Source organism: Podarcis bocagei (assembly GCF_964188305.1).
Source record: "Podarcis bocagei genome assembly, chromosome: W".
Lineage (NCBI taxonomy): Eukaryota > Metazoa > Chordata > Lepidosauria > Squamata > Lacertidae > Podarcis > Podarcis bocagei.
The window spans coordinates 6,793,964-6,866,052 of NC_138131.1; positions in this window are offsets into that span (position 1 = coordinate 6,793,964).

Here is a 72,089-nt window from a genome sequence, read left to right on the forward strand (position 1 = left end):
TGGCATGTTGCTGGCAAAGGCTTGGTAAACAAATCAGCAATATTATCTTGTGACTGACAGTACTCCAGTTTGATTACCCCATTCTGTACACAATCTCTCACATTCGCATGACGGATAGCAATATGTTTTGATGCGGATTTCATTATTTCCGAGCCCGCTAATGCAATGCACGATTGGCTATCTTCATACACTTGGATAGGCAAATCTACTTTACAATCTAGATCTTTTAGTATCTGTATAAACCACATGATTTCATTGCATGCTAGCGACAGGCTCCCATATTCTACCTCACAGGATGAGGTCGCAAGAAATCCTTGTTTCTTTGACCTCCATCCAATTATGGAATTGGCAAACATCATAACCATTCCACTTGTAGATTTTCTAGTAGCTACACAGCTTCCCCAGTCCGCATCAACAAATACTTCTAGTTTTTCATCTTGTGTACTAGAGATCTTTAAACATACATTTAATGTCCCCTTTAGATATCTGATAAGCCTTTTCAAAGCACACCAATCGGCAGTACTGGGTTTAGATACACGTTGGCTCAGAACATTTGTAGCACATGCAATGTCTGGCCTTGACCACTGGCTTAAATACAACAGTGATCCTATTTTTGAGTGATACAACTCAGGCTGATCAAATTCATCATCACACACTGTCTTTGGGAAATCTGGTGTCATGGGAGTCTGAACTGGCTTGCAGTTTTCCATGCCAAACTGCTCTATTAAATGGAGAATTTTCTCTTTCTGGCTCAATAGGAAGCTTCCATCTGCTTCCTGCCTTACTTCTACTCCCAAGTAATTGCTTACAGGCCCTAAGGCTTTAAGCTTAAACCTCTTTTCTAGTTGACTTGTGAGCTTCTGGATCTCATCTGTGGAACTCCCTGCCACAAGCAAGTCATCAACAAAGACTAAGAGCATTAGATATTTGTTGCCTGTCCCCTTGGTGTACAAGCATGGATCAGCCACACTCCTTTTAAAACCAAGTTTTACAAGGGCTTCATTTAAACACTGGTTCCAACACCTTCCACTTTGTTTGAGACCGTAAACAGCTTTTTTCAATCACCAGACTGCACCATTCCCCTCTTCAAACCCAGGGGGTTGTCTCATTAACACTTCATGGTCTAAATTTGCATGCAGATATGCAGCATCAACATCAAAATGGTGCACTGCTAGTTGTCTTACAGCAGCAATGGAAAGCATTAAACGAAAAGTTTCACTCTTTACCGTGGGAGAAAACACTTCATCATAACTCTCCCCTTTAATCTGAGTGAACCCTCTGGCTACTAATCTGGCTCGAAAACGTGGTTCCCCAGATGCAAGGGTTTTCCTTTTGTAAACCCACTTGCATGACACCACTCTGCCACCAGGTGGCGGCATTATGACCTCAAACACTTCGTTACGTTTAAAAGAGTCCATTTCTTCTTTCATAGCTTGTTCCCACAAAGCACGTTCCCCAGGGGGTAAGTCTAAGACTTCATTATAACTTTGTGGTTCCACACAACTCACATTGCATAGTCTCACTCCTCCTAGGGTCAAACGCTGAGGAGGTACACCCTTGTTTGAACGCTGGGAGCGCCTAGGTACAACTACTTCTTCTTCCCCCCTTATCTCTGGCTCTTCTTCCTCTTCCTCTAGAGAAGTATTATCTATTGCCACATCTTTTGGGGAAATCTGTGCCTCCTCCTCATCCTGCTCCTGTGTTGCCAATGGCTGAGAAGAAGCCTCTTCTCTTACTTGCAGGGGCAGTAGGCAATCAGGGTTGGCATGGATCGCAGTCCATCTGTCCTGGTCAGCGAAGTCTGCACTTCGTGACAGAACCACGCGTCCTGGGCGTAAATTGAAACGCCACACTTTGCCATAGGACTGATATCCCACAAACCGCAGTTTCTGCGCTCTAGCGCCCCCTTTCTGGCGCTGAGCTTTGGGAATGTTTACATGTGCCCAAGAACCCCAATTATGGAGCATTGTCCACTCTGGTTCTTTACCAAACAACACACGATATGGTATATCTTTTATAGAGCTAGACCAGGTTCTATTAATCAAAAAGTTCGCGGTCAGAAAAGCCTCGCCCCACAGCCTATGGTTGTGGCCCAATCCTGCATCCACTAGCAGGCAGTCCTTTACTGACTGTATCACAGCCCCACGTCTTTCACACAGACCATTTTCAGCAGGGCTATAAGGATTAGTCAAACGGTGAGTGATCCCCTTACGTCGCAACCATGCCCCAAATTGTTTGTTCAGAAATTCTCCGCCTCTATCTGTTTGCAGCTGCACAACAGGCCGAGCGAAGAGCTTTTCAGCTTGGGCAACCCATTCTCTGAATGTGGGGAAACACTCAGATTTCTGCTTTAACAAAAACAGCCAACTAAAACGTGATTTGTCATCTATTACCAGAAAAGCATATCTGGCGCCCCCTTCAGTCTTCTGTGGAAAAGGGCCTATCACGTCACAATGGACAAGTTCTAAAACCTCTTTAGATACTCTGTCGCTTTTAGAAGCCACAGGCTTCCTCTTAGATTTGGCCATTTTACATACATTGCAATCTAGGAAACAGTTACAGCTATTTACTTTTAGGTTCTTGCACACCTTTTGCATTTCTGAAAGCACACGGAAATTGGCGTGACCCAGTTTTCTGTGCAGTTGATGTACACACCCCTTATGAACTGGCAAATTATCCTGAACCACCTGGGCTGCTTTAACAGGCTTGTCCTGCATTACATATAACCCATTTTCCAACTTTGCATGGCCACATACCTGAGTTCCATTCTTTATCAGACAGCCATCCTGCGTGAACTTAACACTATACCCTGCATTAATCAAACAGCTTACAGACAGTAAACAATAGTCCAAACTGCTGACAAACATAGTCTCTGGTAGAGTAGTGTTCAAGCATTGCAGGAAACATGTTCCCTGGCCATCAATCTTGCTTCTACGACCATCAGCAAGATAGATTGAGTCTTTTCCATCAGCTGGCTTCTCCAGGGTCTTAAAGTCCTCCCGACTGTTGCAGATAATCCTGCTGCTGCCAGAGTCCAGCAACCATGTTCCCCGAGGTATCTTTCTCTCCTCCCGAGAAAATGCAGACACAAACTGAGCAGAACGCGTGTTCTTCTTCTCTGAAGAGAACCCCTTCTGCTTACGTTTCTGCGTCGATTGCTGTCTCTGCTCCATGTCGTCTCCTGGAAGTCTTGCCCTGCATTGACGTTGGAGATGCCCGGGTTGGTTGCATCTATAGCACCTCCTCACCGCCATGGCCAAGTCCAAACCTTGGCGTTGCTCCATTGGCAGATTCTGCTGCTGGCCCCGTCTGCTGTAACTCCTCCGCTCTTGGAGTTCAGCCTGTCTATCTGACCTTCTTTCTGCTTCTTCAGTCAATCTGCCAACCACATACTCAAGGGTCAGATCTCGGGGACGCATACTCTCCATGCTGTTAATCACAGGCAACCAGCTTTCAGGCAAACTTGAAAGGATAATGTAGGTTTGGTCAGTCTCATCATAACGCTTACCTCTCTGTTGTAGTTGAAGAAACAGAGATTTCAGCGTTTGAAGATGAGTTGCCAAACTCTCACCTTCCTTCATAACAGTCCTGAACAGCCTTCTGGTCAGAGAAATTATAGTTCCAGCAGTTTCTCGGACATGCATTGCCCTTAATAAATTCCAGCACTCAAACGCTGTGCTGGCATTTGCTACATGCAATAACTGAAAGTTGCTCAAACACAGCATAATTTGGGCACGGGCCCTTTCATCTAGCCGTTTTTTCTCAGCAGAGTCCCGTCTCAAAACCTCAGTTTCAACACAGTCCCATAGTCCATCTCTCCTTAACAACTGCTGCATTTTAATTGACCAACTCAGCCAGTTGTTTTCTGAGAGAAGTTCAAAAGGGATGCCTCCCCCAATATTCACAACTTGGGAAGACTGGAAATCTGCCATCTCTGCTGGTGCTTGCTGAGCCCCTTCTGTGGGGTCTCCAGCAATCTCTCCTGACTCTCTCTTTAGAGTCCAACTAGATGGTCCTGGCTGGCACTCACCGGCTTCTAGCTGCTGCCTCTGTTGACCCTCAGGTCCCGCCTGGCTCTGCAACTGGTGTAGCCGCTCTGTGAGTCGCCTACTGTGGTCCTCTAGCAGTTCAAACTGTTCCAGTAGCCGACGCTGAGTGCTTTCCTGATCCTCAGATCCTAGCCGCTCCAGCGTCGCTGCAGACAGTTACAGCTTGCCACCAACTGCTCCAACGCACAGCCACTGTCTCCGTACACCACCAGGACTCACCAGCTCCTTGCTGAAATGCTGTTAATCGTTTTGCACTCTGCACATGCTCAGAAACACTGGGCCCATAACCTGTCAGTGTTTGTAAAAAGCAAAAAAAAAAAGAAGGAAAGGGTTCTGACCTCCCTTTGTCTCCTCAGCCTGGTCCTCGGACCCTTGTCAGCACAAAAAGAGTCCACGAGGATATCCTTGCAGAGTTTTATTCTTAAAAGTCCTTGTGCAAAACACGACTGAATAACTATACACATCAGCACCAACCAACCCAAACACCAGCCAACAGCCCAAACTAACATTTCTCACTTATATATACAACCTGCTGCAGGCCGCTGAGTCATGCTGACCCAGCTTTATTCGCATTAAAGAAACAGCGGCCATTTTAGCTGTGACAAAAACTACCAACCCTCTCCACTTCCTCGCCATTTATGTGCAATGGTAACAATACACTTTTCTTTCTCCTAAAGTCAATTATGAGTTCTTTGGTTTTTTTGGTGTTAAGCATAAGATTATTTTCTTTACACCATTGAATTAACCCCTGTACTTCTTTCCTATAAGCAGTCTCATCGTTCTCACTGATGAGCCCCACCACTGTTGTATCATCCGCAAATTTGATGATTATGTTGGACTTATACAGTGGGGTGCAATCAAATGTGTACAGAGAATAGAGAAATGGACTTAGCACGCATCCCTGAGGGGCTCCTGTGCTTAATACTAGAGTAGAAGAATAGTAAGGTCCCATTCTCACTGTCTGCGGCCTATCAGTCAGGAAATTCCTTACCCACAGACAGATCTTCTGATGTATACCCAAGTTGGTCATTTTAAGAAATAACCTGTCTGGCAGAATTGTATTGAAGGCAGAACTGTAGTCCACAAACAACAGCCTTGCGTAGGTTCCCTGTCGTTCTAGATGACTCAATACAGTATGGACGGCGATGGAAATAGCATCATCAGTAGATCTGATGATGTGGTGGACGTGTGAAAAAATTAAGATTTTTTTTTGGGGGGATATACGATGAATTTTAAAAGATGATGGGGATAACTTTTACGAAAAAAACGGAGGCATTTCTATGAAGTATTTTAGATAAAGAGATCCCAAAAAATCTAAGAGAGGTATTCTTGTATGCAACCGCAGCAGCTCGTATACTTGTGGCCAAGGGATGGAAAGATCACGAGGCTCCAAAAATAACAGATTCGCGGACTTTCGGGTTAGTGCGCTTGGCTAATGGTGGATTGCCTCCGAGCTCCGGAGGGAATCGGCTTTGTGGAAGACGGGTCATGCCGCGGCGACGACGCGGGGACTCTCAGAAACCACAGGCGCGGAAGCCTGTGGACTTGGTGACTCGGTGGGCATCATTCGCGCCCTCCCCGACCCACGAAGAAGCCTTTTTAAAGGCTTCTGAGCGGGTGACGGAGAGTGGCGTGGTGCTGTGAGTAGACCGCTTCTTCTACGGAGTGAAGCCGCGAGCCATGGCCGGAGAGCGCTGACTTCTTCCTTTGAACAATTGGACTGCAAAAGTAACAACCCGTGAGTAGTACGGAAATTGGACTTTAAAAGTTTTCTTTTATATTCGGCACGACCGGGGGAAGCGTTAAAAGGAAGTCCCCCCCCCCGTCTTGTAGGCAACTTAAAGCAAGAATTGGACAACTAAGGTCGAGAGACCACTTTTCTCTTTGCGAGAAAAAAAGTTATTAATTCCATGATTTGGCATTATAAGTATTTTGCTGGAGGACAAGAACTGATTTTTAGGAGCTAATGCGCAACCCCCCGGGATCCGGGAGCGATCCGCGAGAGAGCCTGTTGAGGAGAGATAAAGAGTTTGACAGCTGTCAAACGAGCTGTCAAAATTAGAAAAATTTGCCTTCTGTTATTTCTGCTGGTTATTTCTGATACATTTGACTTTAAGTCATTGAAAATAAAGAAAAAAATAAAAACAAAGTAACTAGACTGTTGGAGAAAGAATACTAAGTAACCAGAACCCCTCTAGAGGGGGTCCTGAGACATTACAATGGCTGCAGATGGAAAAATACAGGCTGAGCTAGATAGAATGTTCTTCTCGTGGGAAAATTACAAGAACAGAGTGAAGCTCTGGCTACAGATGTTATGACCTTGAATTCTAAAGTAAACGATCTTGTTGATGGTGCCAAGGACTTGACTCAATAAAATTTTGCAGCTGAACAAGAAGAGATGTTTGCAGACTCAGAGGAGTTGGAAGGAGGAGCTGAAATGTTGCAGGTGAAAAAGGACAACCAGAGGCCTGTAAAAATGGATTACAAAGATAACAAAACCTGGATGATGAAAATTTGGTTTGAACTTGAGAATGAGCATTGGAGAGATCTCCCTATGGGGAGATCAGAAGACCTATGGATTACAAATTTGATCAAGGTGAAAGTTGCAGCTTTTGGGACATTTGGGTCATTTGGACTTTTTTTTTTTTAATTCTTTTTATTATGTTTCCTTCATCATACACATACAAAAGAAAAAAAACCAAATACGATTAAAAAGAAAAAAGAAGACGAAAATATAACTACTCAGTTCACACAATAGTTGAGTGAATTAACAAAAAAAGGCACTAAAAAAGAAAAAAGAAAAGTGAAAAAGAAAAAGAAAAGTACAAAAAAATAAGACATATAACAGTTAACATACATCCACTTCCTTCCCTCCTGATTTCGGGTTTCTACTTTTAGTAATTTCATTTTTACTGCTGGTATTGGTTTTTAGTTTAAACATCGAAAGTTTTATATCAGACCTGCTATAGTTGGTAGGTTACTAAAATTACCTTCAATATAGGCCATGAACTTATTCCAATCTTCATTTAACTTTGTATTTTTTTGATTTCTGATTCTTTGCGTCATTCTTGCCAATTCAATAAAATTATATAATTTCAGTTGCCAGTCCCTCACCGTTGGTAGGTTTGTACTTTTCCAATTTTGAGCGATTAACATTCTGGCCGCTGCTGTTGAATATTGAAAAAAGGTTTTATCTTTTTCCGGTATTTCTTTTCCAACAATCCCTAATAAAAAGGCCTCTGGTTTTTTGGGGAATGTGTATCTGAATATTTTTTTTAACTCATTGTATATCTGATTCCAAAATTTTTTCGTTTCCTCACATGTCCACCACATATGTATAAAGTTACCTTCTTTTGTTTTGCATTTCCAGCAGGCCTTGTTTCCAGTCTTATACATCCTATTTAATTTTTCTGGTGTTAAATACCATCTGTATATCATCTTTTCTAAGTTTTCTCTAATTGCAGCGCTTGCTGTGAATTTTATTCCCTCATTCCATAATTTTGACCATTTCTCATATTCTATGTTATACCCCAAATCTATCGCCCACTTGACCATAACTTCTTTAATTTCTTCATCTTTTGTATCCCATTCCAATAAGATGTTGTACATTTTAGATAATAACTTAGATTTACTTTCTATTATTTCAATTTGAAATTTGGATTTCTTTTCGTTCATTCCTACTTTTTTATCTTCTGTCCATATTGCATTGATCTGATGGTACTGTAACCAACCCTTCAGCTTCTCCTTCAACTCCTCATACGGTCTTAATTTCCAGCTATCTTGAGATCTTACCAATAAGTCTTCATATGTCAATCTTTGCTCTTCCAGATTTATTTTTTTGATTGATAGGATATCTGTTGGGGACAGCCACCAGGGTGTTTTCCATTCTAGCATTTTTTTGTTTTTTTCCCAAACTTCGTACAGAGGACCTCTAATGATGTGGCTCGAAAATCCTTTATGTGCCTTTTCTTTATTTAACCAAAGGTAGGCGTGCCAGCCAAACCTGTTATCTGTTCCTTCGAGGTCCAATAAATCGGTGTTCTCCAAGGTTATCCAGTCTTTAACCCAACATAGACAGGCAGCTTCATAATACAATTTCAAGTTGGGTACTGCGAGCCCTCCTCTCTCCTTTCGGTCTGTAAGTAATTTAAATCTGATCCTTGGCCTTCTTCCCTGCCATATGAATCTTGAAAGAATTTTCTGCCAATCTTTAAATATTTTGGGCCCTCTAATAACAGGAATATTTTGAAAAAGGAACAGCATCTTGGGGAGTATGTTCATTTTTATTGCCTCCATCCTGCCCAACCACGAGAGGTTAGCTCTATTCCAAACATCCAGATCTTTTTTAACTTTGTTCCACGTCGCCGAATAGTTATCTTCAATTAAGTTTATATTTTTGGGTGTAAGCCAAATTCCTAAATATTTTATTTTTTTAGCCACTTTAATTCCGTATTGTCTCTCTAATTTTTCCTTCACATCGTTTCTCAGATTCTTTGTCAACATTTATGTTTTGGATTTATTTAGTTTGAAGCCAGATAATCTGCCGTATTCCTCTAGTGTTTCCAGCGCTTTGTCAATACTTCCTTGCGGCTCTTCTAAGGATAACATCAGGTCATCCGCGTAGGCTTTTAATTTGAACTCCTTTGATCCTATTTTAATCCCTTGTATCTCTGGCGTTGATCTTATTTTGTTCGCCAGGACTTCTAAGACCATGATAAATAAAAGCGGGGAGAGAGGGCATCCCTGCCTTGTTCCTTTCTCAATTTGGAATGTGTTTGTAAGATTATTGTTTATTACCAATTTGGCGAATTGGTTTGAATATATTGCCTGTATTCCTTTCAAAAATTCGCCCTCTATCCCTGCCTTTTCTATAGATTTTAATAGAAACAACCAAGAGACGTTATCAAACGCCTTTTCCGCGTCTATAAAAATCAAGGCTGCTGGTATGTCATTATTGATCTCCAAATATTCAATTAGATTTATAATATGCCTCACATTGTCTTTCAGGAACCTATTTGGGAGGAAACCTGCTTGATCTTTGTGGATTAGGTTTGATAGGCACTTTTTCAATCTGTTTGCCATGATGTCAGCATATATTTTGTAGTCGTTATTTAATAAAGATATTGGCCTATAGTTCTTGATGCACATTTTGTCTGTATCTGGTTTTGGGACTACTGTTATGAAAGCTTCCCTCCAAGACTCAGGTATTTTCCCTCCTCCTAAAATGTTATTCATAGTATCACAAAGCACTGGTGACAGTTGGCTTCCCAAAACTTTGTAATATTTAGCCGAGAGGCCGTCCGGTCCTGGTGCTTTGCCCACTTTCATTTTTTTCATCGCGTTCTGAATCTCTTCTATGTTAATGGGTCTATTTAGTCGAAGTCTTTCTTCTTCTGTAATGATCTTCCCTTTACAGCTCTTTAGATATCTTTCTGTTTGGGCTGGATCTTCTTCTCCTTTCTTATATAATTCCTCATAGAATTTAAGAAATAAATTTTGTATTCTTTTTGGGTCTACTATCAATTCTTCCTCTACCTTTATTTTGTTTATCACATTCTGTTTTTGTCTTTTTCTCAGTTGCCAAGCTAATAATTTTCCCGTTTTATTCGCTGATTCAAAATATCTTTGCCTCATTGACTTAATTTTCCATTCAATTTCTTGGCTCGTTAGCATTGAGTATTGTGTTTGTAATATTTTTATTGTTTGTATGCTTTGTTCATCTTTCGGGTGCTCTATTAATTTTTTCTCGTACTCCCTTAGCTGTCTGAGAATTTCTTCCTTCTTTTGCTGTCTTATTTTCTTCTTATGGTTATTTTGCTGAATAAAAAGGCCTCTTAAAACCGCCTTACTGTCATCCCATACCACTTCTATATTTGTTCCTGTGTTCAGATTCAGATCGAAATACTCTTTTAGAGTGGCTTTAGCTTTTTCGATAACCTCATCATTGTCTAATAGATATTCATTCAGCCTCCATCTAAAGCCTCCCTGCGTTGCGCCTTTTATTTCCAGTGTTATTGAATTATGGTCGGAGAGGGTTCTTGGTTGGATTTCACATTTTGTGGCTCTTAAAGTAAGTGCCCTCGAAGTCCAAATTTGATCTATTCTGCCCCAACTTTTATGTACCTCTGAGAAGAAGGTGAACTGCTTTTCTGTTGGGTGCTTATGTCTCCATATATCTATTAAGTCCATATTTTCTTCCAAATCTTGAAATGATTTCGGTAACTTTCCTTGGTTTCGTTTTCTCTTTTCCGTTTGTCTATCAATTTCTAATGTCGGCACTGCATTGAAGTCTCCCAATAATATCGTCTTGCTGTCTCCTAATTCTAATAACACTTGTTCTAATTTCTTGAAGAACTCTGACCTATTTGAATTTGGGGCATAAATATTTACCACGTTGATCTTTTCTCCCTGAAAGCTGATTTGGACCCCCAGTATCCTTCCCTCTTCATCCTTGTAAATCATTTTCGGTTCCCATTTTTCATTGACATATACTACCACTCCTTTTTTTTCCTCTACCGTGGAGTTTATAAATTCCATTCCTAAGTTCTTATTTACTAAAACATGTTTGTGCTTTTTAGCTACATGAGTCTCTTGTATACAAATTACATCCAATTTTTTCTTTTTCAACACATTTACGATTTTATTCCTTTTAGTTTTTTTGTTCAAACCGTTTACATTCCATGTTAAAATTTTAAGGTTCATTATCACTTTTATCTACTGATAAGTCAGTGATTTACCGATTTAAGTTTTAACCGATTTAGATTCGGGTGGTTTTGTCCTCTGTTTCCTCTTCTTCCTCACCCGCCTCTTCCTCCTCCGCCTCTTCGCCCTCATCCCCCTCCCCCCTCCCTCCGCCCTCCCCCCACTCTCCAATCTCCCCCCCAAACCCGCCCCCCCTCTTTCCTCCCTCTCTCCACCTCTCCCTCCATGTCTCTCCTCCATCCCCCCGAGGTCTTTTTCATATCTGCGTAAGAATTTGCTGACTTCTTGATTTTCGGTTATCTTGAATCTTTTTCCTTTGCAAAAAAAGGAAATCCCTTCTGGGAATTCCCATCTATGTTGTATGCCATTCTTTTTTAAAGTGTTGACTATTTGTTTGTAGCCCTCTCTCTTGCGAAGGAGTCTGATTGGTATTTCTTTAAAAATGATGATTGGTTTTCCATCAATTACCAATTTCTTCTGATAGCTTTCTCTCAAGATCGTATTTCTCATTTCTATCGATTTAAAAATCACTAAGCAGTCTCCTGGGACCTTTATCAGTCTATTTTGTTTGGGTCTTATTTTTATTCTGAAAGCATTTTCTATCGTTTGCGCAACTTCTTCTTCTTTCAATGCTAACCACGTCGCCAGTTCTTTGATCATTTTTCCTTTAATATCTTCATCCCTTTCTTCCCCTATTCCTCTAAATTTTAAATTTAGCTGTTTTTGTTTCATCTCCATCAAGGCTAAGTTGTCTAAAACCTGGTCTTGGCTTTTGCTCAGTTCTCCAAAGTTCTCTTTAGTTTTTTCAGCTTCTTTTCTCTGGTCTTTCATCTCTCTTTGTATTTTTTTATTTGAGTCTTCTAAAGACTTTGTTTGGACCGTTAGTTCTTTTATCTTGTTTGACAGTTCCCCTACCACAACTTCAATCTTTTTATCGAAAGATTCCTGCATCTCTCCTAACTTTTTTTCCATGTGAGTTTCGTTCTGTCTAAATTCCTCTTTTATTTTCAACCATAATGCGACAAAGTCTCCAAGGTTTTCTTTTCAATTAGTTACTTTTCTACTGGTTAATTTTGCCCCGCGAAACTCCCGACAGGGACTTCCCCTTCTGCATTTCTACAGCGGGTGAATAAGAGTTACTTTGTTTCACTCTTCCGATTAAAGTCCCAGCGCCATCTTAGTTCCGAAATACAGGTCGGGCTCCTAAACTTAATCTATTAACATCCGTTGCACCTTGGGTTCTATTTTTCCAATTTTTCGATTCCAACATTTGTCAGTCGACACCAAGGGCGGCAGTTCTAAAAAATTATGGAGATTTGTCGCCACTTTTCAGCGGGAGCTCGAGGCATAGCCGCACGGGGTCCGCAGAGCTTACCGGAATGCGTCTCTCGGTCCCATCGCTCCTGAGTCTTCCCCAAAAATAGAAAAAACTCAAAAGAACTTCGGGCCTCTCCGACGCTGCTGGTAGCGCTTCCCTCAAGGGGGCCCCCCTTGAGATTTGGGGGTCGCAGTGCCTTTGCGTTGCCCCTCAAAAACCCCGTACAGTTCGGAGAAGCCGTTCAGCAACTTCTCCGCGCTCCCATACTGCTGGCGATCCAAACCGGAAGTCTCCAGAGTGAAGCTCTGGCTACAGATGTTATGACCTTGAATTCTAAAGTAAACGATCTTGTTGATGGTGCCAAGGACTTGACTCAAGAAAATTTTGCAGCTGAACAAGAAGAGATGTTTGCAGACTCAGAGGAGTTGGAAGGAGGAGCTAAAATGTTGCAGGTGAAAAAGGACAACCAGAGGCCTGTAAAAATGGATTACAAAGATAACAAAACCTGGATGATGAAAATTTGGTTTGAACTTGAGAATGAGGATTGGAGAGATCTCCCTATGGGGAGATCAGAAGACCTATGGATTACAAATTTGATCAAGGTGAAAGTTGCAGCTTTTGGGACATTTGGGTCATTTGGACTTAAAAGGAACAAGAAACATGATTTGGGCTCCACTTTTGAATACGGAGGTCTGGTTGGAAGAAAAGTAGACCCCTTCGGGACAGAGCTTCTCCGAGATTCGATGTTCACGATAAAGGACTACCAACAAAACCGGCAGAGAGGGACTGAAAGAGTTTTGAGGGCCTCGGACATGAGGGATCCGGGCTGAGAGTTGATACATTGATGGATATTCTTTGGGGATCGAAACCGGGAAAGGGGGGGGTGAGAGTTTTGGAACCCAAAGGGTGCATAATTATATGTTGTTTTCTGCTATTTTGGTTTGTAAATAATATAAAAATTGGGAAATTTGTGGAAGGGAAATTGGGTCGACCTTAGAAAAGTATGTAAAGGATGTGTATTTTGGTTTAATTGAGGTTTACAAGTCAAATTTGGTTAATTAAGAAGAATTAAGTAAAATAATAAGGTAAAAGTTAGAGATAAGAACTTGCTGAGTTAACTATTGAAGTTGGGATGCAGGAGGGGGAGGTGTGGGGAAGTCAGGGAAAGTGGTTAAGAAATTAGGGAATTGAAATTACATGTGTTTGTCTTTGTGTTTGTATGTCTGTGTTGTGTATTGTCTGTGTTTGTGTACATTGTGAAAATACAATAATTTTTTTTTTAAAAAAACAAACAAAAATAACAGATTGGCAAATCAAATTACAGGAATTGGTGGAGACGGCTCAATTGACTAGCAAACTCAGAGGAATCTCAAAGCGAAAATTTGCAGAAAAATGGGATGGTTATACAAGATATGTTCAAAAATACAATAATAGTTTTGACTCCGTGCTAGCATTCGAGTGATAAAGGAACTAAAAGGAGGTGGACAACAATTAAGGATTTATTATGCTTTCAGAGTGTATTGGAAATTTTATATAGAAAGGATTATTGTTTAGTGTACATTCCATTGTAAGAATGGAAACAGGGCCACAGCCACAGCCTGAGTCTGAAACAGTCCTTGATAGAGTGCCAGAGCCAGAGCGAGACCCTGAATCAGTGCCAGAACAAAGCCCTCATTCAGAGCCTGAGAAAGAGCCAGGACCAGAACCAGAGCAACAGCCACAGCCTGAGTCTGAAACAGCCCTTGATAGAGAGTCAGAACCAGATTTTCGGTAAAGACGTGGTCTGGTCTTAGCGCAACTGCTCCTCCCACCTGCGATAACAGAGACTGGGTGTTCCAATACATCCCCCCGTAGGGAACCTGCCCCAGCCATTCTGTTGGCTGAGGCCCCCTCCCAGGCAGCCCTGACCCTTTCCCCTTAAAAAGCAAAATGCAAACTATACAATGACCTAAAAAAATAGCAAAAGAAAAACAAAGCAGGAAACAATTATGCTAAACTTAAAATAATCCCCGCCCCAACTAAACATTTGTCCCACCCCAGAAAGAAAATAACAACAACAACAACAACAACAACAACAACAAACCACCGTTTGAGGTGCAACAGAGACACAGCCAGAGACAGAGCGAGACCCTGAAGCAGTGCCATAACCAAGCCCTCATTCATAACCAGAGCCTGAAAAGAGCCACAGCCCTAACCAGAGCAACAGCCACAGCCTAGAGCCACAGCCTGAGTCTGAAACAGTCCTTGATAGAGTGCCAGAGCCAGAGCCAGAGTGAAACCCTGAATCAGAGTCAGAGGGAGAACATGAATCAGAGCCAGAGCCAGAGCTGAATTAAAGCCAGAGCCAGAGCCAGAGCCAGAAATAGGGCTTGATACAGGGCCGGAGCGCAAAACATAGCTGCAGCCACAGCCTAGAGCCACAGCCTGAGTCTGCAACAGTACTTGATACAGTGCCGGAGCTGGAGCCAGAGCCAGAGACACAGCCAGAGCCAGAACAAAACCCTAATTCAGAGCCAGAGCCTGAAACATAGCTGGGTCAGAGGCAGAGGAAGAGCCATCATGAGACCCTGAATCAGAGTCAGAACCAGATCTTCATTCAGAACCAGACCCTGAAAGAGAGCCAGAGCCACAAACAGAGCCACAGACGGAGCCTAGAGCCACAGCCGAGATCCACAGCCTGAGTCTGAAATAGTGCTTGATAGAGTGCTGGATCCTGAAACAGAGACACTGTCTGAAACTGAGCCTGACGCTTAAACGTAGCCAGGGGGAGAGGGAGAGGCAGAGCCTGATACAGTGCTTGATACAGCATAGGAGTTGAAGCAGAGACACAGCCAGATCCAGAGACACAGCCAGAGCCATGAACAAAACCCTAATTCAGAACCAGAGCCTGAAAGAGAGCCAGAGCCAGAAACAGTGCTTGATAGAGTGCCAGAGCCTGAAACAGAGGCAGAGGCAGATACAGGGCTTGAAACAGTGCCAGAGCCTGAAACAGAAGCAGAGGCAGATACAGGGCTTGAAACAGCGCCGGAGCCTGAAACAGAGAAACAGCGTGAAACAGAGACAAAGGCTGAGACACAGGCCGAGCCTGACATAGAGCTAGAATAAGTGCTAGAGCCAAAGACTGAGACAAAGCCTAATAAAGAGCAGAAGCCTGAGCCTGAGCCTGAAACAGTGCTTGATACAGTGCCAGAGCCTGAAACAGAACCAGAGCCACAGCTACAGCCATAGTGCCACAGCCTGAGTCTGCAACAGTGTTTGATACAGCGCCGGAGCCTGAAACAGAGACACAGCCTAAAACAGAACCTGAGCCTGGTTATTAGCATGGCAATTAAAGAAGAGAGAGGCAGAAAGGCTTATAAATAGAGTTAAGTGCAAAGGCAAAATAATAAACAACCCTAAAGAAATAGAGAAACGATTTCTCGAATTCTTTAGAGAAAACTATAAGGAAGGAAATGAAACAACAGAAGAAGTTAAAGAACATTTAGAGTAGAACTGTCTTCCGAAACTTACTAAAGAACAAAAAGAACTGTTGAATGCCCCTATTACATCGTACGAAATTCAAAGAGCGATTAAGGAAGCAAAGATAGGAAAGGCACCAGGGCCAGACGGCCTACCGGCAATATATTATAAAATAATGGAGGACTTACTGTCTGACCCATTAAGAAGTATCATGAACAGAGACTTCTGTGTTAGCGCGAAAGGCTAATGGCGGATTCCCTCTGAGCTCCGGAGGGAATCTGCTCTGCAGAAGACGGGTCTTGCCGCCGCGGCGACTCAGGGACCTTCAGAGACCACAGGCACTGAAGCCTGTGGACTTGGTGACTCGTCAGGCACCATTTGCGCCCCCCCGACCTGCAAAGAAGCCTTTTTAAAGGCTTTGGAGCGGGGGACGGAGAGTGGCGCGGTGCTGAGTAGACCGCTTCTTCTACGGAGCGAAGCCGCATGCCATGGCCGGAGAGCGCTGACTTCTTTCTTTGAACATTTGGACTTTAAAAGTAACAACCCGTGAGTAGTACAGAAATTGGAACTAAAAATCGTTTTTTCTGAATTTGGCACGATCGAGGGAGGTGCTAAAAGGAAGTCCGTCTCCCCTTCCTGTAGATAAATTAAAGCAAGAATTGATAACTAAGGTTGAGAGAACATCCTTCTCTTTACGGGATAAAAGCTATTAATTGCACGACTTGGCAATATAAGTAACTTTGCTGGAGGATAAGAACTGATTTTAAGAGCTGAAGTGCAACCCCCCGGGACCCGGGAGTGATCCGCGAGAGAGCCTGCTGAGGAGACATAAAGAGTTTGACAGCTGTCAAATTAGCTGTCAAAGTTGGAAAACGAAAAAAAATATTGGTTTCTGCTATCTTTGCTGGTTATTTTTGTTACAATTTGACTTTAAACTGTTGAAAATAAAGAAGAATAGAAACAAATTAACTTGAATGTTGGATTGGAGGTGGAAGGAATATTAAGTAACTAGAATCCCTCTAGAGGGGGTTCTGAGACATTACAATGGCTGCAGGTGGAAAAATACAGGCTGAGCTGGATAGAATGTTTTTTCTCTTGGGAAAGTTACAAGGTCAGAGTGAAGCTTTGGCTACAAATGCTACAACTTTGAATTTAAAAGTAAACAAACTTGTTGAATGTGTCAAGGACTTGACTCAAGAAACCTATGCAGCTGAACAAGAAGAGATATGTGCTGTTTCAGAGGAGTGGGAAGGAGGAGCTGAAATGCCACAGACGACAAAGGAGAGCCAGAGGCCTGCTAAGATAGATGCTAAGAAAAACAAGATTTGGGTTATGAGAGCTTGGTTTGAATTAGAGAATGAAGAATGGAGGGATCTCCCTATGGGGAGATCTGAAGACCTATGGATTACAAATCTGATCAAGGCGAAAGTTGGAGCTTTGGGGACATTTGGGACATTTGGACTTAAAAGCAACAAGAAACAAGATTTGGGCTCCACTTTTGAACATGGAGGTCTGGTTGGAAGAAACATAGACCCTATAGGGACAGAGCTTCTCCGAGACCTGATGTGTAATATAAAGGACTACCAAAAAAACCGACAGAGAGGGACTGAGAGAGATTTGAGGGCCTCGGACGTGAGATCTCCAGGCTGATAGTTGATGGACTGATGGACATTTTTTGGGGATAGAAACCGGGAAAGGGGGGTGAGAGATTTAGAATCCAAAGGGTGTGTTATGTACTGAGTTGAATAGGATCCAAACTGCAGCAGCCTGATTGGTCCTAGAACAATAGGATCCAAATTGTAGCAGTCTGATTGGTCCTAGAACAATACGATTCAGAATGCAGCAGTCTGATTGGTCCAAGAACAATGCAGCAGTATGATTGGTTGGCAGGAACCACCCAATCATGCTCCAGATATAAGTGAATCCACAACCTGATTGGCTTACAGTAGAATTCCAGAATTAACCAATCATGTGCAGCCCATTGTGTAAATAATGTATATAAAGCAGATACTTTGAGGGGACTTTCATTCATTCCTCCTCACCACTATGAGCTGAATAAAGAGCATGAAATCACTTTGCGACTCTGAGTATATTTCACTGGCGACGAAGGTGGGATCCCGCTGAGCTGACTGCCACACACAGCACCGCAGCACCGCCACCTGCCGCACCGCTGACTCGCACCGTGTATCCAGGCTTCAGCTCTGGGACACAAGGAACTCAGAATGGCAACCGACAGCAGCTTCTCGCCGTTCAAACCAGCATCTGGAGACTGGGAAGCGTATGCCTCCCGTTTCACCTTCCTTCTAGAAGCCAAAGGGGTCACCGATGAAGAAGACGCCAAGAAGAGGGCGATATTCTTCAGCATCTGCAGAGAGGAGACAATTGAAATCGCCCAGGCTCTCCTGGCACCTGAAGACGTCGCTACTGTTCCATACAAAACAATAATGGAACAGCTGAAGGGGCACTTTTTGCCACAGCCCTCAGTGGTGGCTCGTCGAAATGCCTTCTACGCAAAGCGGCAAGCCCCTGGGGAAACCATAACTGGGTTTGTGACCTCTCTCCGCCAAGCTGCCCGGTTTTGCAACTTCTCAGAGCTGGAGAACATGCTTCGTGACCGCCTCGTCGGTGGCCTGAAGGATGAGAAGCTGCAACGACGCCTCTACGCCAAGAAGGACCTAACGTTCCAGGTCGCTCTGGAGGAGGCCCTGGCAACGGAAGCTGCCAAGAGGTCGACGCAAGAGGCACTTCCGAGCCTGCCACCCCAACCGAGGGTCCACCATGAAGACCTCACCGACGACTCAGGATCTGACAGGGAGGAGGTGCACCGAGTACAGCAGCGCACTCAAGCAGCCCACATACCACAGCTGCCTCGACGAGAAGGAGGGAACTGCGCAAGCTGCGGGGAGTCATGAGAGGAGGACCTGCCGTTTCCGCAACGCAGAGTGCAGGCAGTGCAGAAAATTGGGACACATCGCCCGGGTGTGTCGAGCTCGGCCCACCCGACGCCAGGCATCAGATGACCAATCCAAGAGCCCCAGGTCCCGGGGCCCAACGCACCAAGGCAACTCTACGGAGCTCACGGACTTCCAGGTATACCAGTTGCCCCACCCCAACGTAGAGAAAATTAATGTAGAGGTACAGATAGAGCTTGACACGGGTTCAACTCTATCCATAATCTCGGCAAGGACCTTAAGGAAACTGTGTCCTACTGGGGGTCCCAAACTCAGGCCGCCCCATTCACCCTCCGGGACTTCCAGAAACGTAAGGTCCCCACAATGGGGGTGGGGACCTTCAGGGTGCAATACCGAGGGCGGACACGGCAACTGGACTTGCTCGTGGTCAAGGGCCCCTACATTAGCTTACTGGGATTGGCATGGTTTGGACCACTGGGGCTAGCCATCACCGGGGTGAACCACACTACCTTACAAGTGGACGTGGACGCCATCTGCAAGGAATTTCCAGGGGTTTTCGATGGGAAATTGGGACAGTATATGGGCCCCCCATTGCTCTACAGCTTGACCCCGCAGTACGACCGGTCAGGCTCAAGGCCCGCCGGGTCCCGTTCTCCCTGAAACCCCGTATAGACGAGGAATTGGACCGGCTCGTGGAGCAAGGAGTGCTGGAGCCGGTGCCTAATGCCCCCTGGGAAACGCCAATCGTCACACCCGACAAGCCTAATGGTTCGGTCCGCATCTGCGCAGACTACAAATGTACCATAAACAAGGCCCTCATGGCCCATGCATACCCAGTGCCAGTGGTCAGCCATGTCCTTGCCACCCTGGCTGGGTCGAAAATTTTTGGCAAGCTGGACTTGGCCCAAGCATATCAACAGCTGCCAGTAGATGAGGCCACAGCAGAGGCACAGACGATTGTGACGCACAGAGGAGCGTTCAGGGTAAAGCGACTGCAATTCGGTGTCAGTGTGGCACCAGGCATATTCCAGAATCTAATGGACTCGCTCCTTAAAGGGATTCCTGGCGTCACCCCCTTCTTTGATGATGTGTTGATTGCCGGGCCCACACCAGAGGAGTTTGAGGACCGCCTCCGCACCGTTCTGCACCGTTTCCAGACGGCGGGTCTCAAGGTGAAGCAGGAAAAATGTCTACTAGGAGTGCCTCAGGTGGACTTTCTGGGATTTATGGTGGACGCAGAAGGGGTCCACCCGACTGGGGACAAGGTACGGGCCATCTGTGATGCCCCAGCGCCCAAGAGCAAGACTGAACTTCAGGCCTCCTTGGGACTATTGAACTTTTACCATTCCTTCCTTCCCCACAAGGCGGCGGTAGCAGAGCCCCTACACAGACTCCTGGACAAGCGGGCCCCTTGGGTGTGGGGCCAGCGCCAGGAGGCTGCATTCCAGGCAGTCAAGGACTTGCTTGTCTCAAACTCGGTCTTGGCACACTTCGACAAGAGGCTGCCGGTGGTGCCCTATGGCATTGGCGCTGTCCTGGGACACCAACTCCCGGATGGAAAAGAGGTACCAGTGGCATACTTTTCCCAGACACTCAACGCAACCGAGCGGAACTACTCGCAAATAGACAAGGAGGGTCTGGCAATCGTGAAGGGAGTAAAAAAATTCCATGATTTCTTGTACGGGCGGCCCTTCACCGTGGTGATTGACCACAAGCCGTTGCTTGGCTTGTTTGCCCCCGAAAAGCAGACCCCCCAAGTGCTGTCTCCTCGCGTCCTCAGGTGGTCAATTTTCCTTGCCAGCTACCAGTATGCACTGATTCACCGCCCGGGGAAGGCAATGGGCCATGCGGACACCCTCAGCAGGCTACCACTACCGGAAACAGGCCCTGACCCAGCACCTGCACAAGAGGTTATGAGCCTGGAGCTGCTTCCTGACCGCCCCATTCAGGCACAAGAAGTTGCACACCATTCCAAGAAAGATAGGGTCATCTCCCGGGTCCTGGACTGGGTGTGGAGGGGATGGCCCAGCAGTAGCCCTGGGCCAGAATTCGCTGGCTACACAACCCGCAAACATGAACTGTCGGCCCACAAGGGGTGCCTGTTATGGGGAAGCAGGGTCGTTGTTCCCCAGCCCCTCCGCAAAAGGGTCTTCACAGCCCTATACGAGACACACCCAGGGGTAGTAAGAAAGAAGGCCCTTGCCAGGAGTTATGTGTGGTGGCCAGGGATCGACGGAGAGATAGAGGCCTGGGTCAAACACTGCCAGGCCTGCCAAGAATCCCGCCCAGATCCCCCAAGGGCCCCAGTCCAGTCCTGGGAGTCCGCCCGAGCACCATGGTCACGCCTGCATGTGAACTTCGCTGGCCCCTTTCAGGGGAAAACATTCTTCATAGTGGTGGACTCCTACACCAAATGGCTGGAAGTCGCACTGGTACCGTCCACTTCCACGTCCGCAGCCATCCGGGTACTACGCAGGCTGTTTGCAATCCACGGGCTCCCTGACACTCTCATCTCAGACAACGGGACTGCATTTACGTCAGGAGAGTTCCAAACCTTCATAGCGCAGAACGCCATCCGCCACATCCGTTCGGCGCCTTTCCACCCTGCCACCAATGGCCAAGCAGAACGCATGGTGCGGACCACCAAGGACACCCTTTGCCGCATGACGCAAGGGGATTGGGAGTACCGCCTTGCCACATTCCTCCTAGCACAGCACAGCACCCCCAGCTCAACGACTGGCTGGAGCCCTGCTGAACTACTAATGGGTCGGCGCCTTGCAATCAGATTGGACCGCCTTCACCCCGATAGAGCTCAGGATGAGGTAGTGGTGGGGGAAGGCAGGAACCCCCGGACCTTCGAGGCCCAGGACCCAGTGTACGCAAAGAATTTTGGGGCAGGCCCAGCATGGGTACCCGCCACAGTCACCAGGGTCACTGGCCCCGTGTCGTATGAGGTGCTAACGGATGGGGGGCAATGCTGGCGCCACCACTGCGACCAGATACGGCGACGATTCCCAGGAGAAAACCAGGAGGAGGAAAGGTCAGAGGAGTCCCAAGGGAACAGAGGGGCAGTGAGGCCCATAGACCAGGAGGGGCCAGCAGGAGAGGCAGAATCAGTAAATACAGAGAGGACCCGCAAGGCCGAAAGGACACCGGAACCAGAACCACAACTGAGCGAGCCGGTTGCGCCAGACCAAACAGGCCCATCACAGCCAGCATCCTTGGAACACGAGCCAGAACCTGAACCCCAGACCAGGGAACACCACAGGCCGCAATGCACACGTAGGCTGCCGGCATACCTCGAGGACTATGAATGCGACCTCCCGGGCAGGACTGGAACTTAGAGGGGAGGGGTGTTATGTACTGAATTGAATAGGATCCAAACTGCAGCAGTCTGATTGAGGAGATTTCACCCCTCCCATACCCAAGAATCTCCTGACCATCTCCTGATGATTTCTGCTGACTCTTGGAAAGACAGCCTTATTGCATTAATTCCAAAACAGGGAACGGACAATCTACTTATTAACAACTATAGGCCTATCACACTTTTAAAGAACGATTATACATTATATGCAAATATTTTAGCCGAAAGATCAAAAAAAGGCTTCCAGATGATGATACACAATGACCAAGCTGGCTTTTTGCCCGGGAGGCACATTTATAGCAACACTAGAAACATTATAAACTTATTAGCGTATTTAGACTTAAGAATAGAAAAGAAGGCAGTCTTAATGGCTATAGATGCAGAAAAAGCTTTCGACAGGGTATCCTGGAAATTTATGAAAGGTCTGTTACACCATAACGGATTTTGGTATAAAGTATATAAAAGGGATTGAAGCAATATAATCAAAACAAAAAGCTAAAATCATAATCAATGGAAATTTATCACAGGAGTGTGAAATCAGTAAAGGGGTCAGACAAGGTCGCCCACTATCCCCCTTAATTTTCATATTAACATTGGAAGTTTTATGTAAACAAATTAGGGAAGAATAATAATAACAATTATTATTATTATTATTATTATTATTATTTATTATTATTTTTATTTATTTATTTATTTATTTATTTATACCCCGCCCATCTGGCTGGGCTTCCCCAGCCACTCTGGGCGGCTTCCAAAAGAATATTAAAATACTATAATACATCAAACATTAAAAGCTTCCCGAAACAGGGCTGCCTTCAGATGTCTTCTAAAAGCCTGGTAGTTGCTGTTCTCTTTGACATCTGGTGGGAGGGCGTTCCACAGGGCGGGCGCCACTACCAAGAAAGCCCTCTGCCTGGTTCCCTGTAACTTGGCTTCTCGCAGTGAGGGAACCGCCAGAAGGCCCTCGGTGCTGGACCTCAGTGTCCGGGTAGAACGATGGGGGTGGAGACGCTCCTTCAGATATACTGGACCAAGGCCGTTTAGGGCTTTAAAGGTCAGCACCAACACTTTGAATTGTGCTCGGAAACGTACTGGGAGCCAATGTAGGTCTTTCAAGACCGGTGTTATGTGGTCTCTGCGGCCACTCCCAGTCACCAGTCTAGCTGCCGCGTTCTGGATTAGTTGTAGTTTCCGGGTCACCTTCAAAGGTAGCCCCACGTAGAGCGCATTGCAGTAATCCAAGCGGGAGATAACCAGAGCATGCACCACTCTGGCAAGGCAGTCCGCAGGCAGATAGGGTCTCAGCCTGCGTACCAGATGGAGCTGGTAAACAGCTGCCCTGGATACAGATTTGACGTGTGCCTCCATGGACAGCTGTGAGTCCAAAATGACTCCCAGGCTGCGCACCTGGTCCTTCAGGGGCACAGTTACCCCATTCAGGACCAGGGAATCCTCCACACCTGCCCGCCTCCTGTCCCCCCAAAACAGTACTTCTGTCTTGTCAGGATTCAACCTCAATCTGTTAGCCGCCATCCAACCTCCAACCGCCTCCAGGCACTCACACAGGACGGACCTTCACTGCCTTCACTGGTTCTGATTTGAAAGAGAGGTAGAGCTGGGTATCATCCGCATACTGATGAACACCCAGCCCAAATCCCCTGATGATCTCTCCCAGCGGCTTCATGTAGATGTTGAAAACATGGGAGAGAGGACAGAACCCTGAGGCACCCCACAAGTGAGGGCCCAGGGGTCTGAACACTCATCCCCCACCACCACTTTCTGAACAAGGCCCAGGAGGAAGGAGCGGAACCACTGTATAACAGTGCCCCCAGCTCCCAGCCCCTCAAGACGGTCCAGTAGGATGTTATGGTCGATGGTATCAAATGCCGCTGAGAGATCCAGCAGAACTAGGAAACAGCTCTCACCTTTGTCCCTAGTCCGCCGGAGATCATCAACCAGTGCGACCAAGGCAGTTTCAGTCCCATGATGAGGCCTGAATCCCGACTGGAAGGGATCCAAATGGTCCGCTTCTTCCAGGCGTGCCTGGAGTTGTTCAGCAACCACTCGCTCAATCACCTTGCCCAAGAATGGAAGATTTGAGACTGGGCGATAGTTCGCTATCGTGGCCGCATCTAAAGATGGTTTTTTAAGAAGCGGTTTAATAACCGCCTCTTTCAGCGAGTCTGGGAAGGCTCCCTCACGGAGGGAAGCATTCACCACCCCACGAAGCCCATCGCCCAGTCCTTCCCGGCTAGCTTTTATAAGCCAGGATGGGCAAGGATCAAGGATACAAGTGGTTGGTTTCACTCGTCCAAGCAGCCTGTCCACATCCTCGGGGGTAACAGATTGGAATTGATCCCACACAACTTGACTAGACAGGACTCTAGCACTCTCCCGCCCCGGCCCTGCTCCCACGGTGGAGTCTTATCGAATCTGAGCGACTTTATCTGCAAAAAACTTTGCAAAGTCATTGCAGGAGATCATGTTGCCCCTACTGGGCCCTGATGGAGCAGGTGGTTCCGCTAAATTGCGAACCACCTGAAAGAGTCTCCTGCTGCTGTTTTCCTTAGATGCAATAGAGGCGGTGAAGAAAGTCTTCTTCGCCGTCGCTATCGCCACTTGGTAGGCTCGACATTGAGCTCTAACCCGTGTCCGGTCAGATTCAGATTGGGTTATCCGCCACCGGCGCTCTAGCCGTCTCAACGATTGTTTCATTGCCCTCAGATCCGTGGAAAACCACGGGGCTGTCCGGGCTCCATGCAATCGGAGAGGGCGCTTTGGAGCCAAACAGTCAATAGCCCTGGTTAACTCCACATTCCAGCGGGCCACCAGGGAATCAGCTGAAAGGCCATCAACATGGGATAAAACATCCCCTACTGCTCTCTGGAAACCATTTGGATCCATTAAGTGGCGGGGGCGGACCATCCGAATCGGTCCCACCTCCCTGCAGAGGGGAAGGGTCGCGGAGAAGTCCAGTTGCACCAGGAAGTGATCTGACCATGGCACTTCTTTGGTTTCGCTTTTACTTAATGTCAGATCACCAACATCCATAGAGGTGAACACCAGGTCTAAGGCATGCCCGTGGCTATGAGTTGGGCCAGACCTATTCAGGGACAGCCCCATGGAGGCCATGCTTTCCACGAAGTCCCGAGCGGCCCCTTGTAAGGTCGTGTCGGCATGGATGTTAAAATCCCCTAGGACAACCAAACTAGGTGTCTCCACGAGGACATCTGCCACGACCTGAAGCAGCTCGGGCAGGGAATCCTTGGTGCAGCGGGGAGGTCGGTACACCAAAAGGAATCCTGTACTGCCCTTATTGCCCAACTTCCAGAACATGCACTCAGAGAACTGGGTCTTTCCAATAGGACACCCGGTGCAAACTAATGACTTCCTAAAAATCACTGCAATCCCCCCTCCCCGCCCACAAGGCCTGGGTTGCTGTGCATAAGAGAAACCTGGTGGACATGCAGCGGCAAGGACAGGCCCATCTGCTTCATCCAACCAGGTCTCTGTCACACATGCCAGGTCAAAGCCTACATCCACAATCAGGTCGTGGATGGCAGTGGTTTTATTCATCATTGACCTGGCATTGCACAGCAACACTTTCAGGTCATGTGGGTTTCCCTTGTTGATTCCAGTATCCTTCCGGTCAGGACCAGACCTGGAGGCAGGGATAGTCCTCAGACAACGACTAAGCCTGCTTCCTCGGTAATGACATGGTCTGGTCTTAGCGTAACTCCTCCTCCTACCCATGATCACTGAGATCGGTTGTCCGAGTGCATCCCCCCCTGTGGAACCTGCCCCAGCCATTTTGTTTGCTGGGACCCACTCCCAGGCAGCCCTGACCCCTCCCCTTAAAATCAAATTAAAGCCTATACAAAAAACAAACTAACAGAACAATAAAACTATAAAAACAAAAAACAAAGTTACAAACACAACATAATTAAATTAAACACATTCCCCCACCCCACCGCACACACCCGAGGCCTCCCTGGAGCCCCATAAGCTGCGGAGGTGAGTATGGGGCCCGCCCCCAGGCCCAAGGTGGAAAAGGGCTTCGGGGGGAGCGGTCCTCCCCACAAGCTCACGGCAAAGCGGCAGCAGCAATGTCCCAAGGCCTCCTTGGAGCCTTATATGCTGAGGTGGAGTATGGGGCCCGCCCCCAGGCCCAAGGTGGAAAAGGGCGTCAGGGGGGAGCGGTCCTCCCCAAGACTCACCGGCAAAGCAACAGCAGCAATGTCCCGGGCCTCCTTGGGGCATTATATGCTGAGGTGGAGTATGGGGCCCGCCCCCAGGCCCAAGGTGGAAAAGGGCGTCAGGGGGGAGCGGTCCTCCCCAAGACTCACCAGCAAAGCAACAGCAGCAATGTCCCAGGGCCTCCTTGGAGCCTTATATGCTGAGGTGGAGTATGGGGCCCGCCCCCAGGCCCAAGGTGGAAAAGGGCGTCAGGGGGGAGCGGTCCTCCCCAAGACTCACCGGCAAAGCAACAGCAGCAATGTCCCAGGGCCTCCTTGGAGCCTTATATGCTGAGGTGGAGTATGGGGCCCTCCCCCAGGCTCAAGGTGGAAATAGGGATTATGCTGGGAAATAGAAGTTACAAAATGAGGGCATTTGCTGACGATTTAATTATAACAACAGAGCAACCAAAATAGAGTTTAAGAAAGGCGTTGGAAAAAATATATGGCTACGGTAAAGTTGCGGGGTTCAAAATGAATTTAAACAAGAGAAAACTATTAGTTAAAAATATGTCGCCAGATGAAAAAGCAGAATTAGAACAAATAATACACATTAAAATCTACCTGAAAATCAAGTATTTAGGATTATGGATAACACCAAAGAATATTAACTTATATGAAGATAATTATACCAATTGTTGGAAAGATATCAAAAGACAGTTGGAGACATGGACAAGGTTAAATTTATCATTCCTGGGCCGCATTTCGGTAATTAAAATGATAGTTTTACCGAAGCTACTCTTTCTATTCCAAACGATTCCAATTACAGGAAAGACCAACAGTATCAACAAGCTGCAAAAAGAAATTTCTAATTTTTGTGGAAGGGTAAAAGACCAAGAGTAAAGCACAAGATATTAATAGATACTGTAGAAAGAGGTGACTATGGGTTACCGGATTTGAAGCTATATTATGAAGCCTCATGTCTTCTCAGGTTGAAAGATTGGTATTTATTAAAAAATTGGGATATTTTAGATCTAGAAGGTTATGACACCCGTTTAGTGTGGCATGGCTATCTTAATTATGGGAAAATAAAGACGCATAGGAGTTTTTCAAATCATATAATAAGAAATGCTATATATAAGGTATGGGGAAAATACAAAAGATATTTGGAACAGAAAACCCCAAGATGGAACTCTTCACTAGAAGCAATCGCTGTTAAAAAAAAAGCAACAACATCAAAGAGAACTGGATAACGTATAACACAATATTAAGGGGGGGGGAGGGGGGTCAACTAATATTGATAGGTTATGAGAAAATAAAAGATCACTTTTTTAAAAAAATAATATTTTTATTACTTTTTTCTAGGTACAAATATAGATTCAGATATATAACAGAAACAATAGAACAAGAAAAGAAAAAAGAAAAAAAGAGGAAAAAGATTCATCTTTCCAGAGCATTTTTTCATAACCAACCGGACTTCCCCACATTTCCCTCACCCTGCATTCTTTACAATAAAGATATCAGCAAATTGTTACCTTGTTTCATGCGTTCTTTGTACTTTCAAATAATTATACTTTAAGTTTAAAATGCTTATTATCAAATTACTTTAATCCTAAAATAGGCATAAAATTACTTTAAACTTTGGGCCTTTCGTAATTATAACTTAATTTCCCAAATCATCAAATTTTGTTGCTGAAGCTAGACTTTCCAAGCCATGCAAGTTCTTAACATTCGTATAGCTTATGATGTTTTTGTAGATAGTCCTTAAATTTTTTCCAGTCCTCCTCCATTGTTTCTTCTCCCAAGTCTTGGATTCTGCCAGTCATTTCAGCCAGTTCCATATAGTCCATCAATTGCATCTGCCACTCTTCCAGCGTGGGTAAATCTTGTGTCTTCCAGTATTTTGCGATGAGAATTCTTGCTGCTGTAGTTGCATACATAAAGAAAGTTCTATCCTTCTTTAACACTTTCTGGCCGACAATGCCCAGAAGAAAGGCCTCTGGTTTCTTGGGAAAGGTATACTTAAACACCTTTTTTAGCTCATTATAAATCATTTCCCAGAAGGCCTTCACTTTTGGGCAAGTCCACCAGAGGTGAAAGAATGTCCCTTCAGCCTCCTTACATTTCCAACATTTGTTATCAGACAGATGGTATATCTTAGCAAGCTTGACTGGGGTCATGTACCACCTATATATCATTTTCATAATGTTTTCTTTCAAGGCATTACATGCCGTGAATTTCATACCGGTGGTCCATAACCTTTCCCAGTCCTCAAACATGATATTATACCCGATATCCTGCGCCTATTTTATCATGGCTGATTTAACTGTCTCATCCTGAGTATTCCATTTAAGCAGCAAGTTATACATTCTTGAAAGAATCTTAGTCTTTGGTTCAAGTAGTTCTGTCTCTAACATCGATTTTTCCACCTGGAAACCTATTTTTTAATCCATTTTAAAGACCTCTTGAATTTGAGCATAATGTAACCAGTCTTGCACCTTATTTTTTAATTTGTCTAGGCTCTGCAACCTCCAATTGTCTCCAATTTTTTCTGTTATCTCCCAATATTTTGGCCAACCAACCTCCATATTAAGTCTCTTTCGGGCCTTAGCCTCCATTGGTGATAACCACCTCGGGGTCTTGTTTTCTAACAAGTCCTTGTATTTAGTCCAGACAATGAATAAGGCTTTTCTGACAATATGGTTTTTAAACATTTTGTGAACTTTCACCTTGTCGTACCACAAGTATGCATGCCATCCAAAAGCACTGTTAAACCCTTCCAGATCTAGGACATCAGCGTTTTCTAATAAAAACCAATCTTTCATCCAGCAGAAAGATGCAGCTTCGTAATATAACCTTAAGTCCGGCAGGGCAAATCCCCCTCTTTCTTTTGCATCAGTTAGTATTTTAAATTTTATCCTGGGCTTTTTGCCCTGCCAGACAAACTTCGAAATATCTTTCTGCCACTTTCCAAAACATTCCACTCTGTCCACGATCTGTAGGGTTTGAAACAAAAACAGCATCTTTGGCAATACATTCATCTTTACGGCTGCAATTCGTCCCAACAAGGAAAGTTTTAATCTTGACCAAGTTTCTAAGTCCTTTTTGATTTCTGACCAACATTTTTCATAATTATCTTTAAATAAGTTCAAATTTTTAGCAGACAAATTGACCCCTAGGTATTTCACTTTTTTAACCACATTTAACTCTGTCTCCTTCTGAAACCCATCTATTTCTGAAGGTGTCAGATTTTTTCCCAAAACCTTAGTTTTTTGCTTATTCAACTTGAATCCCGCCACCCGACCAAACTCATGAATTAGTTCTAAAGCTCTTTTTGTACTAGATTCTGGCTCCTGTAATGTTAAAACCAAGTCATCTGCAAAAGCTTTCAGTTTGTATTGTTTCACTCCGACCTGTATTCCTTGCACCAACCGGTCCTCCCTAATCAAATTCAAAAGCACCTCCAGGACTGAAATAAATAACAGAGGGGACAGAGGACACCCCTGTCGTGTCCCTTTTTCAATTTTGAACTCTTCTGTCACCACATTGTTCACTATCAGTTTGGCCTTTTACTCTGAATAAATTGCTTCTATACTATTTTGAAACGCCCATCCCTTCCAAATTTTTCTTCATGAACTTCCAGGAAATGTTGTCAAATGCCTTCTCTGCATCTATAAAAATTAAAGCTGCTTTCGTGTTGATATTGGTCTGCAATAATTCCAAAATGTCAATAATATTCCTGGTGTTATCAAACAAATGTCTACCTGGGAGAAAGCCTGCCTGGTCTTTATGAATTACTTCGTTTAACACTTTTTTAAGTCTGTTTGCCAAAATATCAGCAAAAATTTTGTAATCCACATTAAGGAGTGAGATGGGACGGTAGTTCTTAAGTTGAGTCTTTTCAGATTCCAATTTGGGTATCAATGTGATGAAAGCTTCTTTCCACGATTCTGGTGCCTTTTTCCCCTCCATGATCTGGTTACATACCTCCATTAATGGTTGAATCAGAAAGTCTTTTAATATCTTATAATACTTGGAGGTAAGTCCATCTGGGCCTGGAGATTTACCTAGTTGCATATTCTGAATGGCACCCTCGATTTCCTGTTGTGTTATTCTGTAATTCAGGATTGTTCTCTTCTCTTGAGATAGTTTTTGTAATCCATTAATTTTTAAAAATTGGTCTATCTCAGTCTCTTCCTAAGGCCCTTGCGTGAAAAGTTTTTTGAAGTATCTCTGGAAACACTTTCTAATTTCTTCTGGTTTCTGAATATTTCTCCCTTCAACCTCCAGATTGGTAACAAAGTTCAATTTTTGTCTCTTTTTCAACTGCCATGCTAGCAGCTTTCCACATTTATTCGCCGATTCAAATGATCTTTGTTTCATTTGTTTAATTTTCCATTCAACTTCTTGATTTATCAATTTCGCATATTGTGCTTGATGGAATTTAATTTCTCTTAAAACTTCTTTTGATTTTGGTTTTAGTCTCAACTTTTTCTCTCCGTCTCTTATCTTCTCTAGTATCTTGTCCTTTTTTCCATTCCAGAGTTTTTTCTTAGTCGTATTCTGTTGTATCAGAAACCCTCTCATAACTGCTTTACTTGCGTCCCAGATTGTTCTCTTTTCCACCGAGGTGTTCAAATTTATTTCAAAGTAGTCTTTCAAGGTTTTTTGGGCCTTCTTCACAATCTCCTGATCTCTTAACAGGGTGTCATTCATTTTCCACCTGAAGGAGCCGGCTGGAGTAAGTCTCAATTCCATTTTCAAAGCGTTATGGTCGGAGCAGGTTTTTGGGCAGATTTCCATTTTTTTAGTCTTAGGTGCCAGCCCTCTAGTTGTCCATATTTGGTCGATTCTTGTCCATGACAGGTGGGCCTCAGAGAAGAATGTTCCTTCTTTGCCTAGGGGGTTCTTTGTCCTCCAGATGTCAATCAAGTCCATACTGTCAGTTAGTTTAAAAAAAGTTTTAGGTAGTCTGCCATCTTTAGTTAGATTTTGGTTTTGTGACTTGTCCATGTAGGTAGAGACCACCCCATTCATATCTCCCATCATGATGATGTTGGTATAGTCTAAATAGTCCAGCACTGTCTCATGCAGCTTCTTGTAAAATTCCGATTTCCCCTCATTTGGTGCGTAGATTCCTACTATCAAAAATTTTTCTCCTTGTGTTTGTATTTCAATTGCCAAGATTCTTCCTTGCTCATCTTTAAACAGAAATTTCGGTGACAGGTTCTCCTTTGCAGTGATAAAGTGGGCCCAAGATGTGGGCCGTCCAATTATGCTAAAAGATGGGGGAAACTGGTGGAATGTAAATTTGAAATTTACAGCCAGCTATAATATAAGAGAGAACATGATGAAAATGGCTCATAGGTGGTACCTCACTCCTTCCAGATGATCAAGAATGGATAAAAAATTGGCGAATGCTTGTTGGAGATGTGGAGGAAATAACGGTGACATGAGTCACATGTGGTGGACGTGTGAAAAGATTAAGATTTTTTTGGGGGGGAATATATGATGAATTAAAAAAGATGATGGGGATAACTTTTACGAAAAAAACGGAGGCATTTCTGTGAAGTATTTTAGATAAAGAGATCCCAAAAAAATCTAAGAGAGGTATTCTTGTATGCAACCACAGCAGCTCGTATACTTGTGGCCAAGGGATGGAAAGATCACGAGGCTCCAAAAATAACAGATTGGCAAATCAAATTACAGGAATTGGTGGAGACGGCTCAATTGACTAGCAAACTCAGAGGAATCTCAAAGCAAAAATTTGCAGAAAAATGGGATGGTTATACAAGATATGTTCAAAAATACAATAATAGTTTTGACTCCATGCTAGCATTCGAGTGATAAAGGAACTAAAAGGAGCTGGACAACAATTAAGGATTTATTATGTTTTCAGAATGTATTGGAAAATTTATATAGAAAGGATTATTGTTTTGTGTACATTCCATTGTAAGAATGGAAACAGAGCCAGAGCCACAGCCACAGCCTAAGTCTGAAACAGTCCTTGATAGAGTGCCAGAGCCAGAGCGAGACCCTGAATCAGTGCCAGAACCAAGCCCTCATTCAGAACCAGAGCCTGAGAAAGAGCCAGAGCCAGAACCAGAGCAACAGCCACAGCCTGAGTCTGAAACAGCCCTTGATAGAGAGCCAGAATCAGAGAATCAGAATCAGAGTCAGAACCAGATCTTCAGTAAAGACGTGGTCTGGTCTTAGCGCAACTGCTCCTCCCACCCGCGATAACAGAGATTGGGTGTTCCAATACACACACCCCCGTAGGGAACTTGCCCCAGCCATTCTGTTGGCTGAGGCCCCCTCCCAGGCAGCCCTAACCCTTTCCAATTAAAATGCAAAATACAAACTATACAATAACCTAAAAAAATAGTAAAAGAAAAACAAAGCAAGAAACAATTATGCTAAACTTAAAATAATCCCCTCCCCAACTAAACATTTGTCCCACACCAGAAAGAAAACAACAACAACAACAACAACAACAACAACAACAACAACAACAACAACAACAACAAACAACCGTTTGAGGTGCAACAGAGACACAGCCAGAGACAGAGCGAGACCCTGAATCAGTGCCATAACCAAGCCCTCATTCAGAACCAGAGCCTGAAAAAGAGCCACAGCCCAAACCAGAGCAACAGCCACAGCCATAGCCTGAGTCTGCAACAGTCCTTGATAGAGTGCCAGAGCCTGAAACAGAGACACAGCCTCAAATAGAGCCTGAGCCTGAAACAGAGGCAGAGTCACAGCCACAGCCTGAGTCTGAAACAGTCCTTGATAGAGTGCCAGAACCAGAGCCAGAGCGAGACCCTGAATCAGAGTCAGAGTGAGACCATGAATCAGAGCCAGAGCTGAAAGAAAGCCAGAGCCAGAGCCAGAGCCAGAGCCAGAGCCAGAGCCAGAACAAAACCCTAATTCAGAACCAGAGCCTGAAAGAGAGCCAGACCCTGAAACATAGCTGGGTCAGAGGCAGAGGAAGAGCCATCATGAGACCCTGAATCAGAGTCAGAACCAGATCTTCATTCAGAACCAGACCCTGAAAGAGAGCCAGAGCCACAGACAGAGCCACAGACGGAGCCTAGAGCCACAGCCGAGATCCACAGCCTGAGTCTGAAATAGTGCTTGATAGAGTGCTGGATCCTGAAACAGAGACACTGTCTGAAACTGAGCCTGACGCTTAAACGTAGCCAGGGGCAGAGGGAGAGGCAGAGCCTGATACAGTGCTTGATACAGCATAGGAGCCTGAAGCAGAGTCACAGCCAGATCCAGAGACACAGCCAGAGCCAGAACAAAACCCTAATTCAGAACCAGAGCCTGAAAGAGAGCCAGAGCCAGAAATAGTGTTTGATAGAGTGCCAGAGCCTGAAACAGAGGCAGAGGCAGATACAGGGTTTGAAACAGCGTCGGAGCCTGAAACAGAGAAACAGTGTGAAACAGAGACAAAGGCTGAGACACAGGCCGAGCCTGAAATAGAGCTAGAATAAGTGCTAGAGCCAAAGACTGACACAAAGCGTAATAAAGAGCAGAAGCCTGAGCCTGAGCCTGAAACAGTGCTTGATACAGTGCCAGAGCCTGAAATAGAACCAGAGCCACAGCAACAGCCATAGTGCCACAGCCTGAGTCTGCAACAGTGTTTGATACAGCGCCGGAGCCTGAAACAGAGACACAGCCTGAAACAGAACCTGAGCCTGGTTATTAGCATGGCAATTAAAGAAGAGAGAGGCAGAAAGGCTTATAAATAGAGTTAAGTGCAAAGGCAAAATAATAAACAACCCTAAAGAAATAGAGAAACAATTTCTCGAATTCTTTAGAGAAATCTATAAGGAAGGAAATGAAACAACAGAAGAAGTTAAAGAACATTTAGAACAGAACTGTCTTCCGAAACTTACTAAAGAACAAAAAGAACTGTTGAATGTCCCTATTACATCGTACGATATTCAAAGAGCAATTAAGGAAGCAAAGATAGGAAAGCCAGCAGGGCCAGACGGCCTACCGGCAATATATTATAAAAAAATGGAGGACTTACTGTCTGACCCATTAAGAAGTATCATGAACAACATCTTAAAAGACGGAACCATGCCGGATTCTTGGAAAGACAGCCTTATTGCTTTAATTCCAAAACAGGGAACGCACAATCTACTTATTAACAACTATAGGCCTATTGCACTTCTAAAGAACGATTATAAATTATATGCAAATATTTTAGCCGAAAGATCAAAAAAAGGCTTCCAGATGATGATACACAATGACCAAGCTGGATTTTTTCCCGGGAGGCACATTTATAGCAACACTAGAAACATTATAAACTTATTAGCGTATTTAGACTTAACAATAGAAAAGAAGGCAGTCTTAATGGCTATAGATGCAGAAAAAGCTTTCGACAGGGTATCCTGGAAATTTATGAAAGGTCTGTTACACCATAACGGATTTTGGTATAAAGTATATAAAAGGGATTGAAGCAATATAATCAAAACAAAAAGCTAAAATCATAATCAATGGAAATTTATCACAGGAGTGTGAAATCAGTAAAGGGGTCAGACAAGGTCGCCCACTATCCCCCTTAATTTTCATATTAACATTGGAAGTTTTATGTAATCAAATTAGGGAAGAATAATAATAACAATTATTATTATTATTATTATTATTATTATTATTATTATTATTATTATTATTATTATTATTTATTTATTTATTTATTTATTTATTTATTTATACCCCGCCCATCTGGCTGGGCTTCCCCAGCCACTCTGGGCGGCTTCCAAAAGAATATTAAAATAATACAATAAATCAAACATTAAAAGATTCCCGAAACAGGGCTTCCTTCAGATGTCTTCTAAAAGCCTGGTAGTTGTTGTTCTCTTTGACATCTGGTGGGAGGGCGTTCCACAGGGCGGGCGCCACTACCGAGAAGGCCCTCTGCCTGGTTCCCTGTAACTTGGCTTCTCGCAGTGAGGGAACTGCCAGAAGGCCCTCGGTGCTGGACCTCAGTGTCCGGGTAGAACGATGGGGGTGGAGACGCTCCTTCAGATATACTGGACCAAGGCCGTTTAGGGCTTTAAAGGTCAGCACCAACACTTTGAATTGTGCTCGCAAACGTACTGGGAGCCAATGTAGGTCTTTCAAGACCGGTGTTATGTGGTCTCTGCGGCCACTCCCAGTCACCAGTCTAGCTGCCGCGTTCTGGATTAGTTGTAGTTTCCGGGTCACCTTCAAAGGTAGCCCCACGTAGAGCGCATTGCAGTAATCCAAGCGGGAGATAACCAGAGCATGCACCACTCTGGCAAGGCAGTCCGCAGGCAGATAGGGTCTCAGCCTGCGTACCAGATGGAGCTGGTAAACAGCTGCCTCCATGGACAGCTGTGAGTCCAAAATGACTCCCAGGCTGCGCACCTGGTTCTTCAGGGGCACAGTTACCCCATTCAGGACCAGGGAATCCTCCACACCTGCCCGCCTCCTGTCCCCCCAAAACAGTACATCTGTCTTGTCAGGATTCAAACTCAATCTGTTAGCCGCCATCCAACCTCCAACCGCCTCCAGGCACTCACACAGGACCTTCACTGCCTTCACTGGTTCTGATTTGAAAGAGAGGTAGAGCTGGGTATCATCCGCATACTGATGAACACCCAGCCCAAATCCCCTGATGATCTCTCCCAGCGGCTTCATGTAGATGTTGAAAAGCATGGGGGAGAGGACAGAACCCTGAGGCACCCCACAAGTGAGGGCCCAGCGGTCTGAACACTCATACCCCACCACCACTTTCTGAACAAGGCCCAGAAGGAAGGAGCGGAACCACTGTATAACAGTGCCCCCAGCTCCCAGCCCCTCAAGACGGTCCAGTAGGATGTTATGGTCGATGGTATCAAACGCCGCTGAGAGATCCAGCAGAACTAGGAAACAGCTCTCACCTTTGTCCCTAGTCCGCCGGAGATCATCAACCAGTGCGACCAAGGCAGTTTCAGTCCCATGATGAGGCCTGAATCCCGACTGGAAGGGATCCAAATGGTCCGCTTCTTCCAGGCGTGCCTGGAGTTGTTCAGCAACCACTCGCTCAATCACCTTGCCCAAGAATGGAAGATTTGAGACTGGGCGATAGTTGGCTATCGTGGCCGCATCTAAAGATGGTTTTTTAAGAAGCGGTTTAATAACTGCCTCTTTCAGCGAGTCTGGGAAGGCTCCCTCACGGAGGGAAGCATTCACCACCCCACGAAGCCCATCGCCCAGTCCTTCCCGGCTAGCTTTTATAAGCCAGGATGGGCAAGGATCAAGGAGACAAGTGGTTGGTTTCACTCGTCCAAGCAGCCTGTCCACATCCTCGGGGGTAACAGATTGGAATTGATCCCACACAACTTGACTAGACAGGACTCTAGCACTCTCCCGCCCCGGCCCTGCTCCCACGGTGGAGTCTACCTCTTATCGAATCTGAGCGACTTTATCTGCAAAAAACTTTGCAAAGTCATTGCAGGAGATCATGTTGCCCCTACTGGGCCCTGATGGAGCAGGTGGTTCCGCTAAATTGCGAACCACCTGAAAGAGTCTCCTGCTGCTGTTTTCCGCAGATGCAATAGAGGCGGTGAAGAAAGTCTTCTTCGCTGTCGCTATCGCCACTTGGTAGGCTCGACATTGAGCTCTAACCCGTGTCCGGTCAGATTCAGATTGGGTTATCCTCCACCGGTGCTCTAGCCATCTCAACGATTGTTTCATTGCCCTCAGATCCGTGGAAAACCACGGGGCTGTCCGGGCTCCATGCAATCGGAGAGGGCGCTTTGGAGCCAAACAGTCAATAGCCCTGGTTAACTCCACATTCCAGCGGGCCACCAGGGAATCAGCTGAAAGGCCATCAACATGGGATAAAACATCCCCTACCGCTCTCTGGCAACCATTTGGATCCATTAAGTGGCGGGGGCGGACCATCCGAATCGGTCCCACCTCCCTGCAGAGGGGAAGGGTCGCGGAGAAGTCCAGTTGCACCAGGAAGTGATCTGACCATGGCACTTCTTTGGTTTCGCTTTTACTTAATGTCAGATCACCAACATCCATAGAGGTGAACACCAGGTCTAAGGCATGCCCGTGGCTATGAGTTGGGCCAGACTTATTCAGGGACAGCCCCATGGAGGCCATGCTTTCCACGAAGTCCCGAGCGGCCCCTTGTAAGGTCGTGTCGGCATGTATGTTAAAATCCCCTAGGACAACCAAACTAGGTGTCTCCACGAGGACATCTGCCACGACCTGAAGCAGCTCGGGCAGGGAATCCTTCGTGCAGCGGGGAGGTCAGTACACCAATAGGAATCCTGTACTGCCCCTATTGCCCAACTTCCAGAACATGCACTCAGAGAACTGGGTCTTTCCAATAGGACACCCGGTGCAAACTAATGACTTCCTAAAAATCACTGCAATCCCCCCTCCCTGCCCACAAGGCCTGGGTTGCTGTGCGTAAGAGAAACCTGGTGGACATGCAGCGGCAAGGACAGGCCCATCTGCTCAATCCAACCAGGTCTCTGTCACACATGCCAGGTCCAAGCCTCCATCCACAATCAGGTCGTGGATGGCAGTGGTTTTATTCATCATTGACCTGGCATTGCACAGCAACACTTTCAGGTCATGTGGGTTTCCCTTGTTGATTCCAGTATCCTTCCGGTCAGGACCAGACCTGGAGGCAGGGATAGTCCTCAGACAACGACTAAGCCTGCTTCCTCGGTAATGACATGGTCTGGTCTTAGCGTAACTCCTCCTCCTACCCATGATCACTGAGATCGGTTGTCCGAGTGCATCCCCCCCTGTGGAACCTGCCCCAGCCATTTTGCTTGCTGAGACCCACTCCCAGGCAGCCCTGACCCCTCCCCTTAAAATCAAATTAAAGCCTATACAAAAAACAAACTAACAGAACAATAAAACTATAAAAACAAAAAACAAAGTTACAAACACAACATAATTAAATTAAACAAATTCCCCCACTCAACTAAACACCCACCCCACCGCACACACCCGAGGCCTCCCTGGAGCCCCATAAGCTGCGGAGGTGAGTATGGGGCCCGCCCCCAGGCCCAAGGTGGAAAAGGGCTTCAGGGGGGAGCGGTCCTCCCCATAAGCTCACGGCAAAGCGGCAGCAGCAATGTCCCGAGGCCTCCTTGGAGCCTTATATGCTGTGGTGGAGTATGGGGCCCGCCCCCAGGCCCAAGGTGGAGAATGGGCTTCCAGGGGGAGCGGTCCTCCTCAGAAAGTCACGGCAGAGCGGCAGCAGCAATTTCCCGGGCCTCCTTGGAGCCTTATATGCTGTGGTGGAGTATGGGGCCCGCCCCCAGGCCCAAGGTGGAAAAAGGGCTTCAGGGGGGAGCGGTCCTCCCCAAGACTCACCAGCAAAGCAACAGCCGCAATGTCCCCGGGCCTCCTTGGAGCCTTATATGCTGAGGTGGAGTATGGGGCCCTCCCCCAGGTTCAAGGTGGAAAAAGGGATTATGCTGGGAAATAGAAGTTACAACATGAGGGCATTTGCTGACGATTTAATTATAACTACGGAGCAACCAAAACAGAGTTTAAGAAAGGCGTTGGAAATAATATATGACTACGGTAAAGTTGCGGGGTTCAAAAGGAATTTAAACAAGACAAAACTATTAGTTAAAAATATGTCGCCAGATGAAAAAGCAGAATTAGAACAAATAATACACATTAAAATCTACCCCAAAATCAAGTATTTAGGATTATGGATAACACCAAAGAATATTAACTTATATGAAGATAATTATACCCATTGTTGGAAAGATATCAAAAGACAGTTGGAGACATGGACAAGGTTAAATTTATCATTCCTGGGCCGCATTTCGGTAATTAAAATGATAGTTTTACCGAAGCTACTCTTTCTATTCCAAATGATTCTAATTACAGGAAAGACCAGCAGTATCAACAAGTGGCAAAAAGAAATTTCTAAATTTTTGTGGAAGGGTAAAAGACCAAGAGTAAAGCATAAGATATAGATACTGTAGAAAGAGGTGGCTACGGGTTACCGGATTTGAAGCTATATTACGAAGCCTCATGTCTTCTCTGGTTGAAAGATTGGTATTTATTTAAAAAATGGGATATTTTAGATCTAGAAGGTCATGACACCCGTTTTGGGTGGCATGGCTATCTTAATTATGGGAAAATAAAGACGCATAGGAGTTTTTCAAATCATATAATAAGAAATGCCATATATAAGGTATGGGGAAAATACAAAAGATATTTGGAACAGAAAACCCCAAGATGGAACTCTCCACTAGAAGCAATCGCTGTTAAAAAAAGCAACAACATCAAAGAGAACTGGATAACGTATAACACAATATTAAGGGAGGGAGGGTCAACTAATATTGATAAGTTATGAGAAAATAAAAGATCACTTTTCTACTTGCCTAGATTACTTCCAGGTGAATGAAGTGTTTAGACAGGATAAGCAGATACGTTTTGAAAAGGAGCCTTCAATATTTGAAAGAGAACTACTGAATAGTAAAACCAAAATAATCGCAAAAAGGTATAGACTTCTTTTAGACTACGAAGTAATGGATGAGGAGGTTAAGGCTTCAATGATAAAGTGGGCCCAAGATGTGGGCCGTCCAATTATGCTAAAAGATGGTGGAAACTGGTGGAATGTAAATTTGAAATTTACAGCCAGCTATAATATAAGAGAGAACATGATGAAAATGGCTCATAGGTGGTACCTCACTCCTTCCAGATGATCAAGAATGGATAAAAATTTGGCGAATGCTTGTTGGAGATGTGGAGGAAATAACGGTGACATGGGCCACATGTGGTGGACGTGTGAAAAGATTAAGTTTTTTTTGGGGGGGGAGGGGAGAATATATGATGAATTAAAAAAGATGATGGAGATAACTTTTACGAAAAAAACAGAGGCATTTCTATGAAGTAAGAAATGGAAAGATCACGAGGCTACAAAAATAACAGATTGGCAAATCAAATTACAGGAATTGGTGGAGACGGCTCAATTGACTAGCAAACTCAGAGGAATCTCAAAGCAAAAATTTGCAGAAAAATGGGATGGTTATACAAGATATGTTCAAAAATACAATAATAGTTTTGACTCCATGCTAGCATTCGAGTGATAAAGGAACTAAAAGGAGCTGGACAACAATTAAGGATTTATTATGTTTTCAGAATGTACTGGAAAATTTATATAGAAAGGATTATTGTTTTGTGTACATTCCATTGTAAGAATGGAAACAGAGCCAGAGCCACAGCCACAGCCTAAGTCTGAAACAGTCCTTGATAGAGTGCCAGAGCCAGAGTCAGAGCGATACCCTGAATCAGTGACAGAACCAAGCCCTCATTCAGAACCAGAGCCTGAGAAACAGCCAGAGCCAGAGCCAGAACCAGAGCAACAGCCACAGCCTGAGTCTGAAACAGCCCTTGATAGAGAGCCAGAATCAGAGAATCAGAATCAGAGTCAGAACCAGATCTTCGGTAAAGACGTCGTCTGGTCTTAGCGCAACTGCTCCTCCCACCCGCGATAACAGAGATTGGGTGTTCCAATACACACACCCCCGTAGGGAACCTGCCCCAGCCATTCTGTTGGCTGAGGCCCCCTCCCAGGCAGCCCTGACCCTTTCCAATTAAAATGCAAAATACAAACTATACAATAACCTAGAAAAATAGTAAAAGAAAAACAAAGCAAGAAACAATTATGCTAAACTTAAAATAATCCCCGCCCCAACTAAACATTTGTCCCACCCCAGAAAGAAAACAACAACAACAACAACAACAACAACAAACAACCGTTTGAGGTGCAACAGAGACACAGCCAGAGACAGAGCGAGACCCTGAATCAGTGATGTTATTCAGCAAGTGTAAAGCCTGGTTTTCTCCGGATAGGAAGCTAGATTGACATAGAAGTGGGTCTAAATTATGTCTAAGCGCTGTATAAGAAGGGCAAGTCAAGAGAATGTGTTCGGTGGACTCAACCACACCCATGGCACAATGACAGGTTCTCTGGGCGTATGGTACTCCCCTGTACCTTCCCCACAATATCGCAGAGTCAAGGACATTTAATCTAGCTGCTGTAAGAAGTCTACGGTATTCCACATAGTGAATTTCTGCAAGGTAGGGGGCTGGTATGGTCCGATAAATCTGGTCCCCTAGGAACACCCCTGGTTTTACCTGGCCTATGTCCTCTTGTCTGGCAATGTCACTCAGTCTCCGGGAGATCACAGCTCTAGCTTGATTGTACGTCATAGACTCAAAGTAAAGGTGAGACAATCCGCAGGATTGAACCTCGTTAGTGACCTCCCTTTCCCACGATGATTGGAAATCGTCCCTCAATATCAAGGGGGCAATACCCACTGGTTTAAAACAAAGCTTGAGCCATAGCCAGAGCTTCGTCTTCAAGGCCACATGCCGTAGAGCTTGCCAGCCGACTTCTAATCTCATAACCGCGCCCGCTACCGAGGGGGGAATCCTAAGGATGGCTCTAAGGAATTGCGTTTGGATAGAATCCAATTTCAAAAAATCCCTACGGGAGCCTAAAGAGATGCCCACCAAAAGAAGGGGGAGGACTTTCATTTGGAAGAGTCTCAAAGCTATCTTCACTGATTGAGCCTGATTCTTTGCATATAAGGATCTAATCTGGATGGCTGCTTTAGATGCGTTAGTTGTTATATAGTCTCTATGGGCCAGAAAAGACCTATTTGACCGTATTACTTGTCCCAGATATTTAAAGCAGTTAACCTGCTCTAAGGGGATCCCGTTCATCGACCATCGATGGAGTCTCGGTCGGGCAGAGAAGACCATCATCTTGGTCTTAGCATAGTTGGGTTGGAGCTCATGCTGATCACAGTATTCATGTAGAGCTTGCAACATTCTCCTCAGTCCAATAGGGGATCTGGCAAGAAGTGCGGCGTCATCCGCATACAGAAGAACATTCAGAGATCGGCCTGCTAATTTGGGGGGGGTGGGGTGGAAAGCATCATTGGCCATGTGAGTCACCAGTGAGTTAATGTAAAAATTAAACAATGCTGGGGCCAATAGACAACCCTGTCTTACCCCTCTATTGGTGGTAACAGGGTTGGAGACTAGGCCTTTATTGTCTAGCCTGATTCTCAGGAAGGTGTTTGTATGGAGGCTGATAATCAGATGAAGGAGACGATGATTGATCTTTGTAGCAGCCAGTTTTGTCCATAGCTGCTTTCTAGAGATTCGATCAAATGCCTGCTTAAGGTCACTAAAAGCCACATGAAGAACCTTTGGGGCTTTGCCGGCATACTTTTCCGCCAGGTGATTCAAGGTTAATATTTGGTCTGTAGTAGATCTTCCAGGGCGAAAACCCGCCTGTTCATCGGCAATGATATTGTCGTCCTCCATCCATTTCGATAGTTTGTTTAGCAGGTACCCCGAGTAAATCTTCCCAATGACATTTAGCAAGATGATTGGCCTAAAGTTGCTCGAATCTGTACGTGGGCCTTTCTTATGTATTAATACAATCAACGCCGAGCTCCAGCTTGAGGGAAAATTTGCTGTTTTGTTTATATACGTGTAAAGTGCTGCTAAAAGTGGGATCCACCAATCTTTATTTGCTTTGATGGCATCAATGGATATAAGGTCATCACCGGGGGCTCTCTTCTTTAATTGCCATGCTAATAACCAGGCTCAGGTTCTGTTTCAGGCTGTGTCTCTGTTTCAGGGTCCGGCGCTGTATCAAACATTGTTGCAGACTCAGGCTGTGGCACTATGGCTGTAGCTGTGGCTCTGGTTCTGTTTTAGGCTCTGGCACTGTATCAATAATAATAATAATAATAAATTTTATTTATATCCCGCCCTCCCCAGCTGAGCCGGGCTCAGGGCGGCTAACAACAATCAAATAAACAATCAAATAATAACACATCCTAAAAATATTTCATTATAAAAATTAGTTAAAATCAAATTGATGGCAACCGATTAAACAAAATTCTGTGCAGGTTGCCAGAGGAGGGAGTCAGGCTGCGCCCTGACCAAAGGCCTGGCGGAACAACTCTGTCTTGCAGGCCCTGCGGAAAGATGTCAGGTCCCGCAGGGCCCTAGTCTCTTGTGACAGAGCATTCCACCAGGTTGGAGCTGCAGCCGAGAAGGCCCTGGCTCTAGTTGAGGCCAGCCTAACCTCTCTGAGGCCTGGGATCTTGAGGGTGTTATTATTTGTAGACCGTAGGTTTCTCTGTGGGGCATACCAGGAGAGGCGGTCCCGTAGGTACGAGGGTCCTAGGCCGTATAGGGCTTTAAAGGTTAAAACCAGCACCTTAAACCTGATCCTGTACTCCACCGGGAGCCAGTGCAGCTGGTATAGCACCGGATTAATGTGATCCTGCAGCGAAGACCCCGTAAGGAGTCTTGCTGCGGCATTCAGCACCCGCTGGAGTTTCTGGGTCAGTCTCAAGGGCAGCCCCACGTAGAGCGAGTTACAATAATCCAGTCTGGAGGTGACCGTCGCATGGATCACAGTGGCTAGGTCAGGGCGAGAGAGATAAGGGGCCAACTGCTTAGCTTGGCGGAGATGGAAAAATGCCGCCTTTGTTATAGCTGTAATCTGCGCCTCCATAGAGAGGGAGGTATCGAAGATTACACCCAAACTCTTAACGGACGGTGCTGGCACTAATTGCACCCCCGCAAGAGATGGGAGTTGCCCCCTCGATCCCATATCGTCCCGCCCCAGCCAGAGGACCTCTGTCTTCGAAGGATTTAACTTCAACCGGCTCCCACGTAACCATCCAGCCACAGCTTCCAGACATCTGGTCAGTGTGTCTGGGGCCGAGTTAGGATGGCCATCCATCAACAGATAGAGTTGGGTGTCATCAGCATACTGATGGCAACCCAGCCCAAAACTCCGGACAAGCTGGGCGAGGGGGCGCATAAAGATGTTAAAAAGCATCGGGGAGAGAATCGCACCCTGAGGCACTCCACACACCAAGGAGTGACGCGATGACAATTCCCCCCCAAGCGCCACCCTCTGTCCCCGATCAGAGAGAAATGAGCGCAGCCATTGAAGGACTGTGCCCTGGATCCCCACGTCGGCAAGGCGGTGGTCCAGGAGTTCGTGATCGACCATGTCAAAGGCTGCTGACAGATCTAGAATAATCAGCAGCCCCGACCCGCCTCGATCCAGCTGCCTGCGGAGATCATCTGTTAGGGCGACCAGAGCCGTCTCGGTCCCATGACCAGCACGGAAGCCGGACTGGAATGGATCCAAAGCAGATGTTTCATCCAGAAACCTACCAAGCTGTTCAGCAACCGCTCTCTCAATCACCTTACCCAGGAATGGAAGATTCGAGACTGGGCGGTAATTGGATAGATCTAAGGGATCTAACGATGTTTTCTTTAAGAGCGGACGCACCACCGCCTCCTTCAGTTCCCCTGGGAATATCCCGGTGCCAAGGGACAAATTGATGATATCCCCCAGGGGGGCCCGCATCTCGTCTGGACACGCTCTAATCAGCCATGACGGGCACGGGTCAAGAGGACAGGTGGTGGGCTTTCCAGCTTGGAGGAATCTGTCCACATCGGCTGGAGATATCCGGTCAAAGTGGTCCAATACTGGACCCGAGGACAGTCGAGGGGCCTCCAGTTCCTTTATTGTATCCAAATTGGCAGGGAGGTCATGGCGGAGCAACAGGACCTTCTCCGCAAAAAAGCTCGCAAATGCCTCACAGCTGTGTGTCAGATTGTTATTTAAATTTGGCTGTCCTTCAAGGGACGTTAAAGACCGAATTATACTAAATAATTGCGTCGGGCGAGAGCTAGCGGATGCAATGGAGGCCGAGAAGTAAGACTTCTTAGCGGCCTTCACTGCCATCTCATAGGTTTTCATAAAAACCCTATAAGATGTTCTTGAGGCTCCGTCACGGGCACCCCGCCATACTCGCTCTAGCCGTCTGAGGTCCCGCTTCATTTTCCGAAGCTCCTCAGTAAACCAGGGAGCCCGGTTTCTGCGGGGTCGCAGAGGGCGCTTAGGTGCGATCTCATCGATGGCTGCCAGGAGCTGGGTATTCCAGCCCTCAACAAGCTCAGTCAATGAGTCGCCAGGGGGAGCAAGGTCCCGCAAGGCTTGACGGAATCTATCAGGGTCCATCAGCCTCCGCGGGCGAGCCCAAATCGGCTCGCCACCTAAGCAGGGTGGGGGTGGGAAGTCAATCCTGGCTTTCAGAGCGTAGTGATCAGACCATGGCACCTTCATCGAAGGAGACATGATCACATCTATACCGGCGCCAAAGATCAAATCCAGCGTGTGGCCTGCTTGATGTGTGGGGCCCGAAACAAACTGGGAGAGCCCTAGTGTCGCCATGGAAGACACCAGGTCCAGAGCCTGTGAGGAGGGAGTGGCATCAGCGTGGAAGTTGAAGTCTCCCAATACCAATAGGTATCAAGCACTGTTTCAGGCTCAGGCTCAGGCTTCTGCTCTTTATTAGGCTTTGTCTCAGTCTTTGGCTCTAGCACTTATTCTAGCTCTATTTCAGGCTCGGCCTGTGTCTCAGCCTTTGTCTCTGTTTCACGCTGTTTCTCTGTTTCAGGCTCCGACGCTGTTTCAAGCCCTGTATCTGCCTCTGCCTCTGTTTCAGGCTCTGGCACTCTATCAAGCACTGTTTCTGGCTCTGGCTCTCTTTCAGGCTCTGGTTCTGAATTAGGGTTTTGTTCTGGCTCTGGCTGTGTCTCTGGATCTGGCTGTGTCTCTGCTTCAGGCTCCTATGCTGTATCAAGCACTGTATCAGGCTCTGCCTCTCCCTCTGCCCCTGGCTACGTTTAAGCGTCAGGCTCAGTTTCAGACAGTGTCTCTGTTGCAGGATCCAGCACTCTATCAAGCACTATTTCAGACTCAGGCTGTGGATCTCGGCTGTGGCTCTAGGCTCCGTCTGTGGCTCTGTCTGTGGCTCTGGCTCTCTTTCAGGGTCTGGTTCTGAATGAAGATCTGGTTCTGACTCTGATTCAGGGTCTCATGATGGCTCTTCCTCTGCCTCTGACCCAGCTATGTTTCAGGGTCTGGCTCTCTTTCAGGCTCTGGTTCTGAATTAGGGTTTTGTTCTGGCTCTGGCTGTGTCTCTGGCTCTGGCTCCAGCTCCGGCACTGTATCAAGTACTGTTGCAGACTCAGGCTGTGGCTCTAGGCTGTGGCTGCAGCTATGTTTTGCGCTCCGGCCCTGTATCAAGCCCTATTTCTGGCTCTGTCTCTGGCTTTCATTCAGCTCTGGCTCTGGCTCTGGCTCTGGCTCTGGCTCTGGCTCTGATTCATGTTCTCCCTCTGACTCTGATTCAGGGTTTCGCTCTGGCTCTGGCACTCTATCAAGGACTGTTTCAGACTCAGGCTGTGGCTGTGGCTCTGCCTCTGTTTCAGGCTCAGGCTCTGTTTGAGGCTGTGTCTCTGTTTCAGGCTCAGGCACTGTATCAAGTACTGTTGCAGACTCAGGCTGTGGCTCTAGGCTGTGGCTGTGGCTGTTGTTCTGGTTTGGGCTGTGGCTCTTTTTCAGGCTCTGGTTCTGAATGAGGGCTTGGTTATTGCACTGATTCAGGGTCTCACTCTGTCTCTGGCTGTGTCTCTGTTGCACCTCAAACGGTGGTTTGTTGTTGTTGTTGTTGTTGTTGTTATTTTCTTTCTGGGGTGGGACAAATGTTTAGTTGGGGCGGGGATTATTTTAAGTTTAGCATAATTGTTTCTTGCTTTGTTTTTCTTTTACTATTTTTTTAGATTATTGTATAGTTTGTATTTTGCATTTTAAGTGGAAAGGGTCAGGGCTGCCTGGGAGGGGGCCTCAGCCAACAGAATTGCTGGGGCAAGTTCCCTACGGGGGTGTGTGTGTATTGGAACACCCAATCTCTGTTATCGTGGGTGGGAGGAGCAGTTGCGCTAAGACCAGACCACGTCTTTACCGAAGATCTGGTTCTGACTCTGATTCTGATTCTCTGATTCTGGCTCTCTATCAAGGGCTGTTTCAGACTCAGGCTGTGGCTGTTGCTCTGGTTCTGGCTCTGGCTCCTTCTCAGGCTCTGGTTCTGAATGAGGGCTTGGTTCTGGCACTGATTCAGGGTCTCGCTCTGGCTCTGGCACTCTATCAAGGACTGTTTCAGACATAGGCTGTGGCTGTGGCTCTGGCTCTGTTTCCATTCTTACAATGGAATGTACACAAAAAAGGATACACGCTCTGATTTTACCATTGACTTAATTAATCAAGAAACCAAAGACACTGTTTTACCTGGTGAAATTGTGCTTATGCCCACCCAACTACCTCCTAAAGTCGCAGGTTTAATTTTACCCAAATTTTCTGCGGCAAAAGAAGGAATCCAGTTTATTCCAGGAGTTCTGGATCCTGACTATGTGAGCACAATAATGGTTCAACTTTGGAGCCACATGGCCATGCAGTTAAAGAAGGGTCACCTGTGCCCGTATGGTCAATTGCACAAAATCCAACTGTGTGGAAATGGGCAAGGATAATTTCCACTGCTCTAATTATGTCAATATTTCTTATGTATATAATTACAAAGAACTACCTGCTGGCTGGTTCTGGACGTGTCCTGGCTATACATTTAATTGCATTCCAGCAAACATCAGCCATGGCACACCCTGCTGCTTAAGCCGTTTGTCCATCGTATTACCCAAAAAGCATCATTTGACCCGCTCTCGATATCGCCGCTCTATTGCATTGACTAACAATTGTGACGATTCAATTTCTCTTCCCAGTAGGTCTGAATATATCTCTTTAGCTGTTTCTCTCCTAGGAGTCCCTGGATTGGCTGTACGCAATAGTAGGAACATTAACTCTTTAGCTTGTTCTGCAGCAAAAGCCCTGAATTTTACTTCTCAAGCGCTTCATCTTCTAAATAAAGAGCAGAGTGAACTCCAGCATGGTCTTCTGCAGAACCGCGCTGCTATCAATTATCTATTGACGCTTCATCATTACGGCTGTGAACAAGTGGATGACATGTGTTGTTTTAATATTACTGATAATTCCAAAGCCATCCAAAAGCAAATCTCTCATTTGCAAAATCTTACACACCACATTAAACAGGACGTTGGACTTTCTGGCCTGTGGGACTCATTCACCCAGTGGCTCACTGGCTGGTTGCCAAACCTGAATTGGCTTCGTAATCTCTTTCAATATGCCATTATTATAATATGTATATTGATTTTGCTATGTTGCTTCCTCCAATGCATTCCTGGACTCATAAGTCTTTTGTCTCGGTTTCTCTCTCCCCCTCAGCCACCCAATAAAATCATTGCTGCCTACTTTGCGAAATTGCAGCACCAGCAGTAAACATTAGGGGAGATGTGGCGAACTTATTTCGGGCATGCGCTGGCATACCACGTATCCCGAAGTATTTTTGTCTTATTCACCCAGAACACCTCGCAAATAAGAAAAGAAAGGGGGAGATGAAGGAAAGCATTGCTTTTGCACATGACCATGGCATGATGGGAAGCATTGCTTCTGCACATAACTGTGGCATGATGGGAAGTCTTGCTTCTAAGCTTTGTTCTGCTCATGCTGCTCAAACCGTGCTGATGCTAAGACATTCCCTCATCACCCTGGTACGTTCTGTTCACCTTGAGTTCACACCATATCTGTCAGGGAACTGCCATCAGAGCCAAGAGTGGAGGTAAGGCTCCCCGACCATGCAGGAGAAGGGACCAGCAGAGGGAGAGAGAACACTCCCTTTGGGGAAGGTTATCAGAGTGACACCGGGGAGGAAGGGGACCAGGGAAGGACTTCAGAGAGAGGACTCCAAGACTCTTCCACAGAGACCAGCGGGGAGAGTCCAGGACCTCCGCTGGCTACGCCTACTCTGCGCAGAAAGCTTCCGCACAGGGAGGCTAGGCGGAGACTGGGCGTCAAGGAATTTTTATGTTGGAAGAAATTCAGGAAACGGCCACTGACGGATTCTGCCAGCGACTGACACAGCCACGGAGGAAGGGCTGTCCAGCCAGGGAAAGGTTTAGCCAGGCAACGTTGCCTAGAACTTCAGCATCCTTTACGCACGAGCAACCCCAATTCCCATTACAGCAATCAGTCAGTCCCTGACGTTGCTCGCGCACCACGACAGGACAGGCAGCATCATGAGTCAATCCGGAGGAGCAGGCGCCGGAGAGGGAGCAGCGGCAGTGCCAAATCTGGAGGAGAGAAACCGAGATTTGGAAAAGCAGCTTGCTGTGTTAGAGGCGCGGCTAGATGAACGGAGGACTCAGGATGCCCGGGGAAGGCCCACCCCCATCGCAAAGAAGGTACCGGGACTGGTGCACAAGTTTGGGGGGAACCCAAGAGACTATAATGCATTCAGGACGGAGGTACAGTACGCGCTGGATCTGCAGTATGATGACTTTGCTGATGATGAGGGGAGAGTTGCTTACGTTATCGGGCATCTTCAGGACGCTGCTAGGGAATGGATCCGGCCATTAATGGCGACGCAGAATGCTGCCCTAAAGGATCTTCGAGGAAAAAATTGGCGCCATGGACGCCATGTTCGCAAGTGGAGTGGAGCAGAGTGTGACACGCAGGGACCTAATGGCGTGCAAACAAGGGGGGCAGACACTTAGAGAGTACTGGTCGCGTTTTGCGATGCTTATCCATAAACTCGGGTGGGAACTGAGCTCGGAACCAGTGCAAATGCTGTTTGAGGAAGGCTTATCCCCCTCAGTGAAAGACGAACTTTCCCGCGCGCCCCGCCCTCAGTCGATGGATCAGCTGACTAAGGCTGTGCTTGCGATTGGAGTGCGGCAAGAAGCGCACACGCAAGAGAGACGGGAGTGGAGAGGAGAGCATTGGCATGACAACCGCATTCCTGAAATACCGGAGGATGAGGAGATTTCACCCCTCCCATGCCCAAGAATCTCCTGATGATCTCCTGATGGTCTCTGCTGACTCTCCAGAGAGGAGGAGGCATGTCCTGCCTATCTACTTATTCTGCCCAGCAACATATTTGTGTGTGTGAGTGAGAGACAGTCAGTCAGTGTATCGGAGAAAGTGAGAGTGTTAGAGATTCTAGAGATAAGATTGCTGCTAAGTGCAGCTGCAGACTCTCAGTGTAGCATTGATTTATCCTTAGAATATTCAGCTCTGTATATAGTTTTGTATCATAGTTGTAGTTACAGAATAAAAGGAAGATATTCTACAGAGCTGCCCCTCCGAGTGGTTTATACTCTGCAAGACTCTGCAAAACTCTGCTGCGCAACGACTGTATTATTGAGACAGTGAATCCGGTGCTCTCAGCTCTGAGCTGTGAGTCCACAGCACTGCGACCTGTTCCTGTGAGAAGGAGGTCTCTGGCGGTGCTTCCCAGCTCGCCTAGCCCAGTCGGGGTTGAGGTACATGAGTCCAGTTGGCGCACTGGCTCTAGGGCGATGCTGACAAGAGCCACTTTCCCAGCCCGAGGAACCAATGGAGATTGGGGGGCACGAGCGTGCGGGGTTTCAAACTCCAACGAAGGACGAAAGAAGGAGGGGAAAGAGGAAAAAACAGCCAAGAAGTGTTTCCTCTGCCTACAGCCAGGGCATTTTGCCAGGGTCTGCCCTCAAAGGAAGGCATGGCAAAGAATGGTGGGGGCTGCTGACTGTGAGGAGGAGGGCGCTAAGGAGCAGGGAAACGCCAACGCTTGGCTGCCGATCAGCGGGCACAGCAGCCAGGCAAGCAACCAGTAAAAGTGCCCAAGCCAGACCCCCCCCCAAGCAGCCATAGCCATAGAGGTGGTGCTAGAACTCCCTAATGGGCACCCAATCAAGGTTAAGGCACTGCTGGACTCAGGCAGTTCCTGTAATTTTTTCAGCAAGGATTTCGCGCTGGAGCACCAGTTACACCTCCTGCCGCTAGAGTGCCCCTTACAAGTAACGACCATTGATGGCAGGGAACTCCTGGGAGGGGAAGTGACGCACCAGACTCCCCCCATGAGAATGAGGGTCTCCAGACACACAGAAACCCTTGCCTTTCATGTAGCCAGACTGGCAGGACCATCAGTCATCCTGGGAATGAGCTGGTTGGCGCTACATGATCCAGTGGTGGCATGGCACCAGCGGACAGTGACCTTTGGGTCAGCTCACTGTTTGGAACACTGTCACGGTGGGGAAGTCCCGAGGGTAGCCGTGGCCCAGGTAGCAGGAAGGGCAGTGGGAGAAAAGGGGAAGGTACCACCATACGCTGACCTGCAGGATGTTTTCAGTGAGAAGGAAGCGGATAAACTACCCCCCCCATAGGCCCTTCGACTGTCAAATCAACCTACTACCAGGAGCTCAGCTGCCAGTGGGTAAATTGTACGCCATGTCGGACAAGGAGATGCAGGAGTTGTGGGAGGCAGTCCGGTGTTCTTTGTGGACAAAAAGGACACTAAACAGCCCAGATTGGTCGTAGAATTCAGGTCCTTGAACCTTGTATCGGAACCCGTGACCTTCCCAATGCCCAGGATTGACGATTTTTTTTAACCCGAGTGGGGAAGGGAAAGATCTTTACCAAGCTGGACCTGCAGGGGGCGTACAATTTGATTAGGATGAGGGAAGGGGCTGAATGGAAAACCACCATGTTCACCCCTCTGGGAGCCTTTGAGTACCTCGTTATGCCCTTCGGATTACAATCAGGCTCCGCCTGTTTTCAATCTTTCATGCACCATGTGTTGGGATCCTTGCTATACAAGAATTGCGTGGCCTTTCTAGATGACGTGTTAATCTATTCGGACAACGAGGAGTGTAGGAATGAAAAATCACGGGAGACGAGAGAGGCAGGTGTAACATGAGGCGTCTGTCAGGGCGGGCCCTGGGAGCCTATTTTATTGAATATTGCAAGCATTGCCACAGGTGGGCCTGTGGCTGATTGGTTGATACATACACACAGAAACTTGTGATTGGTTAACATAAGTACAAGGTGGTGATTACATGTGAGAGGTGGGATTTACATATGATCATTTATCACTGATACATTAAAGGCTGCGAATCGGAGCTAGAACTAGACAGGCATGAAGCCTCCTAATTAAATTGTAACTAGAGATTAATATGGCACAAACAATTACTAATAACATGAAACAATATAACAATCAAGTTCTGTAGATGTGTTCAGCTAGGCATGAAGAGCAGGTACAGTTTGTTTTCCATGAGCTTAGGATGTCTGTTACTAATGATTGATCATAGCATGAAACAATGTAACAATCAAGTTCTGTAGATGTGGTCAGCTAGGCATGAAGAGCAGGTTCGTACAGTGTGTGCAAAAGCAGGGAAAAACCTACAAGCAAGATTTCTAAAGCAAGAGAAAAGAGGAGCAAGGCTTCCCCATAATGGAGCAGTTTTGTGCAGAAAGAGACTAACAGTTATGTGCAGAAAGAAGACTTCCCTTTATCTCCCCCTTTCTTTTCTTGTTAGCAAGGCGTTTTGGGTAAATAAGGCAAAAATATTTCGGGATTAGTGGTGTGCCAGCGAATGCCCAAAATAAGTTCGCCAGGGTCGATGGGACAAGAATATTTCGGGATACGTGGTCTGCCAGCGCATGCCCAAAATAAATCCGTCCAGGATCGATGGGACAAGAATATTTTGGGATACGTGGTCTGCCAGCGTATGCCCAAAATAAATCTGTCCACATCTCACCATAGGTTTACTGTTGGTGTTGCCATTTCGCAAAGTAGGCAGCAAGGAGTTTATTAGGTGGTTGAGGGGGAGAGAGAAGCCGGGAGAAAAGACTTATGAGGCCAGGAATGCATTGGAGGAAGCAACATAACAAAATTAAGATGCATATAATGACAAGGGCATATTGAAAGAGATTACGAAGCCAAGTAAGATTAGGTAGCCAAGCAGTAAGCCACTGGGTGAAAGAATCCCAGAGGCCAGAAAAACCAACGTCCTGTTTAATGTGATGTGTAAGATTTTGCAAATGAGAGATCTGCTTTTGGATGGCTTTGGAATTATCAGTAATATTAAAACAGCACATGTTGTCCACTTGTTCACAGCCATAATGATGGAGCATCAGCAAATAATCTATAGCGGCCCTATTCTGTAAAAGCCCATGCTGGAGCTCACTTTGCTCTTTATTCAGAAGGTGTAGGGCTTGAGAAGTGTAATTCAGTGCTTTTGCTGCAGAACAAGCTAAAGAATTAATGTTTCTACTGTTGCGTACAGCCAATCCAGGGACTCCTAGGAGAGAAACAGCTAAAGAGATATATTCAGACCTACTGGGAAGAGAAATTGAATCGTCACAATCGTTAGTTAATTCAACAGAGCAGCGATTTCTAGTGCGAGACAAATGATGTTTTTTGGTTAATATGATAGACAAGCGGCTTATACAGCAAGGTGTGCCATGGCTAATGTTCGCAGGAATGTAATTAAATGTATAGCCTGGACACGACCAGAACCAGCCGTCAGGCAGCTCTGTGTATTTATATACATAGGAAATGTTTACATAATCAGAGCAATTAAAAGTATCTTTGCCCATGTTCACACAATTGGGTTTTGTGCAATTCACCATACGGGCACAAGTAACATTAAAGGAAGCCACGTATGGGGTCAATAAATCAATGGCCAAAGGTGGGCGTCGGCGTACTTGGTTACCCCAGTTATGGTAGCCGGAATAACCAAGGGTGTGGAGAGAATCATTTTCGGGTAGAGATGAATAAAACCAGGTATCCTTTTGCAGTTCTAAGGGGTCATGGCAAACAGGGATAAGGCAGGAGCCAAGGATTTCCCCTATAGATACCTGTTGGGTTAGACAAAAGGAAGAAACATTGAGGGTCTTTGCAAAAGACTCCCACACATTCATCGGTGTGGAACCACCGTTCTTAGGAGCGGCAGCGGAAAGGGGCAATAACAAAATGCTGAGAACGATCACTACCATTGAATTAATGTTAAGGCAAGAAATAATGCACATAAGCAAATTCTCAGGTGTGGCTTCAAGCTGCTTTTCCTTTCTAAGCTGTTCAGCCTGAAATGAGAGCGACTTTATTTGGCCCCATGTCACAGGTCCATTACGATTTCCCCGCTTGCGAATCCTGGGGGGGCTGGACGTCACATCCTGGGCGATCTGTAGTTTGCGATCGAACTGTGGTATTGGATCCGGAAGGGTCTGTCGCCACGCCATGGTGCAGACGAATGCAGCGTGCAGGAACCCAGCGAGCACCCTGTGGAGTAGAAACTGCAGCGTAACCCTTTCCCCAGGTGATCAGTTTTACAGGTTCACTCCATTCGTTGGAGGGCAATATCTTATAGCGGACCAGTGGGTCTGGGAGTATCTCTGTTTGTTGAAAATGCTTCTGCAGGCGAGTATAAGATTGGTGATCCTGTATGGAGAGATTCAAATGGTTGAGAGTCCGGGGTCACCAGATGTAGGAATGAAAAATCACGGGAGACGAGAGAGGCAGGTGTAACATGAGGCGTCTGTCAGGGCGGGCCCTGGGAGCCTATTTTATTGAATATTGCAAGCATTGCCACAGGTGGGCCTGTGGCGGATTGGTTGATACATACACACAGAAACTTGTGATTGGTTAACATAAGTACAAGGTGGGGATTACATGTGAGAGGTGGGATTTACATATGATCATTTATCACTGATACATTAAAGGCTGAGAATCGGAGCTAGAACTAGACAGGCATGAAGCCTCCTAATTAAATTGTAACTAGAGATTAATATGGCACAAACAATTACTAATAACATGAAACAATATAACAATCAAGTTCTGTAGATGTGGTCAGCTAGGCATGAAGAGCAGGTTCGTACAGTGTGTGCAAAAGCAGGGAAAAGCCTACAAGCAAGATTTCTAAAGCAAGAGAAAAGAGGAGCAAGGCTTCCCCATAATGGAGCAGTTTTGTGCAGAAAGAGACTAACAGTTATGTGCAGAAAGAAGACTTCCCTTTAGAGGAGCAACACGTTCGGGACGTTCGGGAAGTGCTAAAGAGGCTACAGGAACACCAGTTGTGGGTCAAATTGGAGAAGTGCCAATTCCACGCACGAGAGGTCGAGTTCCTGGGATACAGGTTGTCGGACAAGGGCCTAGCTATGGAACCAAGCAAGGTGCAGGCGGTGCTGGAATGGAAGGCCCCCAAGACCCGGAAGGATGTGCAGAGGTTCCTGGGGTTTGTGAACTTCTATCGGAAGTTCATCAAGAACTTCGCCCACTTAACCGCACCCATCACCGATTGTCTCAGTAGCAAAAGGAAGTTCGTCTGGACAGAAGAGGCACAGCAATCTTTCGAAAGGCTAAAAAAGGCGTTTGCTTCGGAAGAGCAGCTCTTGCACGTGGATCTGCAAAAGCCAATGAGGTTGGAGACAGACGCGTCAGACAGAGCGGTAGGGGCGGTGCTTCTCCAGCCGGGAGACAAGTCCAGCTGGAGGCCGTGCGCATTCTTTTCGAGGAAGCTGAGCAAGTCTGAGCAAAACTACACGGTGTATGATCGAGAACTGCTGGCTATTTGCTGCAGCTTCATAATATAACCTTAAGTCCGGCAGGGCAAACCCCCCTCTTTCCTTTGCGTCAGTTAATATTTTAAATTTTATTCTGTGCTTTTTGCCCTGCCAGACAAACTTAGAGATGTCTCTCTGCCACTTTCCAAAACATTCCACTCTGTCCACAATCTGTAGGGTCTGAAACAAAAATAACATTTTTAGCAACACATTCATCTTTATAGCAGCAATTCGGCCCAACAAGGAAAGTTTCAATCTTGACCAAATTTCTAAATCCTTTTTAATTTCTGACCAACATTTTTCATAATTGTCTTTAAATAAATTCAAATTTTTGGCAGTCAAATTAACCCCTAGGTATTTCACCCTTTTAACCACATTTAAATCTGTCTCTTTCTGAAACCTTTCTGATTCCAAAGATGTCAATTTTTTTTCCAAAACCTTGGTTTTTTGCTTGTTTAGTTTATTTTTTTTAAAATAGTTTTTATTGCATTTTTTCAGACATAGACAAACAAAAGAAGAAAAGGAGAAGAAAAAAACAAAAAGAAGATAAAAAGAATCATAACCTTTCAACAGCTTATTTCAACTTTCTATCGAACTTCCCCGCATCTCCCGCACAATGCATTCTTAACAATAAATTTATCAGCAAATTATAACCTTGTTTCATGTGATTCTTTTGTACTTTCAATTGCAGTTTAAGTTTAAATCCCTTATTGTCCATTTACTCTGAAAACATATTATCATTTTTAACATTTAAACTTTGATTCTTTCAATAATGTTATCCAATTTCATAGATATTGCACTCTCATTGCTGGGGCTAACATTTCAAATTTTGCGTCATTTTATAGTTCATATAACTTATAAATTTTTTTCAAATAGTTCTTAAATTTTTTCCAGTCCTCCTCCATTGCTTCTTCTCCCAGATCTCGGATTCTGGCAGTCATTTCGGCCAACTCCATGTAGTCAATCAGTTGCGTTTGCCACTCTTCCAGCGTGGGCAATTCTTGAATCTTCCAATATTTGGCAATCAGGATTCTTGCTGCTGTGGTAGCATACATAAAAAACGTTCTATCCTCCTTTAACACCTTTTGGCCGACAATACCCAAGAGGAAGGCCTGCAGTTTTTTAGGGAAGGTGTACTTAAACACCTTTTTTAACTCGTTGTAGATCATTTCCCAGAAGGCCTTCACTCTTGGGCAAGTCCACCAAAGGTGAAAGAATGTTCCTTCAGCCTCCTTGCACTTCCAACATTTGTTATCAGACAGATGGTATATCTTAGCAAGCTTGACTGGGGTCATGTACCACCGGTATATCATTTTCATAATGTTTTCTTTCAAGGCATTACATGCCGTAAATTTCATACCGGTGGTCCATAACCTTTCCCAGTCTTCAAACATGATATTGTAACCAATGTCTTGAGCCCACTTTATCATGGCTGATTTAACTGTCTCATCCTGTGTATTCCATTTAAGCAGCAAGTTATACATTCTCGATAATACCTTGGTCTTTGGTTCTAACAACTCTGTCTCAAGTTTTGATTTTTCCACCTGGAATCTTGTTTTTTTGTCCAACTTAACAACCTCGTTAATTTGGGCATAGTGAAACCAATCTTGCACCTTATCCTTTAAATTTTCAAAGCTCCGCAACTTCCAATTGTCACCAATTTTTTCTATTAGTTCCCAATATTTCGGCCAGCCGGCCTCCATATTGGGTTTTTTCCACGCCTTGGCCTCCACTGGTGATAACCACCTCGGAGTCTTATTTTCAAGTAAGTCTTTGTATTTCATCCAGACCATAAAAATTGCTTTCCTGACAATATGGTTTTTGAACATTCCATGTGTTTTTGCCTTGCCGTACCACAAATACGCATGCCATCCTAACGAATTGTTAAAACCTTCCAGGTCTAGGACATCTGTATTCTCTAATAAAATCCAATCTTTCAACCAGCAGAAGGCTGCCGCCTCATAGTATAACCTTAAGTCCGGCAGGGCAAACCCCCCTCTTTCTTTTGCATCAGTTAGTATTTTAAACTTTATTCGGGGCTTTTTGCCCTGCCAGACAAATTTTGAGATATCCCTCTGCCACTTTCCAAAACATTCCATTCTGTCCACGACCTGCAAGGTTTGAAATAAAAACAACATTTTTGGCAAAACATTCATCTTAACAGCAGCAATTCGGCCCAGCAAGGAAAGCTTCAGTCTCGACCAAGTTTCCAAGTCTTTCTTAACTTCTGACCAGCATTTCTCATAATTGTCCTTAAACAAATTCAAGTTTTTAGGCGTCAAGTTTACCCCCAGGTATTTCACTTTCTTAACCACAGTTAACTCTGTTTCCTTCTGAAACCCCTCTATTTCTAAGGGCGTCAAGTTTTTCCCCAAAACTTTAGTTTTTTGTTTGTTCAACTTAAATCCTGCCACCCGACCAAATTCTTGTATCAGTTCCAGAACTCTTTTTGTACTAGATTCTGGCTCCTGTAATGTTATTACTAAGTCATCTGCAAATGCTTTCAATTTATATTGTTTCACTCCGACCGTGATCCCCTGTATTTGCCGGTCCCTCCTAATCATGTTCAGCAAACCCTCCAGGACTGATATAAATAATAGGGGGGATAGGGGGCACCCCTGTCGTGTTCCTTTTTCAATGTGAAACTCCTCTGTCACCACATTGTTCACTATCAACTTAGCTTTTTGTTCTGAATAAATTGCTTCTATGCCATTTTCAAACCCTCGTCCCACTCCCATCCCTTCCAAGTTTTTCTTCATAAATTTCCAAGAAATGTTGTCAAAGGCCTTCTCAGCATCAATAAAAATTAACACTGCTTTAGTGTTAATATTTGTTTGTAAAAGTTCCAGGATATCGATAATATTCCTAGTATTGTCAAACAAATGCCTACCAGGAAGAAAGCCTGCTTGGTCCTTATGAATTACTTCATTTAAAACCTTTTTCAATCTACTTGCCAAAATGTCTGCAAATATTTTGTAATCCACATTCAGGAGTGAGATGGGACGGTAGTTCCTAAGTTGAGTCTTTTCAGTTTCCACTTTGGGTATCAATGTGATGAAAGCTTCTTTCCACGTTTCCGGTGCCCTTCCTCCCCCCATAATCTGATTGCAAACCTCCATTAGTGGTAGAGTCAAGTAGTCTTTTAGTGTCTTATAGTACTTGGAGGTAAGCCCATCTGGGCCTGGAGATTTGCCCAGCTGCATATTCTGAATGGCATCCTCAATTTCCTGTTGTGTTATTTTACAGTTCAGGATTGATCTCTTCTCCTGAGATAGTTCTGGTAAGCCGTTGAGTTTCAAAAATCGTTCCATCTCAGACACTTCCTCGGGCCCTTGTGTATACAACTTTTTGAAGTATTTCTGGAAACACTTTCTAATTTCACCTGGTTTCTGAATATTTTTCCCTTCCACCTCTAGATTGGTAACATAGTTAAGTTTCTGTCTTTTTTTCAACTGCCATGCCAGCAGTTTCCCACATTTATTTGCTGACTCAAAGGATCTTTGTCTCATTTGTTTAATTTTCCATTCCACTTCTTGATTTATCAATTTCAAATATTGTGCCTGGTGGTATTTAATTTCTCGCAAGATCTCTTTGGATTTTGGTTTAGATCTCAATCTTTTCTCTCCATCTCTTATCTTCTCTAATATTTTGTCCTTTTTCCCATTCCAGAGTTTTTTCTTAATTGTGTTTTGTTGTATCAGAAACCCCCTCATTACAGCTTTACTGGCGTCCCAGATTGTTCTTTTTTCCACCGAAGTATTCAAGTTGATTTCAAAGTAGTCCTTTAAAGTTTTTTGGGCCTTCTTTACCGGTTTTTTGCTTGTTTAGTTTAAATCCCGCCACTCGACCAAACTCATGAATCAATTCTAAAACTCTTTTCGTACTAGATTCTGACTCCTATAGTGTTAAAACCAGGTCATCTGCAAAAGCTTTAAGTTTGTACTGTTTGGCTCCGACCTCAATCCCTTCAACCAACCGGTCCCCTCTAATCATATTCAAAAGCACCTCCAGAACGGAGATAAATAACAGAGGGGAAATAGGGCAACCTTGTCGTGTTCCTTTTTCAATCTTAAACTCTTCTGTCACCACATTGTTAACTGTCAATTTAGCTTTTTGTTCTGAGTAGATTGCCTCTATCCCATTTTCAAACCCCCGTCCCACTCCCATCCCTTCAAGGTTTTTCTTCATGAACTTCCATGAGATGTTGTCAAAGTCCTTCTCCGCATCTATAAAGATTAACACTGCTTTTGTATTAATGTTCGTTTGCAAAAGTTCCAAAATGTCAATAATATTCCTAGTGTTATCAAACAGGTGTCTACCTGGGAGAAAACCTGCCTGGTCTTTATGAATTACTTCATTTAACACTTTTTTAAGTCTACTTGCCAAAATGTCTGCAAAAATTTTGTAATCCACATTCAGGAGCGAGATGGGACGGTAGTTCTTAAATTGAGTCTTTTCAGTTTCCAATTTAGGTATCAATGTGATGAAAGCTTCTTTCCACGATTCCGGTGCCTTCTTCCCCTCCAAAATCTCATTGCAAACCTCCATTAATGGTTGTGTCAAATAGTCTTTCAACGTCTTATAATACTTGGAGGTAAGTCCATCTGGCCCTGGAGACTTGCCTAGTTGCATATTCTGGATGGCACCTTCAATTTCTTGTTGTGTTATTTTATAGTTCAGAATTGTTCTCTTTTCCTGAGATAGTTTTGGTAGTCCATTTTTTTAAAAAAATTGGTCTATCTCAGTCTCTTTTTCCGGCCCTTGCGTATAAAGTTGTTTAAAGTATCTCTGGAAGCACTTTCTAATTTCCTCCGGGTTCTGAACATTTCTCCCTTCAATCTCTAGGTTTGTGACCGTGTTCAATTTTTGCCTCTTTTTCAACTGCCATGCTAGCAGTTTCCCACATTTATTTGCTGATTCAAATGTCCTTTGTTTCATTAACTTAATTTTCCACTCAACTTCTTGATTTATCAGTTTGGCGTATTGTGCTTGGTGAAATTTAATTTCTCTCAGGATCTCCTGAGACTTTGGTTTCAATCTTAACTTTTTCTCTCCTTCTCTTATTTTCTCCAAGATCTTATCCTTTTTCTCATTCTGTGCTCTTTTCTTTATCGTATTCTGTTGTATCAGAAACCCCCTCATAATAGCTTTACTTGCATCCCAGATTACTCTTTTTTCCACTGTGGTCTTCAAGTTTATCTCAAAATAGTCTCTTAAAGTCTTTTGGGCCTTCTTAATAATCTCCTGGTCTCTTAACAAGGTGTCATTCATCTTCCATCTGAAGGAGCCGGTTGGAATTAGTCTCATTTCCATTTTCATTGCATTATGGTCGGAGCAGGTTTTTGGGCAGATTTCCACTTTTCTAGTCTTAGGTGCCAGTCCTCTAGTTATCCATATTTGGTCGATTCTTGTCCATGTCAGATGGGCTTCAGAAAAGAATGTTCCTTCTCTTCCTAGGGGGTTCTTTGTCCTCCAAATATCAATCATGTTGTCAGTTAGCTCAAAAAAGGTTTTTGGTAGTCTGCCGTCTTTTGTCAAACTTTGGTTTTGTGACTTATCCATGTTTGTAGAAACCACCCCATTCATATCTCCCATCATAATGATGTTGCTATAGTCCAGATAGTCCAGCATTGTCTCATGCAGCTTCTTGTAGAATTCTGATTTCCCCTCGTTCGGTGCGTAAATTCCCAATATCAAAAACTTTTCACCTTGGGTTTGTATCTCTGTTGCCAGAATTCTTCCTTGCTCATCTTTAAATAGAAATTTTGGTGATAGGCTGTCCTTTGCATAAATCACCACTCCTCTTTTCTTAACTCTGTCCGATGAAATAAATTCTTGGCCTAATCTCTTGTTAATTAACACTGTTCTGTGGAGCCTAGTCACATGCGTTTCCTGCAAGCAAATAATGTCCAACTGTTCTTTCTTTAATACATGGAATATTCTTCTCCTTTTTTCCGGGGAATTACCGCCATTAATGTTCCAACTGAGAAGTTGCAGAGACATCCTGGACAAATCTGCTATTCGCTTGGTGGTGGCGTTTCTTTCTTCTGGTCTTCAGGCCCCAAAGGTGTGGGTATAGGCAAGGGTGTAGGTGCAGGCAAAGGCCCAGGCCCTGGAATTCCAAAAATCCCTTTCTGAAGGTCTTCTCCGTAGTCGTTCAGAAACTTTTCTTTGTCCTCGGCTGTTTTTATTTTCACTTTCTTCCCTTTAAATGTAAAAGATAGTCCTTGGGGAAATTCCCACCTAAAAGGAATCGAGTTGCTCCTCAGCAGTTTAGCAAGCTCTGTGTATATAGATCTGAGATCCAAAAGTTGTTTTGGGATATCTTTGTAAATTTCTGCCCTCCTGTCTTGGATTACAAGTGACTTTTCGTAATGTAGGCTTAATATTTTACCTCTTTCTTCCTTGGATCTCAAGGTAATCAGACAGTCTCTAGGTTTGTCTTTCCTTGCTACTCTTCCAAGTCTAAAAGCAGTCACAATTTTAAACTTATCTTCTTCCAAGGGCCAAAACTTAGCAAATTCTTTTGTTAGAAAGTCAATTTTTAAAAAAAATCATATTTATTGAAATTTCCAAAATTCAAAAAAGAAAAAACAAAACGAAAAAAATAAACCTTTACAATTAAAGCCTTATTTTCATTAACATCTTTCCAGGACTTCCCCACCCCTCTCCCTACTGTATTCCCCTTTCATTAATTTAGTTCCACAAGTTCTTACTCCCAAATTAAAACCTATTTTGTTTAACCCAATATTCAATTTAGTTATATAACCACTTTCCCTTTAAATTCCACCATCCCTCATCATTAAAAGAAAGTTTTTCCCCCAAGGTCCACCCCAATTTCCTTCCACGAATTCCCTTTTTTGATAAACACGTCCAAACAAAGTAAAAAATATAAAAAGATTCAAAAAATAGTTTTACACCCTTTGGATTCCAAATCTCCCCCCACCCTTCCCCGGTTTCGATTCCCCATGTCCATCAGTCTATCTACTATCAGCCTGAAGATCTCACGTCCATAGCCGATTTTTTTTTTTCAGTTCCACCTTGCCGGTTTTTTAAATAATGTTTAACTTCAGACGCCCAGTCTTAAAGAGGCCCCTGACAGGCCTTTGGTTTTCCTTGGTCTTTCACAATAATTTGGCTCCTCCCTTGTTCTTTCCAAGTCGTCATCAGTCCTTTGTTCTTTTTTCTCACTTTCTCAGGTTTCTTTTCCTGTTCCGCTGCAAAAACATTCTAATTCAAAAATTTAATACCTCTACAGGGGTTGTTGTTAGTTCAGGAACAAAAACTTACGTCCAGTCCCTTCCATTCTTCAATAGATAATTCTATTGTCTCCTTTAATATAGACACCTCTGTAGACAAAATACTGTTTCGTTTTTGCAGCTTTCCCAGAAGATAACAAGTCCTGTGCGATCCCAAGGGTATTTTTCCACTTACGACCGTTCTTGTAATGTCCCAAAACCCCTCTAGGGGGATTATAGTAACTTTGTTTCCTCAAATCCAAAAGACAGATTGTTATTCCTTATTTTCGACAATTTATATCCAAATTTTAACAAAACTAACCAGCAAAGTCCTCATAGCAAAGTCCTCTTTATATCCTCCAACTTTGACAGCTACTTTGACAGCTGTCAAAGTCTCTGTCTCTCTTCGTCAGGCTCTCTCGCGGATCGCCCCGGTTCCCGGGGGGGTTGCACTTTAACTCTCGCCATCCACTCTTCTCCTCCAGCACAGTTCTTATAATTTCCCATCGTGGAATTAATAATTTTTATCAAATAAACAGAAGCAAGCTCCTTTCTCGACCTTAGTTGCCAAATCCTTGTTTTAAAGTGTCTACAATAGGGGGGAGACTGACTTCCTTTTTGCATCTCCCCCGCTCGTGCCGAATCCAAAAAAAATTCTTTTTTTCTCCTTTTAAGTCCGATTTCCTAATTACTCACGGGTTGTTGTTTATGGTCCAAATTTTCAATAGAAGAAGTCAGCACTCTCCGTCGAATGGCATGCGGCTTCGCTCGGCAGGGAAAGCAGAGGACTCATAGCACCACACCACCCCCATCCCCCGCTCCGTAGCCTTTAAAAAGGCTCCTTCGCGGGTCGGGGGCGCTAACGGTGCCCGCTGAGTCAACCATGTCCACGGGCTCCGTGCCCGTGGTTTTTGAGGGTCCCCGCATTGCCGGCGCGGTAGGACCCAACCCCTGCCGAGCAGGCTCCCTCCAGAGCTCGGAGGGAGTCCGCCATTCGGCGATGGCGCCAACCCGGAAGTCCCTGTTAGAAAGTCAATTAAATCCCCTTGTTCATATTCAGGAATTGACCTCAGTCTCAGGTTGTTTTCCCTACTATGTAATTCTATCATAGACAGGTAGGCCTGCTGTTCGCCAACCTGTTCGTATAGTGGTTTTACCTCCTCTTTTACTGCTTCAGCTTTTTGATTGGCTTCCACAGCTAATTTACGATTTTCTGTGGTGGCTTCCTGAAGGTTCCCAATTGCTTGTGCATGCTGAGCAACTTGTTCAGTCAATTTGTTAACACTGGCTGTAGCTTAGAATAGAATAGAATAGAATCATAGAGTTGGAAGAGACCACAAGGGCCATCGAATCCAACCCCCTGCCAAGCAGGAAACACCATCAGAGCACTCCTGACATATGGTTGTCAAGCCTCTGCTTAAAGACCTCCAAAGAAGGAGACTCCACCACACTCCTTGGCAGCAAATTCCACTGTCGAACAGCTCTTACTGTCAGGAAGTTCTTCCTAATGTTTAGGTGGAATCTTCTTTCTTGTAGTTTGGATCCATTGCTCCGTGTCCGCTTCTCTGGAGCAGCAGAAAACAACCTTTCTCCCTCCTCTATGTGACATCCTTTTATATATTTGAACATGGCTATCATATCACCCCTTAACCTCCTCTTCTCCAGGCTAAACATGCCCAGCTCCCTTAGCCGTTCCTCATAAGGCATCGTTTCCAGGCCTTTGACCATTTTGGTTGCCCTCCTCTGGACACGTTCCAGTTTGTCAGTGTCCTTCTTGAATTGTGGTGCCCAGAACTGGACACAGTACTCTAGGTGAGGTCTGACCAATTGATCAATTTTAGCCGAATGCTCATCTGCCTTTTTATCCAAACTTTCCAATTTTCCCAAAATTTGTTCTAATACTGAGGCAGATCCTCCTGCAGCCATACCTTCCAGCAAAGTCTGCTCAGTTTCTTCCTCTTGTGCCCCCAAGATAGCAGGGACAGATGATCTGCGTAGCTGTGTAGTCAAAGTTGTTTGCGTTAATTGTTTAGCTTTAGCCGATCTTGTTTTCCCAAAGCCACTCATTCCACTCCTGTCTACGTGCCAAGGTCAAACTGTGTACAGTCCCATGGGAATCCACAAGTCCAGAGAATAAACAATAAAGTAGAAAAAAAGGAGAAAAACAAGTCCCAAATAGTTGTAAATCCCAAATCCTCTAGGGGGAGTTCAGTCGTGTCTCAAGGGAAGCGGTAAATTTGTTACTCCTAAAGCAAATTATAACCAAAACTTCAAAACTTTTTCGCAATGTCCAAACAGCCATATATTTCCAGAAGACCCTCAGCTCTCTTGCAGCTAGCAGAGATAATCCTTAAAGTGGAACAATGTCTCTAAAAAGTTCCAGAAACAATGTTTCGATATATCCAAGCCAATAGTGTTCAAATGTAGCAGTTCTAAATAGCAGCAACAAAATACACAATCTGACAGTTCTATTAATCCGGCAGTCCGAGCACCTGGCTTCTCAGTAAAATTTCTAAGCTCACGGGGAGAAGGTAGAGCAGGTCCAGAACCATAAGAAATTAAATCCCTTAGTCTCTATTAAAGCAACTCAAGCAAGGCACGAATTGAAAACTTTTTCCGCCACTTCAAAGGCTTCAGGCAAATCAAAGTCTTTTGCTTCGGAACTTTAAGCAGAACCGGGAGACGGACTTCCTGGTTGCGTCTCCCGCTACGAAGGCTCCGTGAACCCCAAAACCACAGGTGGACTATCCTGTGGGATAAAGTACCCAGCGACGCTGCTTGTGCTCGCCTGTGTTGCCTGTGTTTAACAAGGCTGGAGCTGCAGTGGGAAGGGGAAGCACCAGACCCCATGTTGTGAAGCCTCAGGCTCCGAGGGAAAGCGGTGGACCTCCAACAACAGCGGAAAAGCTGGGAAATAGCTTTAAAACTCTGCGGAGAAAAGCAGAGGAGACAAGTGGAGAAGATTGGAAAATAGTTAAACTAAAACAAAAGGAACTTTAACAAAGGAACCCAGTGGAGAAGAAATTAAAGGCAAAAGAAGGAGGAATTCACCACTGGCGGTAAGACTGAAAAAAAGAGTATAGCGAAAAGCTGACAGACAGGAATGCAAGAGTAAGAAAGTAACCGCTAAGTGAGGGGAAGGAACATCCTCGGTAACAAAGTACGAAATATAAAGCACAAAGTACAAAGAGTCGGAGGCAAGGTAACAGCGAGACTCCTTAACAGCGAGACTCTTTACTGGGCTAGAGAGGAGGGAAAGGAGGTTTCTGGTTCATCCGGTCGATGTTATAACTGACGGGCTCTGTGAGGGCAGCTTTTTCACCACCAGCTTCTTTGTATGCAGTGTGTGGAAGGGGAAAGAGTGAAACGGTGGGTAGAAGCCTGTGCCTCCTCCAGCCTTTAACGTGGACTGTACAAGAAAAAAGAATGTGAGTGACTTTCTTATGGGTTTGAACAAGTAGGGGAGGAAGCCATTCCGGGACTTAGTTTGGTTTTTGTTATCCGTCATTCTACCGTGTTAAGCCTGCTATGCTACGCCTTTGCATGCATCTGGGATTTAAAGGGACATGCGCTAAAGACTATACAGGGGGGTTTGAACCCAACTCTCAATATAAAGATCACTTCCCGGAGAGCCTCCACGTCTTTATCTAGAAAAGCTTTCGGTGGCTACAGACCTTCACAATATCTTTTTTTTAAAAAAATAATATTTTTATTGCATTTTTTTCCAGATAAAGACACAAAGTCAGATATACAAAGAAACAAGAATAGAAAGAAAAGAAAAAAAGAAAAATTCATCCTTTCAGAACTTTTTCAGTGTTCTACCGGACTTCCCCACATCTCCCTCACCGTGCATTCTCAACAATAAAAATATCAGCAAATTATAACCTTGTTTCATGCATTCTTTTGTACTTTCAGATAGTTGCCTTTTAAGTTTAAATTACTTATTATCAATTTACTCTAAAAACAAATATAATGTTATTTTAAACATTAGTCCTTTCATTAATATAACTTAGTTTCATATACCGTCAAATCTCGTTGCTGGAGCTAACCTTTCCAAATCATGCGAATTCTTATAATTCATATAACTTATAAATTTTTTGTAAATAGTCCTTGAATTTTTTCCAGTCCTCCTCCACTGCTTCTTCTCCCAAATCTTGGATCCTGGCAGTCATCTCGGCCAATTCCATATAGTCCATCAATTGCGTTTGCCACTCTTCCAGTGTGGGTAAATCTTGGGTCTTCCAATGTTTCGCGATAAGAATTCTTGCTGCTGTAGTTGCATACATAAAAAACGTTCTATCCTTCTTTAACACCTTTTGGCCGACAATGCCCAAGAGAAAGGCCTCTGGTTTCTTAGGAAAGGTGTACTTAAACACCTTTTTTAACTCATTGTAAATCATTTCCCAGAAGGCCTTCACTTTTGGACAGGTCCACCAGAGGTGAAAGAATGTCCCTTCAGCCTCCTTGCATTTCCAGCATTTATTATCAGACAAATGGTATATCTTAGCAAGCTTGACTGGGGTCATGTACCACCTGTATATCATTTTCATAATGTTTTCTTTCAAGGCATTACATGCCGTAAACTTCATACCGGTGGTCCATAACCTTTCCCAGTCTTCAAACATAATGTTGTACCCAATGTCTTGAGCCCACTTTATCATGGCTGATTTAACTGTCTCATCCTGAGTGTTCCATTTAAGCAGCAAGTTATACATTCTCGATAATACCTTAGTCTTTGGTTCTAACAGTTCTGTCTCTAGTTTCGATTTTTCCACCTGGAATCCTGTTTTTTATCCAACTTAAAAACCTCTTGAATTTGAGCATAATGAAACCAATCTTGCACCTTATTCTTTAGTTTTTCATAGCTCTGTAACCTCCAATTGTCTCCAATTTTTTTCTATTTCCCCATATTTCAGCCAGCTGGCCTCCATATTGGGTTTTTTTCGAGCCTTGGCCTCCACTGGTGATAACCACCTCGGGGTCTTACTTTCTAGTAAGTCTTTGTATTTTATCCAGACCATAAATATTGCTTTTCTGACAATATGGTTTTTGAACATTTTATGAGTTTTTACCTTGTCGTACCACAAATACGCATGCCATCCTAACGAATTATTAAAACCTTCCAGATCTAGGACATCAGTGTTCTCTAGAAGTAACCAATCCTTCATCCAGCAGAAGGCTGCAGCTTCATAATATAACCTTAAGTCTGGCAGGGCAAACCCCCCTCTTTCTTTTGCATCAGTTAGTATTTTAAACTTTATTCGGGGCCAGACCTTCACAATATCAACCCCCAAGAAGACAAGGACTGTAAAGCTTGCGTATACCTAGGCGCTTATTATCTCTCAATTTACCTCAGCGCCATCCTCGGTAACTCATTAACCTATTAGAGGTAATTTGTGAACTGGTGCTCTATTTTTTGAAAGACGCCAGTACTGTTACTTCTATATCTTACCCTACCTTTCTTGAGACCTACCAAGTTTACAAAATGACAAACGGTTCAAAAAAGGGGGTTGCAACACCAGCGGAAAGGAGGCCGTCGAGACAAGAGGAGGGCAAGGAAGCGAAAGAAATTAAAGACTATAGCAGCTTGATGGCCGAAATAAGGAAAGAATTTAAAAATAATGAACAATATATAGAGAGAAAATTACTTGAAGTACAAGACACTTTGGATAAGAAACTGGAGGGGGTGGTGGGGGAACTGACAGGAAAGGTTAAAGATTTATCGGTAAGAACTAAGGTCCTGGAGGATTCAATGAAGAGGGTGCAAAAGGATACGAAAAACAGTAAGAAGGAAGTGGATAGGATTAGAGTAGAAGTTAAAGAGATAGAAAAGGTGCAGGAAGAGTTGTTGGATAACATGGCTATGACACAGATGAGGCAAAATCAAACCAATTTGAAACTGAGAGGTGTACCAGAGACCTCAAATGAGAACATCAGAACCAAAGTGATAAAAGGGCTGGCAATTTGGTTAGATATGAAAGAGGATGAGATAAACTGTCATTTAGTAAATATCTTTCGAATAAGGTCAAAATCAGATAAAGCTAGAAAGAAAAAATTGCCAGGAGATGTAATTGCCATGTTCAACACGATGGAAATAAGAAATGAAATATTGAAACAGAACCATATCAAAAGGTTACATATTGAAGGAAACCCAATTACTATTTTTAAAGAAATTCCTTCGAGATTTCTTCGAAGGAGAGATCCATATAAAAAACTAACAAATCAATTGAAGAAAAATGGGATCTTGTATAGATGGGAGTTTCCGGAAGGCATCTCATTCTATTTCAAGGAAAAAAGGTTCAAACTATGCACCAGTGTAGAACTCCAGAAATTTGCGAGGAGATACGAGAAGGATCTGGGAAAAGTTGAGGGGGAGGAGGAAAGGGAGGAACGGCAGAGAGACGAGGAGGGTGAAGGGAGTGAAGAAGAAGAAAGAGAGGAGAGTTTAATAGGAGAAAGGGAAGAAAAAGAGAAGGAAGACAAGGAACAGTAGTTCCTATCTAGCTCAGATAAATTAGTTAGAACAACATAATAGATGGTTTTAAAAAGAATAAGTTGGAAAGTGAATGGCTTGAACAATAAAAATAAGAGGAATCAGATTGCGCATGTATTACTGAAAAAGAACTGGGACCTAATTTGCTTACAAGAGACGCATGTAATAGGAAAACATAAGAGGGTACTAAGCAATAAGAGATTAGGACTGGACTTTGTGACTTCTGACAAGGTGAAGAAAAGAGGGGTAGTAATATATATAAAGGAAAAATATGACCCGCAACTATTATATAAAGATGAACATGGGAGAGTGGTCGTAGTACAGATGGTGTTTCATGGAGAAAAAATAATTGTGGTTGGAATATACGCACCAAATGATAAAAAATCAGCTTTCTTTTCAGAATTAGATAACATATTGACGGAATGGATGGACCAAAAAATGATGTTGATGACTTCCGGAGGCGGCGCGAAACGGCAATGGCGGTCCTCTTCGCGCTGTGAAGAGGGGCTCCGCAGAAAAGGGTCGTCCGCTGCGGCAGAGTGGAGACCCATCAAGAAAAACCACAGGCAGAGTGAGCCTGTGGCCGTGGGATTCGGTGGGCACCAGAAGCCCCCCCAGAAACGAAGAAGGTCCTCCGGGGCTCCGGAACGTGGAAGGGGGAGCGGTGCTGTGAGTTCATCGCTCTTTCTGCGGAAGCGAAGCTGCGCGGCTGCTGCTGATGAGCGCTGACCTTTCTTCCTGAAACATCAGACTCTAAACTTCACACCCGTGAGTAAGGATTATTAAATTTTTTGGGACTAAAGATATTAATTTGGCTGAAAATGGGAGACGCAAACAGGAAGTCCGTCTTCCGACTGTGCTTAGAGATCAAAGCAAAGACTCTGACAAGCAGGAAGCGCTTTAAAAGGGATTACAAAAAAGTCTGGATTATTGTGCAATGTCTGAACTTGCCTTTGAGAAACTATAAGGAACAGTTTTGTTTAAATTGATTGGATTTGGTTTGGAATCTTCTTCCTCTTTGTGGAATATAAAAGACTAAGAAACGAAGTTCGCGGACTGTCAGGATATAAGAGAACTGTCAAATTGCAGAAACTATTCAATACTGAAAGTGCTACTTGTGAGCGTTACTGTTGGATACAAATAGGGAAACTGTTACTTGCACTATTTCTGAAACTTTATTTCAATCTGGGAAAAGCTCTGCACGCCTAAAGGGACATTGAAGGTGCCTCTGTAATTTATTTCAGACTGCTGGGATTTTAATGGCGGAAAAAGTTTCTTCTTTCTTCTGAATTACAGGGGTGCTCCCCCTAGAGGATTTGGGATTTATAAGTCTCTGGGAACTGCATTTTATTTTGACTATCTGTTGTCTTGCTGTTTATACTTTGGACTGTCTTTCCCATGGAATTGCTTACAGTTTGACCTTGACGCACAGACAGGTGTGGAATGAGTGGCACAGGGAAAACAAGGTCGGCCAAAACGAAAGCAAAACAATCTGTACAATTGTTACAAACAACTTTGACTTCTCAGTCGCGTAGATCATCTGTCCCAGCTGTTTTAGGACTGCAGGAAGGGGAAGTTGAGCAGACAGCATCAGAGGATATGGCCTCAGGAGGAATTGACCCAGTCTCAAAACAAATTTTGGAACAACTGGCAATTTTAAACAAAAAGGCTGTTGAACAGTCGATCAAAATTGATCAAGCCACAGCCACTATTAGTAAATTGACTGAGCAAGTCACTCAACACACACAAGTAATTGGAAATCTTCAGGCAACAACTGCAGAAAATCGTAAGTTGGCTGAGGAAGCCAATCAAAAAGCAGAACAAGCTAATCAGAAGGCCGAAGCAATAAAAGGGGAGGTAAGGCCACTGCATAAGCAGATTAATGAACAGCAGGCCTATCTGTCTATGGTGGAATTGAGGAATCGGGAAAATAACCTTAGATTAAGAGCCATTCCAGAACTTGAACAAGGAGATCTGATTGGTTATCTGACATCAGAACTATCAGAGTTCTGGGGTATAGAAGACGACAAGGACTTTAAAATTGTTACCGCTTTTAGACTGGGAAGAGTGGTTGGGAAAGACAGATCTAGAGATTGCTTGATCATTTTGAGATCCAAACAAGAAAGAGACAAAATACTAGGCCTACATTTTGGAAAATCATTGGAAATTCAAGGTAAAAGAGCAGAAATCTACAGAGACATACCGAAACAACTCTTGGACCTCAGAGCTACATACACAGAACTCGCAAGACTACTAAGAGGCAACTCAATTCCTTACAGGTGGGAATTCCCCCAGGGACTATCCTTTAATTTTAAAGGAAAGAAAGTTAAAATCAGAACAGCAGAAGATCAACAAAAGTTTTTGAAAGACCACGAAGAGGACCTTCAAAAGGGAACAGCAGCATCTTGGCCACCACCTCTGCCCTGCACCTGTACCAACACCAGCACCTCTGGGCTCAGAGGAAAAGGAAGAGACACCACTATAGGACTAACAGACTGATCCAGGATGTCTCTGCAGCTCTTTAGTTGGAATATTAATGGCGGAAATTCTCCGGAAAAAAGAAGAAGAATCTTTCATATATTGAAAAAAGAACAATTGGACATTATTTGCTTGCAGAAAACGCACGTGACTAGGCTCCATAAGAAAGTGTTAATTAACAAAAGACTAGGCCAAGAATTTATTTCATCAGACAGAGTCAAGAAAAGGGGCGTGGTGATTTATGCAAAGGAGAACCTGTCACCGAAATTTCTATTTAAAGATGAGCAAGGAAGAATTTTGGCAATTGAAATACAAACACAAGGAGAAAAATTTCTGATATTAGGAATCTACGCACCAAATGAGGGGAAATCAGAATTTTATAAGAAGCTGCATGAGATAATGCTGGACTATCTGGACTATACCAACATCATTATGATGGGAGATATGAATGGGGTGGTCTCTACACACATGGATAAGTCACAAAATCAAAATTTAACCAAAGATGGAAGACTACCCAAAACTTTTTTTGAACTAACTGACAGTAT